Source organism: Eretmochelys imbricata, chromosome 23 (genome assembly GCF_965152235.1).
Source record: "Eretmochelys imbricata isolate rEreImb1 chromosome 23, rEreImb1.hap1, whole genome shotgun sequence".
Classification (NCBI taxonomy): Eukaryota; Metazoa; Chordata; order Testudines; family Cheloniidae; genus Eretmochelys; species Eretmochelys imbricata.
Window position 1 is genome coordinate 1,136,611 of NC_135594.1, and position 67,805 is coordinate 1,204,415.

The following is a 67,805-nucleotide window of genomic DNA, read 5'->3' on the forward strand; positions in this document are numbered from 1 at the left end:
CTGGGCAACGAGGACTCAGCCACCAGGGCTTTGCTGCAGGCGATGAATTGATAAATGCAAGATCCAAACGCCTGACAGTGACCAATGGCAACAACCGCCCATCACACCACAGAGCTCCCAGCAAACAGCCCTGACGGCCTGCTCAGGCTAATGGATTTTAAGCCCAGAAGACACCTTTATGATCTAAGTTGCCCTCCGCCATCAGAGAGTCACCAGGAGATCCTGCACCCAGCCCAGCATGCGGGAACGAAGAGATTCCACCGACGTGTCTCGCGCTACGTTACCCGCTTGCCCGGTTTGCCCCGAGGTTTCTAGCCCCTGTCTCAGAGCTAGAAGCGAATGAGGGACGGGACCCGTTGGGACGTTGCACTCCATATGCTTTATAAATATATGCTTGGAATGTGAATATGATGTAACTGGAATATGCTTCATGCAAAAGGTCTCTTGGAAGGTATCGTTACAAAGCTTATAATCTCCTGAGTGTGGTCATTCTATTTGTATAAATGTATCACTCTTGTATCTGAAACTAGGAATATGAAATATAACTCTGAGGGCCTATTGTAATTAAGCAAAGTGTGGGCCACAAATGGTGGCTTGGAATCTTGATGGCTCCCATCAACCAGGACAATTGGTTGTAAATGGCTCTGTTGACTTGGAAGCCTTCCTGTGAGTCAGGCCAGGAAGAATGAAGGCTTGGAGGGGTCTCACAGGACATGTGACCATGTCACCTGGTACTGGAATCCATCTTAAACCTGGTGCTTTTCCATTTAGAAGAGGGGGTAGGAACCCAGAAAGACAAAGGATTCCCGCCTTGGGCCAAAGCTATTAAAGGGGGTGGAACAGAACAAAGGGGGCTGCCAGTCATGAGAAATCCCCTAGTTACCACCTGAGCTGGAGCGAACAAGGACTGTACGGGGGGGGGGGGGGGAAGGATTGGGCCCAGACAAGGAAGGAGTCTAGTCTGTGAAAGAAGCTTATTGGAACATCGCTGAGAGTGAGATTTACCTGTATTCAGTTTCTTAAATGTATTAGGCTTAGATTTGCATGTTTTGTTTTATGTTTCTTGGTCCCTTACTTTGTTCTAAGAAAAGGAGGACTTGTGGCACCTTAGAGACTAACCAATTTATTTGAGGATAAGCTTTCGTGAGCTACAGCTCACTTCATCGAATGCATTCAGTGGAAAATGAATACATCCGATGAAGTGAGCTGTAGCTCACGAAAGCTCATGCTCAAATAAATTGGTTAGTCTCTAAGGTGCCACAAGTACTCCTTTTCTTTTTGCGAATACAGACTAACACGGCTGCTACTCTGAAACCTTACTTTGTTCTGTCTGTTATTACTTGGAACCACTTAAATCCTACCTTTTATACTTAATAAAATCAGTTTTGTTTATTGATAAACCCAGAGTAAGTAACTAATACCTGGAGGAGCAAACAGCTGTGCATATCTCTCTATCAGACCCCGACCGAGATGGTGTGGGGCCGGAAGGGATTGATAGATCAACAGAGCGTCAGGAAGTTCTTCCCCACCATGGGGCCTGCAGGGACTTGGCACTTTGCAAACTGCCAGGATTATTACCCCCACTGTACAGGCAGGGGAAACTGAGGCACAGTCATGGGATGTGCATGAACCTGGGCTCCCAGCCACATACACCCCAGTTCTAACCCACTAGGCCCTACTCTCCTCCCTGAGTCAGAAATAGAACCCAGGAGTCCTGGCTCTAGGGTGACCAGATAGCTGGAGTGTGGGGGGTAATACGTGTCTATATAAGACAAAGCCCTGAATATTGGGACTGTCCCAATAAAATCGGGACATCTGGTCACCCTACCTAGCTCCCAGCCCCACCCCCCCGCTCTAACCACTAGATCCCAAGCCCCTCCGAGCTGGGGGCAGAACTCGTTTGTGGAGCAGATCTGTTAGAACAGCCCATTGGGGTTTCACCAGTGCTGGCGAATCCGCCCCCCGCCCCTGGGAATTGTTCCGCTGGCTATTTACTCTGACCACTAAAACGCACATCCCATTTCCAGCCTGGACGTGTCCAGCTTTCACGTCCAGCCAGCAGCTCGTTCGACTTCCCCCGGCAAGCCAGCCAGGAAACGTTTGCTCCCCAGGGGCAGCTGCAGACGGGGATCAAGTCGCCCCCGAACCGTCTCTGTGCTCAGCTAAGCAGCCGGAGCTCCTGCCGTCTGTCGCCCCCAGGAGCTTCTGAACCCGTCGGTCGTTGTCCCAGCTCTTCTTTGACCCCTCGATTGACCAGCGGGCCCCAGAACCGGCCCCAGGCTCCCAGCAGCATCCCACCAGGGCCAAACACAGGGGAAACCACCTCTCTGCTCCTGCTGGAGATTCCCCTGTTCTGGGGCCTCGTGCTGGGCGTTCCTGGGGGGCAGAGCTCCCCTCCCCGATGCCCCAGCTCCCTCCATGGGGTTCAGGGAAGCAGCAAACTGAGCGTTGGCCATGCCATTGAGGGAGGGGCGCGGGGACAGCTGCGCCAGGGAGACGTGTGAGGGGCTCTCTTCTGCTTCTAGCTGTGCACCCCCCTTTGCTCCCGGGAGCTACAAATACAGTCCCCCCACTCCCCAGCGAATAACAGACCAGCCTCAAGGAGCAATGGGGCCTTTTCCCCTTGCTGATGGCTTCCTTCCCCACGGTGACGCCCCTGCTGGAGGGGAAGGGGCTGTGATGAAGTGGGACTGTTCTTAATGTTTCCTCTGAATACTGTAAGTGTGCCTCAGTTTCCCCTAGGCATTTCTTAAGTCTCTAGGTGGTGGGATAAGGGGTGTAATTGTTGCAGAGCAAAGGGCCAGGGTACATAAATGGCCGACACCCTGTTTCCTGGCCACTGATGGCCTGGGCCCTTCCCCCCTGCAAGGTGAGAGCTAAAGGGTTGGAGAACAAAGGAATCAGGTGCCCTCCTGGCCCGGGAAAGGGACAAAGCCCAGAGGAGGAGGGGCTGGAGGGAGTTTCGGTTTGGGGCTGGCTGGGACATGGAGTGAAGGGCAGACGTGGTTGTCTGGTTGTGGGGTTCTGACAGCGCCCTGCGTGGTTAAGAGGAGGGGGTCTCAGCAGACCCCTAGCGGGCTGGGGGAAGGGTCCTGGATCCGGCCTCAGGGCGCTGCTGGGATTGGGCCCGCCCCGTGCGGTCATTACTGACGCGCAGACCCGGGCGCTCTCTGCAGGGCAGGATCCATCCCCCTGCACCCGCCGTGCAGATCGGCAGTGACAGGCGCGCGATGGCAGTGGTGGGATAAAGCGCCCAGGGAGCCGGGGCAGGCGTTGTGGGGGGGTGTCAGACCCAGAGATGGAGCTGGGAAGATGCACAGGGAGGCACAAAGGGCATCGCGCCAACTCCCAGGCTGCTCGGCTCCCTGGGCAGACACCCAGCCACTGCAACCCACGCTCGACTGCTGCCCCTGGCGCCCTCCCCCGCTCCCAAACTGCCCCCCGCCCCATGCAGAGATGAAGCCTGAGCCGTCACCGAAGCCGGGGAGAGAGGAGCTTGGGGTCAAAACGCCAGCTGGGAGTCTAGACCCCCGGGCTCCATCCCAGCTCTGCCCCAGGCCCCGCTGGGTGGCGAAGGGCAAGTCCCTGCATCTCTCTGGTGCTCAGCTGCCCAATCTGTAATACAGGGATAGCGACAGACTGGGAGCTCCTGCAGGCAGGTGCTGCATCTCACCCCGGCGCGACGGGGCCCTGATCTCGGCTGGGGTCTGGGCAACGCCCAGGGCTGCTTAAGGTGTTTTGGCCACTTTCTGCCACCTTTACTCCCCGGGGACAGATGCTGGTTTCCCATCCGCCTGTACTCCACTCCCCAGTCTATTTAGTCTCCCCAGCCTGGCAGCTCTTTGGGGGCAGGTTTCTTTTCCACCTTATGGTCCCTGTAAAGGCCCTGGTGTTCCACGCCCTGGTGAGACGAGTGTGACGGGTTCGGTCACAGAGACCCCCTTGGGACTGTTGGAATTACCTCTGAGCCCTGCCTTGATATGCTACCGCTCTGCAACACAGACCCAGGTCTGGTCCACGCCCTAGAGCTGCAGACTTAACTGAAAACGGATCAGCAAGTTACTTATCTCCAGCTCCCAGACACCCAGCTCCCAACGGGATCCAAACCCAAATGAATCCGTTTTACTCTGCATAAAGCTAATACAGGGTAAACTCATAAATTGTCTGCCCTCTATAACACTGATGGAGAGAGATGCCCAGCTGTTTGCCCCCCCAGGCATTAATCACTTATTCTGGGTATATTAATAAACCAAGGTGATTTTATTAAGTGTAACAAGTAGGATTTAAGTGGTTCCAAGTAATAACAGACAGAACAAAGTAGGTCACCAAGCAAAATAAAACAAAACAGGCAAGTCTAAGCCTAATACATTAAGAAACCGAATACAGGTAAATCTCACCCTCAGCGATGTTCCAATAAGCTTCTTTCACAGACTAGTTTCAGAGGGGCAGCCGTGTTAGTCTGTAGCAAAAAGAAAAGGAGGACTTGTGGCACCTTAGAGACTAAAAAATGTATTTGGGCATAAGCTTTCGTGGGCTAAAACCCACTTCATCTTACGCATGGAGTGGAAAATACAGTAGGAAGATATATATACACAGGGAACATGAAAAGACAGGAGTTGCCATACCAACTCTAACGAGACTAATCAATTAAGGTGGGCTATTATCAGCAGGAGAAAAAAAACTTTTGTAGTGATAATCAGGATGGCCCATTTCAAAGAGTTGACAAGAAGTAAGTGAGTAACAGTAGGGGGGGAAATTAGCATGGGGAAATAGTTTTCTGTCCACACATCTATTCAGGGGACACCATCATAGGGCCTAACCACATCAGCCACACTATCAGAGGCTCGTTCACCTGCACATCTACCAATGTGATATATGCCATCTTGTGCCAGCAATGCCCCTCTGCCATGTACTCTGGCCAAAGTGGACAGTCTCTACGCAAAAGAATAAAGGGACACAAATCTGACATCAGGAATTATAACGTTCAAAAACCAGTCGGAGAACACTTCAATCTCTCTGGTCACTCAATTACAGACCTAAAAGTGGCAATTCTTCAACAAAAAAACTTCAAAAACAGACTCCAACGAGAAACTGCAGAACTGGAATTAATTTGCAAACTGGACACCATCAAATTAGGCTTGAATAAAGACTGGGAGTGGATGAGTCATTACACAAACTAAAAACTATTTCCCCGTGTTAATTTTTCCCCCTACTGTTACTCACACCTTCTTGTGAACTGTTTGAAATGGGCCATCCTGATTATCACTACAAAAGTTTTTTTTTTAGCCCACCTTAATCGATTGGTCTCATTAAGAGTTGGTATGGCAACCCCCATCTTTTCATGTTCTCTGTGTATATATATCTTCCTATATGCCAGATAAAGAAGTGGGTTTTTTACCCACGAAAGCTTATGTCCAAATAAATCTGTTAGTCTTTAAGATGCCACTGTACCAGGTGACATGGTCACATGTCCTGTGAAATCCCGGCCTCCATTCTTCCAGGCCTGACTCACATGAAGGCTTCCAAGTCAACAGAAAGAAAAGGAGGACTTGTGGCACCTTAGAGACTAACAAATTTATTTGAGCATAAGCTTTCGTGAGCTACAGCTCACTTCATCGGATGCATACCGTGGAAACTGCACTTTTCCATGGTATGCATCCGATGAAGTGAGCTGTAGCTCACGAAAGCTTATGCTCAAATAAATTTGTTAGTCTCTAAGGTGCCACAAGTCCTCCGGTTCTTTTTGCGGAAACAGACTAACACGGCTGCTGCTCTGAAACCAGAGTTAACTTTATATTTCTAGCTTTAGATTCAAGAGTGATACATTTATACAAATACATTTATAATCACACTCAGTAGATTATAAGTTTTGTTTTGATACCTTTAGAGACCTTTTGCATAAAGCATATTCCAGTTACAGCATGTTTACACTCATTAGCATATTTCCATAAAACATTATGGAGAGCAACATCACAGCGAGACGAGACAGACCCCAGGGTCAAACCCGCCGGGCTCGCGGCAATCTCTGTTAGAGACCGGGGCGAGAGCAACGCTGGGGCGGAACTGCTGCCGGGGGCTCTTCGAGCATGGACCCAGCTGGGCCAGCGCCTGGCAGGGAGCTGGGTAAATGGGCTCATCCCTGTGTTCCCAGCTGGGCACGGATTGCGATCGCCTTGGTCTCTAAGGTGCCACAAGTCCTCCTTTTCCTTTTTGCAGATACAGACTAACACGGCTGCTACTCTGAAACTTGGCCGGAGCCCCTCACCCTAGAGCCCAGCCTGCAGCCCAGAGCTTCGGCTGTGCTGGAGCAGATCCTGGGGAAGGAGACACCCCCCGGTGGGTTCTTCCAAGAGCCAAGCCCCTCACTGACAGCTCTGCACTTCATTTCTAGCCTGAGCTCATCTCGCTCTAGGGACCGGCTGCTGCCTTCGCCCAGCTCCAGGCCTGGAGTTCATACCCAGGCTGGGCCACCGGCCACTGCGTGCGCCATCCAGCACCCTGCACGTCCGACGTTGCGCACGCAGGGAGCACTGCCCCGAAGCGGCTCGCTCAGTGCCAGGCCCAGGCAGCGAGGCTCTTGCCGTCTCAGGTGCTCCCGTACCCAGAGCCGGAGAAGCTGACGCCGTTAGCCACAGGCTCCAGTCCCTCTGAGTCTGCGGCAGGGGGAGGGCCCTCGGCGAGGTCCCCATGCTGGGAAGGAGCCTGGCTGGCCTGAGAGCAGCCCAAGGAGCTGGCTGCTTCATGGGTCTTTCCGTCTCCCTTGGAAGGGTCAGGATGCAGCGGAGCAACAGGGTGGATGGGCCGATCCTCCCCCGCCCCCTGCTCCGGCCCCGCAGGGCAGGTTCCTCGGACTGTTTCGGAACTGAACGGGTCCCTGTCGTCCTGGCGCCAGGATTCCCTTCAAGGGACAGACGCCAGCCAGGCAGAGCCTGCTGCGGACGCTCTGGGCTGAGCGATGCAGGAGTCAGCCTGGCCCCTTCTGGCCTGGGAATGCCTGGACAGAACGCACGGCCAGCCAGGCCCACTGGGGTCTGCCATCCTGCCAGGAAGAGTAAATCAACCGCGTCTGGCCAGGCCCCCAGCCCAAGCCAACCCCCAGCGCGCTCAGGTGGACTTAACCCGTCAGAGGCCACAGGCAGGTAGGGAGCCGTGTTTATCTGTCACTCGCCCGCCCGCGCCCACAGACCCGTCCCCAAGCACTCGTCTGCCTGGCGGCCTGGAAAACACCAGCGCACGGGGCTAATGCGATGGACGGCGGAGGAAGCAATCGGGGAGAGAGGCAGAGATGGATGAGCGTTGGGGGTGGACAGAGAGAGGATATAGCTGGGGATGGATGGACAGAGGGGGATGCACACGCAGACTGCCAGCAGGGTAGATACAGAGACGCACAGGGTGGGACCCAGCCTCCGGCCCCACGCTCTCCCTGTGTCACAATCTCTGACCCGATAGGGAACCCAGTCCTCCCCAAAAGGGGCTGGAGGAATAAATTAAAGCCTGGAATGGGACCTTCCCCAGCCGCAGCGTCTGCCCCCAGCCGGAGATGTGTTAGCCAGCTGGCTCCTGGCCAGGCCCTCCCGGGTTCAAGAGCAGCTGCAGGGGGGAGGGGGGGCTGTCAACCTTCAGCTCATGGCAAGGAGCATCTCTGCCCTGCCTTTCACCTTCTGCAGCCATGGCGCGGGAGTGGCCGGCTGCACAGACAGATGCTGCTTGGGGCAGGGATGCAGGGGGATCGCAGGGTCTCCTTGTCCCGTGGGCACCGACCAGGGCCACAAGGCAAAAATAAATAACACCCTTCACCTGGGGCCAGCCAGGGCAGCCACCTGGCAAACAGCAGCCCAGCAGAAACACAAACCTGCCTCCCAGCCGCCAACTCCACGGGGAGAAGGGGAAATGCCGGGTCACAGACACGCACCGTGCGGCTCTGGGCTCTCCTGGCTGCGGGCAAAGGGGCACCGTGCCCCGGGCTGGCGACAAGCGGCCCCCCCTTGGCACACCCCCCATCTCCGGCTGGCAACCCCGGCGGGCCGTGGGCACCCAGAGCCAGCGCCCGGCTGGCACCCTGGGGTGGAGCCACTCCACGCACCCCACACTGCAAGGGGGGGGCTTCCCCCATCCCCCGTCCCCGGCCACCTGCCAGCCTCTGCCCCCCGCCAGCCCCCCGCATGCCCGCGGCGCCGGACTCACCCCGGCCCCGCTCCCGCAGCCGGCCGCGCGGCAGCATCCAGGCCCGGGGCGCGCTGCAGAGCGCACGGCCGGGCAGCCCCGCCGTCACCGCCGCCCCCCGCGCCCGGCCAATCCCCGCTCGGCGGCGCAGCCTCCCCCCGTCCCCGCCCGGCCGGAGCGGGGAGCGAGCCGCGGGGCCGGGGCCGGGGCAAGGGGAGGGAGGGGCTCAGGGGTGCAGCCTGCAGGATGCCTGGGTCCTATTCCTGCCACACGCCGGGCGCACCCTCCTCCCCTCCTGCGCTGGGGGTTTAGCTTGTGAGTGAACCCTGCCAAGCCGGGACCGGCCCCTGGGGGGTCTGGGCAGCGCCCGCCCCGCCGGGGCCCCGATCTCGGCCGGGGGGGGTCTGGGCAGCGCCCGCCCCGCCGGGGCCCCGATCTCGGCCGGGGGGGGGTCTGGGCAGCGCCCGGCCCAGTGGGGTTCTCAGTCTCAGTCGGGGCCTCAAAATTTGGATTTTTTATTTACAATTTTTTTCATACACGAATTTTATGAGCCCAATATCAGTGGAATCAAGTCTCCACAGAAGGGAGGAGTTTGCCCCTTCTCGATTTATGGGGTGTTATAATTAGCACCCTGGTACCCCAGGAGCGACAGGGAGCAGCACCGGGGACTCGGGCCGAGGACAGAAACTGTTTTATTGGGGTCTGGTTTGTATGGTTTCCGCTCTGCCCCTGCGACGGGTTCTGGTCAGTGGGGAATGTGAGCACTTTGCAGGGTCAGGGACATGGGGCTGAATTAAGATAATCTGGGTTGCAAGGTCCATCCCACCTGGGCCTCCCTGCCCCCCTCCCATGCTCCCTGCCCCCTCCCAGCCCTGTCCTGGCCATGGCCCCTGGAGCCGTTCACCCCTCTTCCAGCTACTGTTCCAGGCTCTCTGCAGACTCAGGAAGGGGGAGGGTGGATGGAATTGTGGGCAATAAAAGGACAATGGCCCCGATTCCCCACCTCCTCTGGAGCCCGGCGTCCAGCTCTGGTCCCCTGTGGTCAGGAGAGGGTAACTCGAGCTGGACCCGGCGCAGAGGAGGGCGCTGGGAGGCTGTGGGGAACAGAGCACTGAGCCAGGGAGGAGGGATCGGTTTGCTCGCTGGAAATGCCTCCAGGGGAACCGCTCTAGCCGCAGGCAAAAAGGCAGCAGCCCAGGGCCTCCAGGCCAGATGGCAACGATGCTCCGATTTGGCCTGGACACACATGGCCTAGCTGGAGGGGCACCCGAGGGCCTCCCCCCACTGCGGGCTCACCACACGCCCTGGTGAGGGACCTCTGTTCTTGGCAGCAGGAGGGGGCTGCCTAGGGCGGCAGAGCTGAGCAGCCTCTGGGGAGCGCGCCTGTGGCTAACGGACCAGAAGAAATGGGAGGAACCCGGCCAGGAGTCGGCTGAGCCTGGAGCTGGGGAGACGGTTTCAAGTCACGGGAGGAGGGAGGTTCCTCCGGACAGGAGCAGGGCGGCAAACAGAACGGCTGGTTTGAAGATGGAGTTTGATGAGTTTCTGAGTCATTGTGCCTGGTTCTCTGAAAACACCGGCTCAGCGTCCTGGCCCGGCCAGCTAACCATCCAACCCACGGGCCAAATTGGTGAATCCTGGTCACGTGCCACCCAAGGCATGTGGTGCATATGCTAAGAGGTGGGCAGCAGCCGCCAGAAAAGCCACCCGTGCTAGGAGCCATTAGGGAAGGGATAGATGAAAATATCATGTTGCCTCTAGATTAATTCACGGTACGCCCGCATGTGGACTACTGTGTGCAGACGTGGTTGCCCCACCATTTCCATATGAGGAGAGAGTAATAAGACAGGGACTTTTCATCTTGGAAAAGAGACGACTAAGGGGGGATAGGATTGAGGTCTTTAAAATCATGACCGGTGTGGGGAAAGAAGGAAGTGTTATTTACTCTTTCTCATAACACAAGAATTAGGGGTCACCAAATGAATTTAACAGGCAGCAGGTTTAAAACAAACAAAAGGAAGTATTCACACAACGCACAACCAACCTGTGGAACTCCTTGCCAGAGGATGTTGTGAAGGCCAAGACTATCAACAGGGTTCAAAAAAGAACCAGATAAGTTCACGGGGGATGGGTCCCTCAATAGCTATTAGCCAGGACGGGCAGGGATGGTGGCCCTAGCCTCTGTTTGCCAGGAGCTGGGAATGGGCGACAGGGGATGGATCACTGGATGATTCCCTGTTCTGTTCATTCCCTCTGGGGCACCTGGCATTGGCCACTGTCGGAAGACAAAACACTGGGCTGGATGGACCTTTGGTCTGACCTGGTCTGGCCATTTGTATGTTCTTATGTTAAAAAAGACATGTTGAAATTGGGAAAAGTTCAGAAACAGGTAAGAAAAATGATTAGGAGTATGGAACACACACCCTGCGGCCTGGCCCCTCTCTCGTGCCCCGGCTGGCCCCTCACGGGATAAGCAGGAAGGTCCTCTCCTGGATCGGTGACTGGTTAAAAGACAGGAAACAAAGGGTAGGAATAAAGTCCTATTTAACATATTCATAAATGATCTGGAAAAAGGGGTAACAGTGAGGTGGCAAAATTTGCAGATGATACAAAACTACTCAAGATAGTGAAGTCCCAGGCAGGCTGTGAAGAGCTACAAAGGGACTCTCAAAACTGGGTGACGGGGTAACAGAATGGCAGATGAAATTCAGCATTGATAAATGCAAGGTGATGCCCATTGGAAAACATGATCCCAGCTACACGTGTACAATGGTGGGGTCCGAATTAGCTGTTACCACTCAAGAGAGATCTTGGAGTCACTGCGGCGAGTTCAAAATGTCTACTCAATGGGCAGCGGCAGCCAAAAAAGCGAACAGACCGCCGGGAACCATTAGGAAAGGGACAGATAATAAGGCAGAAAACATCGTATTGTCTGGTGGCTTGAATCCTGCCTGCAGATGTGGTCGCCCCATCTCAAAAAAGGTAGATTGGAATTGGAAAAGGTTCAGAAAAGGACAACAGCAATGATTGGGGGCTGGAACGGCTGCCGCATGGGGAGAGATGAATAAGACTGAGACTGTTCAGCTTGGAAAGAGACAACCAAGGGGGGGATAGGATCGAGGTCTGTAAAATCATGACCGGTGTGGGGAAAGGAAAGAAGGACGTGTTATTTACTCCTTCTCATAACACAAGAACTAGGGGTCACCCACAACATTACTAGGCAGCAGGATTAAAACGAACCAAAGGAAGTATTTCTTCACACAACGCACAGACAACCCATGGAACTCCTTGCCAGAGGATGTTGTGAAGGCCAAAAGTATAAATGGGTTCAAAAAAGAGTGAGATGAGCTCCTGGAGGATCGGTCCATCCACGGCTATTAGCCAGGATGCTGAGGGACACAGCCCCATGCTCTGGGTGTCCCTAGATCTGTGACTACCAGAAGCTGGGAGTGGACGGCAGGGGACAGATCACTTGATAATTGCCCTGTGCTGTTCATTCCCTCTGGGGCAGCTGGCACCGGCTGCTGTCAGACACAGGGCACTGGGCTGGGCCGGCCATTGCCCTGACCCCGTCTGGCCGTTCCTGTGCTCCCAGGGGCGTGACAATACCCCGTGGTAAGGGCCGGACTCGATGACCCAGGACGGCTCCGGTCCTGAGCTCCGTTTGCACCTGCGACGCTTGGCACCGGCTCCAAACGGCCTCGGGGCACCCCCTCTTTGTCTGCGGGGCTCTGACTCCGGGGGGCTGGGCAGACGCAGGCAGGGCAGCATTCAGCTGGTGGCTTGCCTGGCAGGGGTCTCCGTTCTCAGCTGGGGGCCCTGGGCCCGCCCTGCCCCGGGGAGACGAAGCCGGTGGATCTGGTGCGGGCGGAAGGGCAGAGCTGGTCTCTGCAGGTGGGAGCCCAGAGACAGGCCGGGGGAGCTCGCCATGGGCCCAGCTGCAGCCAGCCAGGGGCGCGGGCCGGGCCCCGTCCCCGGCACTGGGGGGCGGCGGGGACCTGAGCCCCGCCCGGCGCAGCCACCTGCCCGGCCCGGGACAGGGCAGGGCCGGGGGCCGAGCGGGGGGCCGGCTCTGCTCGGCCCGGCCCCCGGGGTGGAGCCGCGCACGGAAGGGATTTAGCCGCACGGCGCGGCCGCGGCCGGGAGCCGAGCCGGAGCATGGCAGCCTGCAGGAACATCGTCATTTTCGGGGCCACCGGCATGACCGGCCTGGCGACCCTGGCGCAAGCCCTGCGGGCCGGTAAGAGGGCGCGGGGCGAGCCCACCCGCGAGAGGCGCCGCGGTGCCTGCGGGGACAGACAATGGCTGCGCGGGGCGGGGGGCGCTGGAGACCCCGGGGGGCGCTGGAGACCCCGGGGGGCGCTGGAGACGCGGGGGGCGCTGGAGACCCCGGGGGCGCTGGAGACGCGGGCGGCGGAGCTGGCGCAGCTGAGCCGGGGCTGTTGGTTCAAATCCTGCCTCCGCCACTGACTCCCCGGGTCTCTGCCGGGGACGCAGTTTCCCCACCTCTGATTCGGGTAACGGACCCTCCCCTTGCCTCCTCAGACTGGGGCGGTTCGGTTCAGGGGCTGCCTCTTGCTGGGTCTGGGCAGGGCCCGGCCCGACGGGGCCCCGATCTGGGCCGGGGTCTGGGCAGGGCCCGGCCCGACGGGGCCCCGATCTGGGCCGGGGTCTGGGCAGGGCCCGGCCCGACGGGGCCCCGATCTGGGCCGGGGTCTGGGCAGGGCCCGGCCCGACGGGGCCCCGATCTGGGCCGGGGTCTGGGCAGGGCCCGGCCCGACGGGGCCCCGATCTGGGCCGGGGTCTGGGCAGGGCCCGGCCCGACGGGGCCCCGATCTGGGCCGGGGTCTGGGCAGGGCCCGGCCCGACGGGGCCCCGATCTGGGCCGGGGTCTGGGCAGGGCCCGGCCCGACCGGGGCCCCGATCTGGGCCGGGGGCTACCACAGTGCAGGCAAAGGCAGTTCTCCCGGAGCCCCCACATTCTGGGCAGGGGTAGGTGCTTCCAGCCCCTCAGGCTCCAGCTGACTTCTCGGTATCTGGGTGGGAAAGGCACATGTGCGCCAGAGAGATAAGTCGAGGGCGTTGGTATCAGGCGGCCGGGCCAGAAGCATCTGGACAGACCCAGCGCAAAGGGCTCGGTGGGACCAAGACTGTTTTTAAACACCACTGTTGCACCCAGCTGGCGCTAGTGTAGACTGTCCTGGTGCTGGAAAGGTCGCCGCAGGGTGAGGGCCTCGCTGTCTGTGAGCGCTCGGCTCAGCTCTGCCCCGACTCTGCAGAACCGGGCACGTCCCCTCGCTGCCTGACTCCGTTTCCCCAGCTGCGGGGTGGGAGGGTGGCGCTGGGCCAGCAGCGAGGAACACTTTGTGGCCCCTCTGATGAGAGGGGCTGTGAACCGGAGCCGGCTTTTCTCTGAGATTCCCCCTGCTCCAGCCCTGCTCACTCGGGGAGGTCGAACGCTGCCAGTGGCCCGACTTGCTGGCAGAATTCGCGGAGGGCCGCCAGTCCCCAGCACAAGTCTAGGTGCAGGAAGGGGACGCGTCCTTCGCTCCCAGAGGCTGCCCTCGTCTCCATCCCTGCCTCCGCATCGGCGATGGGTCCCCGATCCCTGGCCCGAGCGGTGCAGGACCAGTGCTGGGTGAACCACGAGCCAGGCACCTCCCAAGGAGCCAGCAGGTGGGCGCTCAGCTACAGGACCCTCCGAGCGAGCGGCTGGGGCCGGGAACCCCGGTACTGCCCCGGGAAACGCTGCTGCCGTGAGGGTTGAGAGGGGACTGGATCGGGCTCTGTGGGCACCTCGGAGGGCAGGGCATCCAGGAGACAAAGGCAGAGCTGTTAGGTGGGTTACGGCAGCACCGGGGAGCCCCAGTCCTTGAGCCGGACCCTGCCGTGCCCGGCACAGTACAGACCACAACGGACGGGCCCTGCCCCACAGAACTGCCCAGCTAAGTGAGGGACAAGACCTGTTGGCTGGACACTGCAGCAGATTGGTACCTAAGTGCTGGAGCAAACGACCTGGGAGATGGGGGACCCCCAGCAGCGGGCGCCTGCAGATTCAACCCGAGCGTCTCTTTCAACAGCCCCCCTGCAGCGAGGCCAGCAGCTCGGGCTGGGTGCAACCCTCCGCCTTGTGCTACCACGAGGGCAGCTCGGGCTGGGGCCCTTCTGGCCTAAAACTCCCTGAGGCTGGCCCGATGCCAGTGGGATGCCCCCGTTCTGCCCACGATCCCCAGGCGGTGCCGTGCCTTGGAGACCCCGGGGTTAAATCCTCGGGTTGACAGGCAGTAGTCGTGGATGAGATCCACACCTCGACTGTGTGAAATGCCACCTAGCGGGAGACGGCCAGTCCGGACGCCTGGGTTCTCTTCCCCACTCTGCCAGTGACCCGCTTGTGACTTGGGCAGGTTCCTCCCCCTTGAGTCTCACTTCCTCACGTATCCAACAGCGAGGAGCCTCCTTCAGCTTTTGTAGAATGGGAAGTGCTGTGCCAGACCTGGGGTACCATTAACCCAACAAAACCATTTATACGGCAGGAGCTCCCTGAGGCCGAGATCGGGGCCCCGTCGGGCCGGGCCGGGCGCTGCCCAGGCCCCGGCCGAGATCGGGGCCCCGTCGGGCCGGGCCGGGCGCTGCCCAGGCCCCGGCCGAGATCGGGGCCCCGTCGGGCCGGGCCGGGCGCTGCCCAGGCCCCGGCCGAGATCGGGGCCCCGTCGGGCCGGGCCGGGCGCTGCCCAGGCCCCGGCCGAGATCGGGGCCCCGTCGGGCCGGGCCGGGCGCTGCCCAGGCCCCGGCCGAGATCGGGGCCCCGTCGGGCCGGGCCGGGCGCTGCCCAGGCCCCGGCCGAGATCGGGGCCCCGTCGGGCCGGGCGCTGCCCAGGCCCCCAGTGTGCGCTGGCGTCACATGGACCCGGAGAGACTCAGTCTCTCTGTGGGTCCGGCCCCACAGCTCAGATGCCCGAAGACAGCAGAGCTCGCTGATCCTGCTGAGTCACAGCCCCCCCCCCCCGGTGCTGACTCACCACCCCATGGCCGGAGCGTGGGGGAGGAATGCAGTCTGCTCCTGCTGGCCCCAGGCCTGGCTCTCTGCTCCTCCTCGGGGGCCAGGGGTGAGGGGGTTAAAGCCCCTTTGCTGCCCCATATCCTGAGCCCTGCCTGGCTTCAGGGGTCAGGTACAGCCGCCCCAGGGCTGCTCTAACTCCCGCTCCTCCCCCTCTGGGCCCTGGGGGGCAGGGAACAGCCCACAGCGCAGTGTGCCCCGGCCACACCCCAATCAGCAGAGGGGGGCACAGATAGTCTGGGGCAGGGACTCTCGGTAAGGGTGGGGGGGTTCTCAAAGTGCCGACCTCCCTTCCCTCCCGGACGCCAGAACCTCCTTCCAACCCCAACACACGCAACCTAGTCACACTCCCCCCCCTCGCCCCCCAGGGCGGCCCCACGCCTTACCCCCGCCCAGCACCCTGCCCACCCCAGGATTGGCCTGGCAGCTCTGGGGGAGAAGCAGGGGGCTCGAGCTCCCGCTCTGCTGGCATGGACCAGGTGCTGCAGGTGAGAGGTAGGCATGCGAGGGCGGGGTGCTGGGTCTCTGGCCGAAGCTCCCGCACCAGACGGGTCCCACTACCCAGCCAGAGACTGACAATAACTCCTGGCACTTTGCAGACTGCCCAGATTGGTGTCAAAGGGTTGTCCCCTGTGAATAGCCGGGGGAAACTGAGACACAGGGACGAGGCAAGGCTGAGTATCAGAGAGTATCAAAGCTGGGGAGAGAACCCAGGAGTCCTGGCTCCTAGCCCCCCCTCTTTCTGGCGTACGCCCGAGGCTCCCCCCCACACACTGTCTCTCCTCCTGGCAGGGTACCAGGTGACGGTGCTGGTGCGGGACCCGGCACGGCTGCCCCCGGAGCACCGGCCGGCGCGGGTCGTGGTGGGCGACGTGCTGAACCCGCCAGACGTGGACAAGGCGATTCAGGGGCAGGACGCCGTGATCATCATCCTGGGCACCCGCAACGACCTGAGTACGACGCACCTCTCCTGCCCCCCGGAGCCCCTTGCCCAGCCCCCGGTGCCCCCGCACCCCCTGCTCCCTCTGCCCCCCGTAGCCCCTCGCCTGGCCCCCGCACCCCCCACGGCCCCTTGCCCAGCCCCTGCGCCCCCCTGCCCCCTGGGGCCCCTGGCCTAGCCCCCACGCCCCCCTGCTCCCCAGGGCCCCTCACCCAGCCCCCATGCCCCCCTGGACCCCTTGCCCAGCCCCCCCTGCCCTCCTCACCCATCCCCCCAGGATCCCTTGCCTGGCCCCCACGCCCCCTGCCCCCCCAAGGGCCCCTCACCTGGCCCCTGAACCCCCCGCTCCTCCTGCCCCCCAGAAAGCGGGGCCCCTCACCCAGCCCCCACACTCTCCCTGCCCCCTGGGGCCCCTGCCCCTGCGCTCCATGCTCCTCCTGCCCAGCCCAGCCCTGCACCCTCTGACCCACCCCCTTCACCCCCACAAAGCTCCCCCTGCCCCATCCTACACAGCCACCATGCCCAACGCATCCCCCTACCCGTGGCACTCCCCGCTGCTGCGCCCCCCCATTGCCAAAGCCCCCCTGACCCCTCTGCTCTCCTGTCCAGGCCCCACCACCATGATGTCCGAGGGCACCAGGAACATAGTGGCGGCCATGAAGGCCCACGGGATCCGGAAGGTGGTCGTGTGCCTGTCGGGTGAGTCCGTGGGGCACCAGCTGGGTGCATGTCCCCTGCCCGCGTCTCCCTGGGCTACGCCTCTGGCCAGCGGGGGCCGGATTCCGGCTCGCTCCTTCCCTGAGACATGCAGCTCTTGGGCAGGGAGCCGCTCTCTGAGCACGCGGGGACCCTGCCGCTGCGCCCAAGTGACTGATGAGGCTTCTGATTCAGCCCCCCCACCCCGTTAGCAGCTCTGGTTTGCCAGGTTCTCATGTCAGCTCCAGGATTAGGAGAACGACGGGTCAGGTGGGAGCCCCAGCGGCCGGCCAGCCGGCCATGAACTCTTCAGAGAAACCTGTTGGAATTGGCTCAGTGGGCTTCATCCAAACCCTCTGGCCCCGCGCCTGGGGGAGAGACCCCAGAGGGAGCCCTGGGGGGTTATCAGCGTCTCCCTCGTCACCGGCACCGCCTGGGCGCATTGTGCTGGCCTGTCCCCGCCATGCAGCCTTCTCTGGCACACGCTGCCTCATGCATCTTTGGGGGGGTTTCACGCCCCTTTCCTTTCCGGGTCCTTCCTCCTCTGACGAGGGGGTTCCTAATCCCTGTGCCTCAGGTTCGGTAGCACGTCCGCCCCTTCGCTCCCTGGTGTCCTGGGGCCTTGCTGCCACCCCAACGTACTGTGCCCCAAGCCGGAAGAAACGAGCCCCTTGCAGCTGCTTGGCAGCTTCCTCGCGTGTGACGCCGCAGGATCTGGGGTGACCCGCGTGAGGGCCACGGAGCCGGGTGCAGCTATGCTACTGTCTGACAGGCCTTGTGGGGTCCTTACGTCCCTGCCTTAATGGATACCCACGCCTCCCTGAGCGACTAGGACAGCCTCCCTGGGCACGGCCCAGACACCAGCGGCTTTACCCTCACATCCCTGGAGGCGGGGGGGGCGAGCCCCACCTCTCAGCCGGGGGGACCAAAGGACCTGCCCAAGTTGTACAGAAAATCAGTGGGAAATGGGGAGAGAACCCAGGAGTCCTGGCTCCCAGCCCCCTGCTCTAACCAATAGACCCCACTCCCCTCCCAGAGCCGGGATAAGACCCAGGAGTCCTGGCTTTGCTTCCTCCCCTGTTCTGACTCTCCCCTCATGCCCCGCCCCTGTAGCTTTCCTGATGTGGGACCTGAAGAAGGTGCCCCCCAAGCTCCTGCCAGTGACGGAGGATCACATCCGCATGCACCAGATTCTGCAGGAGTCGGGGCTGGACTGCGTCTCCGTCATGCCGCCCCACATCGCCGGTGGGTAGGGGGCTCTGGCTGGGACCAGCTCTCTCTGCCAGTGCCTGGAAGAGAGTGGCAGGGTGGGCTCCCCCTCCGGGTCACAGGGGGCAGCGGATGGAGCAGGATACCCCCTCCCAGTTGGAGGGCTGGGCGCAGGCCTGTGTGGGGTGGGTGCCTCGGAGCGGGGCCCCACGCACACACCCCCGGGCGGGCTTGCCGGCCGAGCAGGGGGCTGGCACCGGAGAGGCCTTGGGAGGAAGGGGGGCCGTGACCCTCAGTACCGGCTATGTCCCAACCCGTCCCTCCCTCCCTGCCCGCCAGACGACCAGCCGCTGACCGGGGACTACACGGTGACGGTGAACACGTCCGGCGGTGCCCGGGTCATCTCCAAGCACGACCTCGGCCACTTCTTCCTGAAATGCCTCACCACCTCGGAGTACGACGGGAAGAGCGTCTATCTCTCCAGGAACTACCCCAAGGTGTGAGGGTGCCAGGCCCCCGCTGGGAGCCACCCACCAGCCCTGCCCCTGCTGCTTGGATCCAGCCGCCTGCCGCCACTGAGCCGTAACCTCGCCGCCTGCTCCGGATCTGGGGGGCTCAGCCCAGCTCCAAGCCGCTATCGCAGTGTGGCTGGCTGGGCCCCTGGATAGGGGGCCAAATGAGCCAGAGTCTGGATTCAATTCTGTCCTCCACGGCCCCGGGTGGGAGAGAAAATTCCGCCTCCAGCCCCCCGGTGCCTTTCCGCAGGTCAATCCACCAAGCTCCGTCGGGGCCAGCGCTCGACCCCATCTGGGGAGCTGCCCTGCTAACCCCATGGCGACCCCTTGCGGCCGAACCCAGGCCTCGGGATGCCTTTGATATTTGGCTGTGGCTTGCTTCTCGCTGGCAGCAGGAGCTGCCACCCCCGCACCACGCGGGGACCAGTAAAGATTTCCTATTTTCTGAGACTGAATTTCACTGGTCTCTTTAATCTCTGAGCAGCCGGCTCCCCAGCGTGTGGGTTCTCTGTGGAGGGTCATTGCGGGATTAGCCTGTGCAACTCCTTGCCACTAGATTGCAATGGCGCCCTCGTTTAAGCAAGGCTTGGATGAGCAGGAATAGCCAGGCCTCCAGATGCAGAGATTAAAACTACAACGGAGAATATGGGACAGTGGGCAACCCCGGCTGCAGGGAAAATATGGGACAGTGGGCAACCCCGGCTGCAGGGAAAATTTGGGACAGTGGGCACCCCCGGCTGCAGGGCAGCATTGTCACATCATGCGCCCAGCACCTTTCCGCCCTGGATCTCAAAGCACTTCACAAAGATGAGCAGGACCATTATCCCCATTTTACATCTGGGGAAATCAAGGCACAGAGCAGGAAAGTGACTTGCCCTAGCTGGGAATAGGCCCTAGGTGTCCTGTCTGCCCGGGCACCGTTCTAACCCTTGAGCTCAGGGGGTTCAAGCCTCCCTGGGGGCAGCAGCACCATGGGGTCTCTGGAGCTGCTGGCCTGTTACAGACAGGATATCGGGCCAGATGGGCTCTGATGTGATCCGGGGTGGGATTCCTCAGCAGTAACCTACCCCCATACAGCTGTACAGATATTAGCCAATTAGCCCCTGGTGCCCTGTGTGGCAGGCAGGCATCCCCACGTGCCAGAGGTGGCTGATGAGGTATGGGCTAGTCCACTAGGGATTGCACTGGCCCCTGAGAACAATGGGCTCTGCTGGGGGCAGTGGTCAGACCACCAGCCTAGGGGCACTTGGGAGACTGGACCAATAACCATGTTTCTGAATTCTGTGCACGGTGCCAGGCCTAGCCATGGAGACACACTGCTCCTCTGATGGGCTCTACACCCCAGGGAGCGCCTCAGCCAGGTTGCCAGCTGCTTAAAGGGATAGCACCCAAGTTCCATTTGGGGAAACCGAGGCACAGAGTGATGCAGTGACTTGCCCAAGGTCATAGGAGGAGGTGTTGGCATTGAAGCTGCGTCCACAGCGGGAGAACAAGGTGCTGTACCCAGCTGAGCCACTGTAACCAGATTGTTCAGACACTTTAAGGCGGGAAGGGACCCTGAGCGCCTCCCGCCTGACCTGCCTAGCCCTGGCCTGATGTTCGAGCAGATCTCCCTGAGGGGCAGCCTGGGTGCGAGCCGCGGAGCTCCGGAGGGTTTAGGTGCCACCGCAGAGCACCAGGCTCCAGCTTGGCAGGCTCCGTTCAGCCCCTGGGCATACACGCTGCCACTTTGCTCCTGGCGTCCGTCCGGGCGCCTGTCTCCCGCCAGAGCCCCGAGCGATTCCCACGCCGGGGGGCAGGGCATTCAGCTGCGGGCCTCGCGGGCAGCGCCTGACCTGGACAGGGGCTCGGATGCTGCCTCCAGGGTTGGGCCCCTAGAAAAGTTCACAAAACACCAGCTGGGGTGGGGGGAGGAAGCTCTCCCTTGTGAGCTGTGGGTGGGGCACCCCCCCAGCAGGTGGGGGACACCTGGCTCCAGCTCCCACCACCTCTTGGGGAAATGTGGGGGGACAGGGATCTGCCGGCTCTCAGATGACAGCCCTTGTTCCATTGCCGCCCAAAGCATCTCACAGGAGGAAGGAAAACGGTGAGATTTTGGGTTTGGGGGCAGGCTGCTGCTTGAGAGATGACCTCACTCCTTCCCGAGACTCCCCCCGCCCCCCAGGAAACCTCACTGGAGGCCAACAGGGCCGGCGTCTGGCCAGCGCCTGGCACCCTGGGCACCCCAGCAACAAACCACCTCCCAAGGGGCAGCTCCGGACCTCCTGCCCCATCGCCCGCGGGCCGGTGGAAGGCAGCTAGCCAGAGGGCGCAGCACAAACAACACACCTGTGCCGCCCGGCTTGTGTCCCACAGCTTTCGCTCACCCATCAACGGGACAAGGCTCCCTGGGGTAGCAATAGCCCCACGTCACACGGGGACTGGCAGCAACAGGCCACAGAGCCCGGGGGGGCCGAGGCATTAACCTTAGACTCACCAGATCACATCTCTCCAGCGCCAGGGAAAGAAGCAGCAGGCCCAAATCCCCACTCCCCTCCCAGAGCCAGGGACAGAACCCAGGAGTCCTGGCTCCCCCCACCCCCTCTAACCACTGGCCCCCACTCCCCTCCCAGAGTTGGGGACACAACCCAGGAGTCCTGGCTCCCCCCACCCCCTCTAACCACTGGCCCCCGCTCCCCTCCCAGAGCCAGAACCCAGGAGTCCTGGCTCCCCCCCCCACCCCCTCTAACCACTGGTCCCCACTCCCCTCCCAGAGCCAGGGACAGAACCCAGGAGTCCTGGCTGCCAGCCCCCAACACAGTAACGTCCCTCAAACCCAGGAGTCCGGCTGCTCGCTCACTCCCGGGTTGGCTGTTTCAGCCCTGGGGACGCGGGGGGGTCCCAGGTCTGTGGGCGGGAGGCGATCGCAACCCCCCGAGGGGCGGGCCGGACACACCTGGAGCGGCCAGGTAAGTGCCCCGCCGGCCAATCCCAGCCTCCCGAGGCGTCCGAACCAGCCAATGGGGCCGGGGCCGGCTGGACAGGGAGGGAGCCCGCGGGCGGCCCGTGCAAACCCCAGGCCCCAACCCGGTAGGTACCGACCGCAGCCCGGGCCCCATCGGGGGGCGCGATCTGGGCTCCGGGCTGGGCTGGGATTTTGCGCTGGGGCTGCAGCCCTGCAATGGGGGCTGGACCCCTCCGGGCTCACCCCTTATCTGTGCCACCCCAGAGTCCCTCCCCCCAAAAGCCCTGCAATGGGGGCTGGACTCCCCGGTTCACCCATTATCTATGCCCCCCTCCCCCCTTGCTGCAGTCCTGTTTCCCCCCCCCACCCCCGCAGCCCTCCCTATGAACTATATCTGCAGCTGGAGGCTGGCTGGGGTGGGGGCGGCGCTGCGGGGGGGGAAAGGAACAGCAGGGCAGAGGGGTGTGCGTGGTGGGGGAGGGTATGGGGGAGAGGCTGGGATGGGGTGTGGAAAGGGGGGTCACCTGTTTCCTCTAGGTGCTAGTGGAGAGAGGGGGTGGGGAGGGCTTGAAGCGGGGCTGGGGGGTGGGGTGGGGGAGGGGCAGTGGGGGTCCTGCTGGTGGAAGGTTGGGGGTGGGGGGGGAATCAGGTATGAATCAGGCTTTATAGTGTCCCAGTCCATGGGAGGGGGAGGGGTGCTCGTTGCTGGGGTGGAGCCGGCTTCCCGCAGGGCCGGGCATCAGCCCAGGACCCCAGTGGCCTCTTGGCCCAGGGGGCGGGAACGGCCCAAATGATAGGCACCTCGGGGTTGGCTTAACCAAACCAGAAGCCGAGATTGCTGGCCCCAAATGGCTGGTGTCTCCCTTCAGCGCTTGCCAGGTTTGCCTGGGGGCCGGAGCCAGAGCCCAGATCCCAGATCCCCCGCTCTTCAGGAGCCACTGGGCTTAATTCAGTCACTGTTCAGTCTGAACGCTGGCTCTGGGGGCAAACAGCTTCCACTTCTCTCCTTTACCTCATTCCTCTTCGGCGGGGCTGGCGGGCCAGTGCCGGCCCTTCCTGCAGGAATTGACCCAGGCCGCTGGGAGCTGTGGACGATTGTCCCCCGGGGAGAGCGGCGCTAGGATCTCCTTCCAGCTGGGTGGCGCTCCGGAGACCCAGGGCTGCTTCACACTTGGTTTGGCCAGCGACATTTGGTTTGGGGCTTTTCGCTGAGGTAGTTGGCGGGCGAGAGCCCTTGTGCGGACGCCGTGATCCTGGCAAAGTCCTTTCGCTGGGATGGCCAATCCCACTCGGAGGTGGGGAAAGCTCTCGCTGGTCTAACCTCCTTGCACTAACTGGGAGGCTTTGCCAGGCCTGCAAATCTCCTTAGTGTAGACAAGGCTTAAAAATGCTCCGTTCCCCTAATCCGGTTATCTCGATGGAGCTCACTGAGCATGATTAAACCCCCGGGTCCTGTGGTCCGGCCTACACCCAGCACTGACGTGAACATAGCTACCAGCTACTTTGCTGCGGGGGGGTGTAAAAACGTCACACCCCAGAGAGACCCAGCCTAAGCCCCAGTGTAGACACGGCTAGATGGACAGTCAGTCCAGATCCGCCTCTCGGGGGCTGTGACAATGTGACTCAGCAGGGAGGGGGGAGTGTTGACCTGGGAATGTGCCCTGGGGATGGGAGACCTGAGAGCCTGTCACCTGAGCCAGGAGGGGGAGGGGGAGGTAACACCTCTGCCCAGGAATGTGGACGGAGGCTGCAGCAGGGAACCTGCTGGGTGGGTTTAGTTTCCAGTTGGGGGCTGGGTGGAGGAACACAGGGAACCCCAGGGCTGGGGTCTAAGCTCCCTGCTCCCCCAGAAGGACGTGATTGAGGGGTCCTGGTTGTACCCACAAGCTCTGTTGTGGACTGTGTCCCTGTTGTCCAATAAACCTTCTGTTTTACTGGCTGGCTGAGAGTCTCAGTGGATCCCAGGAAGAGGGGTGCAGGGCCTGGACTCCCCCTCACTCCGTGACAGGGGCGGAGTAACGACAGCGAGAGACCCCTCCGAGTCGGCTGTCGGCGTAGACGTGCCCTGCTGAGCCCCGGGCTACGCTGCACAGTTAGGTCGACGCGAGGCAGCTCGCGCTGCCTGAACTCTGGAAGCGTCCACACGCAAACTTTGCTCCCGCTGACGTAACCGCCCCGCCCCGCCCCTTGATAACTCCGCCTCCCCGCACGGCGCAGCGCCACGGTCCACGCAGTGAGGTTGACGCGGGGTCAGCGTAGACACCGGCTGTTCCTGGCTCTCAGGAGCCGTCCCGCAATCCCCCGTGCTCATGGCACAACCGGTGCCCACGCTCCTGGTGAGGCTGCGCACGCCGAGCCGGGAGCCGCGTGTAGACGCGCACACGTGGTGGAATGACTGTGGCGGCCGTATGCCACCGTACGGCCACTTCATTTTGTTGTGTAGACGTGGCCTGAGGCTAAAACTCAACCTGCCGCGTTCCTGCCTTACCTTCGCCCTGCTCGGTCCAGGCGATCCTTGACTTTTCTCAAGGTCCCGGCCTTGTCCTCGGCAGCGTTTGTCTCTTGGCTGGCTGCAGCGCAGGGATCCCCGTCCCGGGTGCGCAGAAGTAACGCCCTCTGTTGCAGAGACGAAAAATCAGTGGTAGGAAGAGACTTGACTGAAATAAGCAGGCGCCCGGAGCATCTCTTGTGGCTAGTGACTTTGAGCGTTCGGCCAGCTGTTGCCGGATTTTCGGGGGGTGTCTGATATGGTTTGTAGAAAGACAATGCTGCGGTTTCTCTAACTCGCCCCCCGCCCACCTCTTCCTTGCAGGGAGCGATGCCTGCGGGAGTGAAGCGCAAACTCTCGGCGAGGGAGGATGTCTCGAGCGATGCCGTGGCCCCTCAGGACGCCGAGCTGTCTGCACAGCTGCACCAGCATCTCTTCTACGCCACGGTGGACAAATTCAGGAAGGAATGCGTGGAGAAAAGGCCTAACCTACTCCGCCAGGTGCTGATCTGCAACACCCTCCACCAAATCCGGGAAGAGATGTGCCTGGAAAAGTGCCTCCTACCTGGCCTGAATGCCCCGGCTGTTACGCATCCACCTCCTGTCCAGACGGAAGTCCCCCCCGCATCTCTGACCCGGGAGGTGAGATCCCGGCTCCAGGCAGCGAGCCAGCCTCCGAAAGGCCCGGGCGACACGGAGACAGCAGGGTTTGCCGCAGGCAATGGGTTTTCTGCAGCCTCTGCCGCCCCCGCCATCCTGGAGGCGCCGGAGCTGGTGCGGGATCCCGGTGGCCCGCAGGACTCGCTTGCAGACCCCGTGCCTGCTGTGGAAGAAGTGGAGCTGGTGCATCTCTTCGGAGCTGGCTCGTCGCAGAACCACCGGCAGCCAGACGCTGGAGAGAGCCATGGGCTGGAGACAGCGGGCAGCCGCTGTGCGGCTCAGGAGCTGTGCCGGGGTTCGCCGGGAGACGCCAGGGCAACCCTGAGTCTGGGAACTGCTTTGGGGGGAGCGTGGCCACAGGCCAGGGCTAATGATTCCTTCTTCAGGAGCTTTGAGACCCTGGACTCCGGCTACCTCAGCGACCTGGCCGGGAACGACGTGTTTTCCGACATCGACACTCTGGGCTTCGAGAGCTTTGGGGCAGAAGCACCCGGCAGCTGGCAGCCCTCCCAGGCCAGCGGAGCCCCGGCAGAGAGAGACTGGCATGACCTCGACCACCTAATGGAGATAGTCGTGGGCTCCTAAGGCCATGCTTCTCCTGCCCGTTCTCCGCGTACAGACACGGGCCGCTCAGAGTTTATTGTCTCAAGCGAGGAAGGCGGATAGCGTGTGCTGGTCGCTTCCTTCTCCTCTGACACCGCAGGACCGGCTCCAGCTGCTGGCATGGGTTGAAAACTCCTGGCTACCGCAGCCAGTCGGCCCCGACTTGCACGTGTGAGCCTACCTGTCCCATTGCCTCCTTCCTGTTGCTGACTGCTCCCGCCGGAGCTGGGAGTTGGAATCGCCGTTTTCCCGAAGACCGATTTGACTGTGTGTTAAGGCCGTAATGTTAGCGCCAAGAGGGAAGGCTACGAACAGAGGCAAGCGGCGTCTCAGGTCATTGGCCGCCTTCCCCCATGAAATTCCTGGGCAGCATCCGCCTTGGTAACGAGGTCTGCTAAACCGGTTCGCATCGGCACCTCTCTGGAACAGGCCTGTAATGCTCGGGCCCTGCACATCGCAACTTGCCGCTGGCTTTGCCGGCTGGGTCTATGTCCTGATACGGTGTCGGATTTGGGAGCCAGCTTTGCTACCTCTTTAACAACAGGCTGGTCTCGCCCGAAGTGGCATCGGGAGGGATTTGGGTCATAGAATCCGTGGGGCTGGGATTCTCTCGGGAGTCTCTCTGAGCGACGGTCATTTAGCAAGATGTCTTTTAATCTCTCATCCTTGTTCAGGCTCTCGGGTGGGGCTGCGGTGCGACCCCTCTCCTGCAAGGAGGCTGCAGGAGCGCTGCACGGCTGCGTGGGATTCGTCCTGGGCAGACTCACACCATCACAGTGACAGCAGCTGATCTACGGAGCCCTCGCTGCTGGCCTGCTGTCCCTCTGCCCCGAGACCACCGCTTGGTTCTTGCTCATGCCTCCAGCTGCCAGTCTTGCTGGGTTCAGGCAGCGAGCTGGCAAACAGCTGGGATTGGGGGGCTGTTCCCTGGATTCCTCTTCTGACACAATTTGTTGGCCGCAATATGTGACGTACGACGTACAACCACGTCCTTGTATATGCACAAGAGTCAGTAACAGTCTGTCTCTGTGGCTCTGTTTGTAATATTTTCCTGAGCGTCACAGAGCTCCATGCTCTTTGCAGCAGGCTTTTGGGTGAAGTCTTGTCAGTGTTTCAGACCCAATCATTTGCAGCGACTGGCCTGGTTTTTAAAATACCGACGGGCCTGTTTTCTCTTGCAGTGGGAACCTCGGTGCTCTGCCCTCAGCCAGTCCAGATCTGTGGAGAACTGCAAAACTTCTTAAGATTCAGTTGTGATTTTTAATGATTTCTTCTTAGGCCTCTGGGCCAAACTAGGCAGGCATGATCATTGTGTTCTGGGGCCAATGCTGAGACACCAGAGAGGGCCGTGACTTACCCGGTCTCTAGCCAGGTCCCTTTACGGGGTCTCAAGTTGGGCACACACAAGTCACTGCTACAAGTTGTGGTTTCAGTTCTCTTTTGGAAGCCTGGAATGTTTTCGTGGGTTGCTCTGGTCCTGTACCCCGAGATCTTTGCCTGAGTTGCTCCAGGGAACCAATCCTGTTGTAATATTACAAGCTCCTCTGGGGTGTAAATTTGGGGGTGGCGGCTGGGAATGCTTGAGAGGTCCAGCTTGCCTGTGTTTGGCCAGAGTTCTGTCTTCTCATTAGTCACAGCATGGAAGTTGACACATGCAGTGTCATCTTGTCGTGCACAAGAGACTAGACCCTGATTTTCAGATCTGCTCGGCCCCCTCCCGGCTTCAGCCATCTTCCCTGGGAGCTGCAAGGTGCTCAGGTGTTCAGCAGATCTGGGCTGATCGTAGGGGTGTCTGCACTCCTGGGAATCTGGACTTAAGGAACCCAAAGTCCTAGTGGGTGTTAATGTTTCAGGAGAATACACTGAAATGTGAGATTCATGCCAGATGTATGTGCCCTTGGAAGATAAAGCGTTACCGGGGGGGTTTGCCACGTGTGTGATGTCCATCTCCTTGGTGTACTGCTCGGCCAGTGCTGGGCGATCACAGTAGAATTGCACCTGTTCAGCGTTAGAATTATTAATCTGCTTTACTGTAAGCCATGGGCGGTGGACACTCTGTCCTGTCCGATGCCGGATGGTAACAGAACAAAAAGCAGACACCTTCTCCCAAAATCCTTGGTGCTGTTCAGAGATCTGTAGCCTGGCCGTTGCAATTTCCAGGTGCTGCGAAAGCTGTGTTCATGATGGAACTCCCAAACATGCCCTGCAGCTTCGGGGAAAACTCCTGTTTAAATCGAGTTGGGCCTGAGTGTGGAGCAGGGCTCTGTGTGGGAAAGTGGATGCACAAGGAGATCTAGTAGCTTTTGTTCTTAACCAAAACTACGTGACCTTAACTAAAGCTGTGAGCTTCATTTATCTTGTAGCATTGTGTGTGTGTGTGCGTTTCAATCCCTAATTACTTGCAAGGTGCAAATTATGGTTTTTCATACCTGACAAGCTCAAATTGTGCCATAATCTGGGTATAAAGGATTCAAATATCAGTGTTAAGTCACCCACTCGTGGCACATGCCCTGAATCTGCTGAGAAACTGTAGGGCAAATGCTCCTTACGCAGATCTGCATAATTAAACTGTTGCTCTACCTGAATTGTTACAGTTTAAACTAAAGTGTCTTACACTGATTGCCCCTCTTGTTAAACATGATTGAAGGGACTGTAGCTGTCTGCTCCGACAGATGGGCACATGTTGAAACAAACTATGCGGGCAAAACTATCACTGCGAGGTTAATTTAAACAGGACACTTCTTTACTTTACTTTGTGAATAAGAGTATCGGATCCATGGAGGAGGGAGCATTCTTCTTTCCCAGTGTGCCGATCGCATGGGAGTGTCTGAAGGGAGCTGCAGGATTTCACTGGGGGTTAGACTAGAGATGGTGGGGGAAACGCTCCTTTTCATTCTCACTGAAATATCTAGGGGGCTTCTGGTAGGAATGGTAGGGTGGGATTCTCTGCTCAATATTCTGCAGGAGATCAGAGTTGGGTGGACAAAACAAGTGACCTAGAAATGAAAGGCTCCATATCCCAGTGTAACTCCTGGTGCTATCCACCCCTTCGAAGGTCCTGGGCTAACAGTGTCCTTTAAATAAACAGCTGCCCTATGATTTCCGGACACAGAGCAGAGATCAAGAGGCAAGGAGGAAATTCTGCTATCTCGTTACTATCCAATTCTAGGGTGACCAGATGAAACGGACAAAATATTGGGACACGTGGGAAGCAAAAAAACCCCAAACCGCTGGAGTGGCCAAAGCTGCAATATCGGGACAAATGGCATCCCGACCCATTGGTTGGGACGCGGGACAAAGAACTAAAATCAGGACAGCCCCGATTTTGTCAGGCTGTCTGGTCACCCTGTCTGACTCCCATGCAGGAAGTTGGGCAATAAGCAAATCGGTAGGTCTCCCATCCTCACATTTGCTTTCCTTTTGCACACAAACTGTGGTAGAACTGGCCCCAGGCAGGGCTTGTCCGTGAGTGAGAAGCAGCCTCTCGGTAAAGACGAGGGAAGAAATTGCCCTATTTGTGGGACTTTTTCCAAAGTCTCATCTGTGGTTTGTTTTCAGGTTTTGCCCGTCTAGAAGCTGGTAGGAAATGGCTGTCTCCTAAAAACCGGTCTTTGCCTTTGCCCAGCCGTGCGGCTGGTTTGCTAGCATCTGGAAGCAATCACTGGGCAGAGTGATAAGTTCTTTCTGCTGCAGCTGGGCAGCGCGAACACAGTAACTGCACGTTCAGGGTGCACCCGGGAACAGCCTGTCTGGGGCCAGAACATTCAGGCCGAAGTAGCTCCCGCTCCGCGAAAGTAAAGAACGACTTGTGTGCCGGCCCTGCCACGCCTCTGAGCCTGGGCTGCCAGCGCCCTTGGCACGGGATCCAGTAGCAGGCACATCACTGTTAATGTCAGACCGGCAGCTTGGTGAGTTAACCCTGGAGGGCCCTGGTCTGCTGGGCGGGGAGCTGGTGAGATCTGGACTGGGGCCTTCGGTCTGATCGTGTTTAAAAAAACAAATGGAGAGAGACAAGGTGGGGAAGTAATCTATTTGACGGGACGACCGTGGGTGATGGGAGAGACGTGTTCCAGCTGCCGCAGCCTGGACGAAATGCACTGTGAGGGTGACTGGGGGGTCGCTGCTCCGTACAAGGCGGGTCGGACTGCTCAGCAAGAGGGTTAGCACCTTGCAAGAAACCCCTTGAAATGAGGTGGGTAAATAACACCTCTGCAGTCACAGGCCAAAGGAGGGTTTGGAGGTGGCAGGTGGTTTGTAATGAACCATAAAAGCAGCGTCTGGTGAGACCATGGCTTTGAGCGTCTAGGGGAGTTCTGAATTTAAGCTCCCAAGCTCATCTTTGGAGGGGGGGGCAGGTTTTCCCTGCGGACCGAGTGGTCGGATGTGGAGGGGTGGCTTGGGGTTTGTCTCTCATCCTTCCTCTGACAAAGCTCAGGCGAGCATGGGCTGATTGGTGCAAAATGTGGTGTGTTTTCAAAATGGCATTTGAAAAAGCAACACCGGCTGCCGAGGAATCACTTCAGGTAGCAGCGAGGAGCTGGACCCGGGAAGCCAGGAAAGCGGCAGGGCTGTTGCATTGGGCAGTCTTTCCCCTGGAAGCGCATTTCCCCTGCAGCTGGGCTCAGAGCTCCTATCAGTGTACCTCCTCCCACTCCCCGCCCAAGTAGCCTGCTGTCTGAATGGCCTCTCCTCGGGGTACCAGCTTCACACACCTGGAAACACCTCTGTCCACCCGCTTAGCTGCTCCCTGGACGCAGCAGGGTCAAGTGAATGGGGCCACTGGGTGGGGAACGGGGAGAGCGGGGTTCTATGCCCAGCAGGGTCAAGTGAATGGGGCCACTGGGAGGGAAACGGGGAGAGCGGGGTTCTAGGCACACTCCAGGTGCCTGGGCAAGTCTCTCTCCTGCTCTGTGCTTCTGTCTCCCCCTCTGTCTAATCCCTGGGGACTCCCAGGGCAGGGGCCGTCTCCCAGGCATATGGTGGTGCCTGGCTGCTGGGGGCCTGTTCTGCTTTGGAGATAGTAGAGGGAGGAGGGGGGCAGGGAGACCTTTGTTGGGCCGAGTTCCAGGGGTGAGAGAGATGCTTTTGAGGCCCTGGGGTGCCGGTGTGGCAGACAGGAATGAGCTGGGGGTGCTGACATGAGGCCGGTCAGAGGGGTGATGATTGGAAAAGGCTGAAGGCGGCTCAGGCCCAGGCGTGGGCCTGATGTGCAATGCTGGGGACCTGCTGCCTGGGGGTTGTTTGCACCCCAGCTCAGCTGGTCGCAGGGCAAAGCTGGCCCTTTCACTTTCGCTTTTGAGCCCCATGGCTGTTTTCACCTTCCTCTAAATCACATGAATCCTGACGCTCTGCGGCTGCCTGGCTCGGCAGGTCTCACCCTCACTGTGCTGCGCTGGGGGGGGGCTGGCTGGAACCGCCCTGGATGGAACGAGGCAGGATACCAGGGTAGATGGGCCCCCTGGCTTCGATGCAGATCCATGTCTAAGGACCAATGCTGGTTGCACTAAGGTGGCTGGGGAAGTGGGGCTGGTGAGGGTCAGGGGAGTGGAGGGGGGGCATGCCCTGGGTCTCCTCCTTCCCCCCCTCCTCCACCCCACCCCCAGCAGCTGCAGGCTGAGCCCCGACAAACTCATCCCACCCCCGCCCCCTGCCGGGCCTGTCACTCAAACCGCCCGCCCCGCCTCTCGCTTGAGTCGCTCACGTCCGCTCTCTGTATGTAGATGAGCCGCTTGGCCCGGGCCAATCAGATGGCAGTGGGCCAGGGCCTCTTGGTCTTTCCTTTCGCCCCGCCCCGCCCTCCAGCTGTGTTGATTCAGTCCCGTCCGCCCACTGTATGCAGATGAGGCGTGCGGCCGAGCCCCGCTATTGGCTGGCGCGCTACTTCCCCTCCTCCCCCGGACAATGGGAGGGGCGGGGCCTGGCGCAGCAGGGCAGATGTAGCAATTCCCGGTGGCCGAGTCGGTTTCGGAGCCGGAGGGGGAAGATGCCGGGTGCTGATTGGCTGCGCGGCGCGTTCCAAACCCCGCTGATTGGGCCCTGAGGATCCGGGTATGTAAATAAGGGTCTGGAGGGGTCTGGTTGCGGGGCTCGCGCTGCCCCGGGACGGGACGGGACGGGACGGGACGCGGGGGGGGAGCCCGGGGCCGGCCGCTGGGGGGAGCCCGGGGCCGGGAGCCGGAGCCCGAGCCCGGTGAGTCACCCGGGGCGGGCGGGGAAGGAGGCTCCGGCTGCTGCGTGACTCACCCGCCCCCGCCGCTGCTCCGCCCGCCGCGTGGGGCTCCCCCCCCGAGCAACGGGCAGCCCCCCCCGGGCCAGGGGGGGTAACGGGGAGACCCCCGGGGCGAGGCACGGAACAGGGGCAGCCCCCCTTGCAATGCATGGAGCACTGGGGACCCCTGGCAAGGGGCAGGTAACTTGGGGGCTCCCTGCGCAAGGGGCAGGTAGCAGGCGGCACCCCCAGTGCAGTGGGGCAGATGAATGGGGGTGTCGGGGGGGGTTCCCTCTTTGCCAAGCGTCCACCATTGGGGTGTCTAGCTCCCCATTCTGGCTGCGGGGCAAAAAATAACTAACCTACCTAGGAAACAAAATCGCCCCCTTTAGAAACGAAACCTTTGGGCCGGGGAGGAAAGCCCAGGGGGTTGGGATCAGACCCGGCCGTGCCCCTCCCCAGCTCCGGGCACTGAGCTTTGGCTCGAGGGGCACAGTCGTTCTCACGGCTTCCTTGCCTGCCGTTTTGCTCCTCAGCAGCCTCCAGCCATGGAACAATGTACAGCCGGAGTTGTGGGCCCCTGGAGTCTGGCCCAGTCCAGGTTCCCAAGGGCGCACAGACCATGGGCGAATGGCTCTTCTGGCAGGCACAGTCCGTAGGACCCTGCACTGGGACTCAGGACACCTGGGTTCTCTTTCATGACCTTGGGGAAGTGACTTTCCTGTCTGAGCCTCAGTTTCCCCATCTGTAGGCATCACTACATCATGTGCAGGTTGCCTGGAGACCTCCAAGTGCAAAGCCCCCCATCAGAGCAAGGACCTTATAATGGTGAGGGTTCATTCTCCTCTCACCCGCTCCAGGACAGGACCAAGACATGCTGCCAGGGGGCTGGGTGTGGGGGAAGTGGGTCCTGCTCAAAGAGGGTTCAGGCTTCCCAGAGCTGCCAGGCTGGTGCCCTGGATCTGCACATGTTTAAATCTCTCTGGGTCTGATTCTCCATGTGCCTGGGGCACCCACTTGCCCCCCTGCCAAGTGAGTGCCAGGTGCTGCCGGCTGCAGCTGAAAGCCATGGCAAATGGGCCGTGTGGTCTGGAAGACAGAGCAGTTGTCTGGGACTTAGGAGACCTGAGTTCTAGCCCTGGCTCTCCCTGGCCTACTGGGTGACCTTGGGCAAGTTGTGGTGCCCTGTTCCTCAGTTTCCCCATTCCTAGAAGAGAGAGGATGTGTGGCCTCCTCTGTGAAGTGCTTTGCAAAGATCCCTGTTTGTGCAGATGTAATTATGGGTACCGGGGTAGCAGCCGGTAGGAAATCAAGGCCCTGCCACGCTAGGTGCTGTGTGCACATATGCTGTATCAGTACGTCGACTGATAGTTCTTTGGGGCGTTTGTACGGTGCCTTGTAGCAGTGGTCCCCGCTTCTAATACCAATGATTAACGAGGATAATACGACATCCATGATAACTAATAATTTATATTAAGGTAGCACCCGAGGGCCCCAATCAGGCTCTGGGGCCCATCACACCAGATGCTGCACAGACTCTGCCAGAGAGGCAGCCCCTGCTCCAAAGAGCTCCCCATCTGAGTAGGCAACGGTGAGAGGGGAAACTGAGGCACAGGGAGGGGATGTACTCAAGGCCGCCCGGGGCAGAGCTGGGAATGGAACCAGCCCTCTGACCTGCTCGCTGGTTTGAATGCTGCCTTGGGTCCCGCCTGGCGCCTAGCAGCTTGGTTTGTGTCGAGCCCTTAGGAGGCAGGTGCCTGGAAACCATGGGCTGTGATTCATCTGTCACCCGCACGACACTGCAGCGTTAGTCACGTTGTGTCATCTCCGTGGCGCGCACAGGGGGTGCAGTGACGCCTCTGGCACAGCAGCTCTGCTGCATCCCACGGGCCATGATCCTGGCACGGTGCCCCGGCCCCAGCCTGGCAGCCTCAGGCCTGGGCAGGCATCAGGGAGCGCCAGGAAACCCCCCTTGCGTCCCAGCTGCTCCCTCCCTGCCCTGGGTTGGGGGCAAAGGGACAGGGCGGGGCAGTGTCCCCGGGGCTTTGGCCAGTACTGGTTCGGGGGAGCCAGTGTGATGACGTGGGACTGTTCTTAATGTTCTCTCTGAATATTGTGTGGGTGCCTCAGTTTCCCCTATGCCTTTCTTAAGTCTCTAGGTGGTGGGATAAGGGAGGGTGATTGTTGCAGAGCCTTAGAGGGCAGTGTGAGGCTGTCTAGGCAGAGAATGGCCGACACCCTGTCTCCTGGCCACTGATGGCTGACACTCCCCCCGCCCCCCCTGCAAAGGTTTTCTCCTGGCCCGGGAGAGAGACAAAGGCTGCAGGAGGAGCTGGGGGGGGGGCGGATTCTGGGGGAGATTGCTGGAGAGAGAAAAGGAGGACTTGTGGCACCTTAGAGACTAACACATTTATTTGAGCATAAGCTACAGCTCACTTCATTGGGTGGAGCTGGCTGGGGAAATGGGGGGAGGGCCAGATGGCCCTCTGGCCTCCCTGCCCCCCGAAGATGGACCTGACTGAGGGGTCCTGGTGTCTGCACCTACAAGCTCTGGTTTAGACCGTGTTCCTGTCGTCTAATAAATCTCCGTTTTACTGGCTGGCTGAGAGTCCCGTCTGACTGCGGAGTGGGGGGGCAGGACCCTCTGGCTTCCCCAGGACCCCGCCTGGGCAGACTCGCTGTGGGAAGCGCAGGGAGGGGCAGAGGAGGCTGAATGCTCCGAGGTCAGACCCAGGAAGGTGGAAGCTGTGTGAGCTGTGTGTCCTGCAGACAGGCTGCCCCCAGAGAGGAGACTCCCCCAGAGTCCTGCCGGACTTTGTAGGGAGCAGTTCCAGAGCATCGCCTGGGGACTCCGTGACAGCCAGAAGTGCAGATCCCCGGCCCCACTTCGGGTCTATGCTTTGGAGGGTGCGGGCACCCTTCATGGGAACTCGGGGAGAGGAGGGGAAAAGTGGGGGGACTCAGACTCCTTCCAGGGCCCATATGGCCCAGTGCTCAAAGCTATACAACCACGTCCCCTATACAATGCCATTGCACAGGAACTGAACAACCCCCCCCTTTAGGAAGGGCAGGCTCTATAGGACAGTATAGGCACCCCCAGGCTGTATAGTTCACTATTGACTGACACCCCCAGGCCAGCGGGGATCAAGCCAGTTAAGGGCCGGGCTGGTGTCTCTCCCGCACTCCCCTCTCTGGAGCTTTCCAGCCTTGGCAGCTCCGGCAGGGGGAGGAACCGCAGGGAGGCCTCGGCTGGGGGAGGCTGAGCTGGATCCCGTCTCCTCCCCGGCTGCCTGGGAAGAGAGCTCCAGAGGGAGGGTGTCGGCCTGCAGGAGAGGGGTGTGGGCCCCTCTTCCGCTGTAGGGAGCTGGGGTTAAATCTCCAGGGAGAAGGTTTTCGCTTCCCGGAGGGGACGGGTTGTCAGACGCAGGGGCCCCATCTGCAGCTTAGTGACAACAGCTCAGGTGAGTCCCTTGGTGCTGCTATCCTGGGGTGACAGAGGGGGAAACTGAGGCACTGAAAGGGGTGGGTCTTGTGCCCATGGGCACACAGGGCATCTGTGGCAGAGCTGGGATAGAACCCAGGAGTCCTGACTCCCACCCCCCTGCTCTAACCACTAGAACGTGCCTGAGTAGTGTGGCATAAACTGAAACTGGCTCACGAGTCAGCCCCGTCCCTGAGGCCCGGCTATGCTGGGGCCTTAGCCGTGGGGCAGCTGGGGGCAGGATGGTTCGGTGTTTAGGGCAGCTGCCTGGAGCTTTGCAGACCTGAGTTCAGCTCCCCTGCTTTTCCACAGACACTCTGCAGCCTTGGGCCAGCGTCTCTGGGCCTCAGCCCCCATCTGCACTGTGGGGCTCCCAGGCCTGCCCTGCCCCATAGGGGAAAGACTGGGCAGTGCTCACGGACCATGGCAGCCCAAGACTGGGGACACAGGAGCGGGTCTCAGAGGGGCGAGAATGGGCAGGGAGGAGTTAAATACCCTCCCCCAACTGGGGCTGCCCATTGGCTCCAGGAGGCTAATCCCCCTGCCTTGGGGGGTGTTGCGTCACCAGGACAACCAGAGCTGGAGGAGCCCCTGCTCATGGAGGTGACCCCCAGCTGCCTGGTCTTGTGTCCACTGGGGCTAGATTGCTGGGACTGAATAACAACACTTGGGAGTAGGACCCAGGAGTCCTGGCTCCCTGCCCCCGCTCACCAGACCCCACTTCCTGCCAGAGCTGGGGAGAGAACCCAGGAGTCCTGGCTCCCAGCCCCCCCGCTCTAACCACTAGATGCAGCTCCACTCCCAGAGCTGGAGAAAGAACCCAGGAGTCCGGTGCCCTGTGGTCAGGCGGCCAGGCCGTGCGCCTGGGTGCGCTTGAGGCTGCAGGCCGGTGGAACTCACGGCTCCCGTCTCTGTTGCAGACCCATGCTGGCCAAAGGCGTGAAGCGCACGCGGGGGGAGATGGAGGGCGGTGAGCCAGAGCCCCGGGACCCCGGCGCCGCCCCGGCCAGCTCCTTGTTCAACATCTCCATGCTGAAGCTGCACCAGAGCCTGCGGCTCGTGGAACCCAACTTGCGGCACTTGGTGCTGGTGGCCAACACCTTGCGCCGGATGCAGGACCAGATGCAGCAGGAGGCCGGGGGGCCAGTGGCCCCAGACAGCCCCAAGGCCCTGTCCGGGGTGGATTCTCCTGCCCCTGCCTCAGACTCTAGGGACAGTGGGTCGGAGCCCTGTCGGCAGCCACCCTCCGACAACCAGGGGGACGATCTCCTCCTCTCCACCAGGGACGCCTCCATCTCCGCCATCCTGGAGGACCTGGGCCAGGTGGAGGTCCTGAGTCCTGCCCGGCCCGAAGAGGAGCAGCTGCTGGCCGGCGAGTCTGGAGCCAAGCAGGAGCTGGCTCGGACCTCAGCCCCTTGCTTGGGCCCCTTGGAGCTGCTCAGCTCGGCCGGCTCCCTGCTGGAGGACGGCCTGGAGGACATCTTTGAGGACATCGACACCTCCATGTACGACTGCGACCTGTGGTCGCCCACCAGCCTCTCCGGCTTCAAGGCTTTCTCCGGCGCCGAGGACTCAGACAGCAAGGCGCTGGCCGGCGCCGAGGACCGGCTGGACATGAGCGACCTGGACTACCTGATGGACGTGCTCGTTGGGGGACACGCGCTCTGAGGGCAGGGGTGGGGGGCAGAGGGAGGCTGACAGTATTAAATACCCCTGGACTAATTTACCAGGGGCCTGATCCTCAGCTGGGGTAAATCCGGCACTGTCAGTGGAGCCGGCTGATACCTGCTGCAGACCCGGCCCCATGTTCCTCGGCCTGAATTCTCAGTCAGGCTTGGGCCCCTCTGCCCTGCCCTGGGGTGGCGTCAGCCCCCTGAGGGTTCCCATGCGTAAGGGTCTCCCTGGTCAGTGCAGAGCTGGTGTAAGGGCCCTGCTCCCAGCCCCTGATGTAGGGGGTGGATCAGGGGCATGGCTGGAGCACACTGTCCTGGGGCTGTTCTCTGCCCCCTGGGGCCCATAGGGGGAGAAGCATCAGTTAGAGCAGCCCTGAGGTTGCTCTAACTGACACCAGGGCTCAGAATACAGGGAGCACAAAGGGGCCTTAAAGCCACCGTAACCCCTGGCCCAAGAGCAAGAGCCAAGAATGGCAACATGTTCAGTAAGCCCCTCCCCAGTGCCCTGCCCCCCCGGTCTCACCCCCAGACCCCCCCATTGTAGCAAGATGAGCCGTGGCTGGGAGGAGGGTAAGAGGCCATTTCCTGGCCCTTGGTGGGTCCCAGGTTGGGCTCTGAATGGTTTGGAAATAACTTATTGTCTGAGCGACGGGGAAAGTGTCGGAAGCTCCTGAAAAGCTGCTGTGAACTGCTTTGAAAGGAAAATAACACCCCTGGCTCTGCACCCCGCTCCCACTGCCTCCTTGCACCCGCAAGCCCTTCCCGCCGCCCTGCCGCGCCAGCCTCAAGTCCTGGGTGGCTGCATCTCGTCTGCCCCTCTTTCCTTCGGGCTGTTCCCTGTGTCACTTACCCATGGGCCAGACCCCCACTCCATTGACCTGCATTACTTCCCACCAAGAGTGATCCCGCAGAGACCCCCCGCTTGCCCCCGGCCCAGAGCCCAGTGTGCACCCGGTGTGCCCACTCGCCCGTGTGAAGCTGGCTCTGGTCCCGGGGAACCGGTGCCGCTGCTGGGTGGGGTCCCAGCCACACCTGTCCAGGTATGTGGGGGGGGAGGTTAGACGGCTGGGACTAGTCCCAACGGAGACACAGAGATAAAGAGCCCTGTTTGAGCCCATCAGAGCTTGATTGTAACAGCGGGACGCCTGGGTTCTATCCCAGCTCTGGGAGGGGGGCAGGGTCTAGTGCAGGGTTAGAGCAGGGGGGTTGGGAGCCAGGATGTCTGGGTTCTCTCCCTGTCTTGGCCCCTGACTCACTGTGTAACTGTCAGCAGTCATGTCCCCTTCTGGGACCAGTGGCCAACGACTGTCCCCTTCCAGGGTGCTGGGACATCCCCACTCTGATCACACTCCCGCCCGGTGCTTCGAACCCAGGTGTCCTGCCTCCCACCCCTGCTGGCTGCACAGCCCTTCTGGGGCCGCAGAGGGAGGGGCTAGCTAAGAGCAGGGGGGTCTTGGCACTACCAGGTCCCCTTTCCCCCCATGGGAAATCAGCCATCTTGAAGCAGCCGCTTCAGCCGGGCTCTGGACGCAGCCCCAGGCGCTGGGCTGGGGTCAGCAGGCGCCCGCGGCCCTGGGTCTGCAGCGTGGGGTTCCTGGGCCTGGAGCTGCCGTCCCGGGGCCCAGTGCCTCTGGCTGCTCCTCCGTAACATGGGGCACCTGGCTCAGCATCCCCAGCGTGGTGGCTCAGGCCTCAGGGGACTGGTGCCGTTTGTTTTCCAGGGGCGCCATGGGTCCGGGCACAAGGCAAGCAGCTGGTGTGGGTGGCAGAGCCAGGATTAGAGTCCAGGGCCCCCAATTCCTTGCCCAGGGCCAGACCCAGTAGCCCCCACTGCCCCCTCTCTGGTTGTGCATTGGGGCTGCTTTGGCACACGGGGGCTCTGCCTGCTGCTGCTCCCCGGGGATGCACCCGGCGACTCTGCCCCACAGACCCGCGTGCTCGGGGGTTACCAGCAGCTGGGACTTTGCCCCTGGCTGGCGGCGAGGGGAAGGAGGGTGTCTCTGGCTCCTCGCTGCCCGGCCCCTGCTGCGGGACAGAGTTCACCAGCGACTGCTGTTACCGGGCAAAGCCGGGCAGATTTCGCTGCCAGCCTTGAACTCTGCTCCCTGGCCCTGGCAGCTGGCGCCCGGCCCGCGTCCTGCTCACCGTGTGCAGTGGTTGGCACCGACGCTGCGGCCGCTCCGCTGTGCTCTGCCCTGGCGCCGAACAAAGAACTGCCCCCGCGTGAGGGCCCAGCGCCAGCAGGGGGCAGCGTTCCCGCCCTCCCCAGCTCCCGGGGGTCGGCAAATGAGATGGTGAGACCCCATCACTGGCCTGGGCGTTCAACTGCTGGGCCTCTGCCAACTCCTCACTGTCTGTAGGAAACTGACCCCCTCCCTGGAGCGTGCCCCCCCCCAAAACAGGCGCATGGCAGGGTCCCAAAGGTCCCACGCTGGGCAGCTGCCGGCTCCTGCAGGACCCACACAGCCGCACGCTTCCCCCCCAGGGGTCAGCTACTCGCTCAGGGGCGGGGGAGAGGCGGGAGCTTGGGAAGAAACATTCCCAGCGTCTGCTTCCTTCCGCTCCAGGGCAGGTTGTGCCCGGGCCAGAGGAGCCGAGTCAGAGTGGAGGGTTCCCACGTCTCTGGCTGAGACCGGGCAGGAATGGGAGGGATGGGGGGCAGCCCATGGACAAAGAAAACGAGGAGAATCAGCGGAGACTCTGCCCCACATAGAAAACACACCCGTTTTACAATGCTTTACCCGTCACCATGGGGCCCCGTCACGCCGGGCGCTGGCCAGACCCCGGCCAAGATCAGGCCCCGTCATGCCGGGCGCTGCCCAGACCCCGGCCAAGATTGGGGCCCCATTGCGCCGGGCGCTGCCCAGACCTCAGCCGAGATCAGGCCCCGTCAGGTCGGGCGCTGCCCAGACCCCGGCCAAGATCAGGCCCCATCATGCCGGGCGCTGCCCAGACCTCAGCCGAGATCAGGCCCCGTCAGGCCGGGTGCTGCCCAGACCCCGGCCAAGATCAGGCCCCGTCAGGCTGGGTGCTGCCCAGACCCTGGCCGAGATCAGGCCCCGTCATGCCGGGCACTGGCCAGACCCCAGCTGAGATCAGGCCCCGTTGAGCCAGACGCTGCCCAGACCCCAGCCAAGATCAAGGCCCCGTCAGGTCAGGCGCTGCCCAGACCCCGGCCAAGATCAGGCCCCGTCAGGCCGGGTGCTGCCCAGACCTCAGCCAAGATTGGGGCCCCGTTGCGCCGGGCACTGCCCAGACCTCAGCTGAGATCAGGCCCCGTCAGGCCGGGTGCTGCCCAGACCCCAGCCGGGATTGGGGCCCCGTCGTGCTGGGCGCTGCCCAGACCCCAGCTGAGAGCATGTAACAGAGCCAGGATCTGAGCGCAGCCAGCTGTTCAAAGCGGCACCTTCCACGACCAGGAAGCAGCAGCCCGGCAGGAAATGACAAACCCTCCAGAAAGGATTGTCACCCATCCACTTCCCGGAGCGGTGGAGCCGGCTGCCCGGAGCTGGCTGAGCAGGACTACGCCCGCCGTCCTTTGAGCAATAGCTCAGAGGGGCTCTGCCCATTGCTGCTCCATCCTGGCAGCTCGGGAGAGGTTCCTTTCTGCAAACTTGGATGCCAGTTACCTCGGCCGCTCTGCCACCGTACCCCGAAGCCGGGTGTTTGCACTGAGGGCAGGAGATGGAGGAGGGTGCTCGACCTTGAGGCCTGGGACGCTGGAGACGGGGGTCTGGTCCCAGCTCCCTGGGTGACTGGGGGCAAGTGGCTTTGGGGCAGCATGTGCCAGTCTCTCTGGAAAATCAGCCCCTCCATTCACTGGGCCTCAGTCCCCTCTGTCCGGGGGGCACCCGGAGCTCCCAGCACCCGCAGCCATTGGGTGTTAACAAACCAACCTTCTGCCACATTGGCAGGGAAAATAAATCATCATAATTCTGTTGTGTGCGACCGAGTCCTGCTCCCAAACAGCTTACAGTGAGTGTGTGCAGCGCCCGGCGCGACAGGGCCCCGATCTCGGCTGGGGTCTGGGCAGCGCCCGGCGCGACGGGGCCCCGATCTCGGCCGGGGTCTGGGCAGCGCCCGGCCCGACGGGGCCCCGATCTCGGCCGGGGTCTGGGCAGCGCCCGGCCCGACGGGGCCCCGATCTCGGCCGGGGTCTGGGCAGCGCCCGGCCCGACGGGGCCCCGATCTCGGCCGGGGTCTGGGCAGCGCCCGGCCCGACGGGGCCCCGATCTCGGCCGGGGTCTGGGCAGCGCCCGGCCCGACGGGGCCCCGATCTCGGCCGGGGTCTGGGCAGCGCCCGGCCCGACGGGGCCCCGATCTCGGCCGGGGTCTGGGCAGCGCCCGGCCCGACGGGGCCCCGATCTCGGCCGGGGTCTGGGCAGCGCCCGGCCCGACGGGGCCCCGATCTCGGCCGGGGTCTGGGCAGCGCCCGGCCCGACGGGGCCCCGATCTCGGCCGGGGTCTGGGCAGCGCCCGGCCCGACGGGGCCCCGATCTCGGCCGGGGTCTGGGCAGCGCCCGGCCCGACGGGGCCCCGATCTCGGCCGGGGTCTGGGCAGCGCCCGGCCCGACGGGGCCCCGATCTCGGCCGGGGTCTGGGCAGCGCCCGGCCCGACGGGGCACCGATCTCGGCCGGGGTCTGGGCAGCGCCCGGCCCGACGGGGCCCCGATCTCGGCCGGGGTCTGGGCAGTGCCCGGCCCGACGGGGCCCGATCTCGGCCGGGGTCTGGGCAGCGCCCGGCCTGACGGGGCCCCGATCTCGGCCGGGGTCTGGGCAGCGCCCGGCCCGACGGGGCCCCGATCTCGGCCGGGGTCTGGGCAGCGCCTGGCGCGACAGGGCCCCCATCCCGGCGGGGGCCTGCAGCCACTACCCCATTGCCCTAAGCCCGGGGAGAAGGTGGATCGCTCCCCCTGGAGCCCAGTCGCAGGCCCGGGGGAGCGGGTTTGGGTCGGCACCTGAGCGAAGGTTAAAGGCTGCAGCGCAGCCGGCCGGGGGCTGGGCCGGGGCTAACGAGGTGCTAATTGGGCTGGGGAAGGCGCCGAGCCGGCGGCGGGCGGGGCAGCGGCTCCCCGGGTTAGCGGCTCCCCAAGGTAAGAGCAGCCCCCGTGGCCCTGGGGTCCGGCTGGGGAGGGGGCCCCCCGGCCGCGGTTGTGGGGGCCCTTCGTGCCAGACGCTGCCCGGGCTGCGATGGGGGGGCCGTCGTGCCAGGCGCTGCACAGACTCGGTCCCAGGCACTTTCCCTGCCATGAAGAGCTCCGGGTCTGACCCGGCCAAGGAGGCTCATTCTTCCGCACGTGACTGGAGGGGAAACTGAGTCCACGGAGATGCCAGGACTTCCCACAGGTGAGTGGCATGAGTGGCCATGTCTCCTGTGTCCCAGCCCAGAGCTGCCCCCCGGCAGCCTGTAGGGAAAATCCTCTCTCTGTCTCTGGTCCTCCCCCTACGGCCGCCCAGGAGCCAGCCAGCCCCCCCAGCCATGAGCTCACAACCCGCGGGGTCTCCTCCCCCGTGCCCGCCTGCTGCCCCAGCCGGAGCCATGTCCCAGTCTGGCTTGCAGGGGCCTGGTGCGTAGCCCAGCGGCTTCTTTACGCCCAGGGCTGCGAGTGGCCTCGAGGGCCCGTCCGGTGGGCTCAGGTTCCCGCTGCAGGCAGCCGGGCACGTCCCTCTGCTGCCCAGCTCAGCGGCTCGAGGCTCGGCACGAGATGCTGTCTCAGGCCTTCTGGATGGGTGACGGGTCACGGCCCCGGGCTCCTACCTGGCCTTGAGCCTGCCCTGTCCTGTGCTGGGCGCGGCAGGGGGCATGACTGCGGCAGGCGCATTGTGTCGGGGGCTGGCAGCAGTCGCTGGTCTGTGCCCACTCCCCGGGCAATGCGAATTCCCCTGCGAGCCCACTCCATTCCTGGACGGGCGGAGATGAATGCCCCATTCTCTCTGCACCCGCAGCTTTGGGCCTGCCCCATGGGCCGTGCCCGGTCTTAGAACCGTGTCTCTGGGCTCTGTCTCCGTGTCCCCCGGGCGCTCGGAATCACCAGCTAACGGCATTCACCGGGCGTGCAGCAGAGCCTGCGTCTGACCCCCGCCCAATCCCAGGGACTTCCGCGCGGCAGAGAGCCCAGGAGTCCCCACTCCCAGCCCTGGCTGCAGGCCCCCGGCTCCGGGCCCCCCGCTGCAGGCAGTCTTGGTGCTGAGTGCCCAGGCCCCAGCCCCCAGGCGCTACCCCCCTTCCCCCTCTGTGCACAGGCAGTGCCGGCCCTGCGGCACCGGGTGTTCGCAAGGTGCCCCGCGTAGCTGACCTGCAGGGCTCTCCCCAGCCCCGGGCGCGGTACGTGCTGTGATCCTGCAGTGCTGGCCTGGGACAGCCAGGTACCATGAATCCAGGGTCCCAAAAGCCTCCTGCCCGGCCCTGCGGCAAGACGCCATCTCCTGGGACCAGCCTTGGCATCAGGACAGGGCTGCTCTGGGGTTCTGGGAGGGCTCCCGAGGGGGCTGCGGCTGCAGAGACCCTCGCAAATTACTCGACTCCCCCCCTCTTTCAGGGTCTCTGTTTGTGAGGGGCTTTCTCCTTCCACCGGGTGTGACGCTCCTTCCAGCCACCTGGGCGGCTCCTCCATTGCCCTGGGCGGTGGCTTCCCACAGACCGTGCCCCGTGGGAGCCGCAGTGTGTGGGGGCAGGGCAGGGCCCCGTTCCCTTGTCGGGGTCACGGGGCTCTCTGCAGGAGCTGCCAGTCCATGCAGCCAGGCCTGGCACACGGCTGTGGCGTTAATCGGGGGGGTTGGGGCAGACCCAAGTGGCTGCTTCCTATTTCCTCCTCTCTTGCTCGTTACACACGACTGGTGTGTGGCGTCCCCTCTGCGTGGGTGGGAACGGCTGCCCGGGGCGCAGGACGGCTGGGACTCGGGGCCTGGGGACTTACGAGCGGGACCTGTGCAAAGTGCTTCTCTCAGGAGGGGTAGGGACTCGGACGCCTGGGTTCTGTTCCTAGCTTGGCCGCTGTCCCGCGGGGGGATCTTGGGCAAGCTGCTTCCCCCGCACTGAGCCTGGCAGATAATGACCTGCCCTCTCTGGACAGCACAAAGCCCGAGAGGCGTGCTGGGCGTTGGACACGCCGCACTCCGCTGCCCCGGTCAGGCGCGACGCGGCTCTCGGCGGAAGGGCCGGCTCACGGGAGCGCGTCGGACGCCCCCAGCAGCAGTAAGCGCTACGTCCCGCCCCGAGCTGGGTCTGGCGCCGGAGCGATTTACACGGCCGCCTTCTCTGCTACCAGCACGCTCCCGCCGGAAGGAGGGGGACTGAGGTGCTGATGCCGAGTGTACGCTGGGGTCGCTGACGGCGGCAGGGGGAGGCCGGCAGAGTGTCTCTTCGGAGCCGGGGCTGGCTTGCACGGCCCTGAGCGTGCTCGGTGCGTCACACACGATGGTGCGAGGTGTGCGTCTGTTACTGGGGGGGCAGGGACCCGATGGACACACGGGCTCCATGGTAATAGGTGCTGTACACAGATGGTGAGCTGAATTGGGTCAAACTTAATTGAAACCAGGTGTAACAGCTGCAGAGAGCTCGGTGATGGAACCAGGTCACTAAAACAACCGCAGCCTCCTCCCAGACCACAGGCACACCTGAGCAGAGGGGGTTTGATGGCTGGGAATTGCCCGCTGGAGCGGGGCGTCTGCGTGAGAGAAGCTGCGGAAAGCCGAAGCGGCAGCCAGAACTAGCACTGGGAGGAACCTGGCTCAGAGCAAAGCCGCCCGTGGGAGCGCTTTTGGGCAGAGTGCTGGCTGGGAAGGGGCGTGAAGCTCTTTGCTGATGCTGTCTGCTGGTGTTTTATTCGTGCTGCCCGAGGGAAAGCTGTGTCTGTAAGCGACCAAAGACATTGTCACAGTGTTGTGTCCCCCAGCTCCTCCATAAGCTTCTCTTCTGCACCAAAACAGCCCTGGAATGTGGGCGACCTGCCTGGGCCCGAAAGGGGCACCAGTAGCAGACTGTCCTTGCCCTGAAGAGCTTCGTGTTGACGTAAAGCAGACCCAGGAAGGCTTTGCCCCGTGTCAGGGTGTGAACAGAGGCCCCAGGTCGGCGGCAGAGCTGGGACTCCAAACCCAGAGCTCCACAGACCGAAGTCGGGATCTGAGGCGGTGCAGAAGGGACGTTGCTGGAGCTGGAGTGGGGGAACTGAGGCAGCGTCCAGTGCAGCTTCCGGCAGCCTGGCCCCGGGGCTTTCCAGAGGCTGCGAGGTGAGGCCGGGGGCATGTCCGCTTGTCTCCTGGTGGAAGCTGCCGCAGGCGGAGGATGTCCTGTGTTTACGATAGCTGGGCAGGGCCTCTCTCCCAGAGCTTGGCCTGTTCCCAGGGAAAGGGCACAAACCGTGTCTCCCCTGACGGGATCTGGGGCGGGGGTGGCTGGGCTTCAAAGGGGGCTCCACGTCTAGCTCCCCTCGGCCCGGCTTTCCTCCTGGCTCGTTCGGAGCAGAACCTGGCACCTCCTGGGCGCTGTCTTGGGAAGTGCTGAGAACCCGGAGCCTGGCAGTGCAGCAGCCAAGGAGGGGCTGGGGCCGGGGTCCTGTGCGGAGCGGTCCTGGCCTCGCATCCCCTGGCGCACCATGGACAGCCGAGGTCCTAGCACGCCAACAGCCCGGCCCCTGTGAGGGGAAATGAGCAGAGCCCAACCTTCTCCCTTGAGAGCAAGCCTGGGATTCGGAAAGCAGCCTTGTGACTCTGGGGAGGGCCTGAGTCCCAGCTGTGGGCGTCATGGGCCCCTCCCCAGAGTCACTCACCGCCTTGGAGAACTTGGGTCTTCAGTTCTCAGCTTCTCCTTTATTTCTCCCCTTTTGCAAACGGGAATCTTGTGAGGAGACTCGCTGCAGCCGGCTTGGAGCCCCTCAGGCCTGCTTTGCCTGGCCACTGAGGTGTCCCTTCCCCTTGGGCTGAAGAGCGGCTCCCCTCTGCCTCGGTGGGGTCTAAACCGTGCACTCGGAGAAGGAGAAACCCCCCAGGGCTGCTGGCACATGGCGCTGCTGGCAGAGCTGGGAATGGAACCCAGGAGTCCTGATTCCCCCCCCCCCCCGCTCTAACCACTAGCCTACATTCCCTCTCCTCCATGGATGCTGCTTTCTGGTCAAACTTCCTCTCTCTGACCGATTCAAGTGCCAGTCACTGAAAGTCCTGGGTCAATCCACCCACTTCCTCTAGCCCGTGCCCTTGTCTTCACGGCCACACCGGCTGCTGCTGTGAGACACGAGGCGCGGTCTTCCATCCGTGACCCAAGGGACGCGGGTTTCGGGGCCCGGGGGCAGATCTCCAGCGAGGACCGGGGCCCCCCACCACGCCGCACTCCGGTATCGGCGGGAGGGCAGGTCTCTTCCTTTCCAGTTTGGAGTCGGACAAGTATCCGCACAAGCCTCCCTCGGGCCCGATGCTGCATCTCCGCCCTTCCCGTCACCTCCTGCAGCTCTCAGCACAGAGCCCTTCCCCTGCCCGGCCGCTGGGTCCCCGATGGGCAACTGGCTCCGGGTTGTGCGGCTCGGGCCTGGGCTCCCCTCCTGCTCCTGGGGTGCCCACACGCTGCTGCCAGCCCGGTCCCTCCGCCCCGACACGGGGAGTAGCCAATTGCACTTTAATTAACACCTTGCGAGACCTGCTGTTTGCAAGGTGCTGACGAGGGTGCATAGATCAAGGTGCTGCTCCCACGCTGCCCCGGGAGGACATGCTGGGGCCAGCTGGGAAAAGCACGACACGCCCCCCCCCCCCCGGCGTGATGAAGTGGGACTGTTCTTAATGTTTCCTCTGAATAGTGTGGGGGTGCCTCAGTTTCCCTAGGCAGTTCTTAAGTCTCTAGGGGGTGGGATAAGGGTGTATGATCATTGCAGAGCCCTAGAGGGCAGGTGTGTGCAGGGGTCTGGACACAGACAATGGCCGACACCCTGTTTCCTGGCAACTGATGGCCTGGGCCCTTCCCCCCTGCAAGGTGAGAGCTAAAGGGTTGGAGAACAAAGGAATCCGGTGACCTCCTGGCCTGGGAAAGGGACGAAGCCCAGAGGAGGAGGGGCTGGAGGGAATTTCAGTTTGGGGCTGGCTGGGGACATGAAGTGAAGGGCAGACGTGGTTGTCTGGCTCCCTGCCCCCCAAAATGGACCCGGCTAAGGGGTCCTGTTCTCTGCACCTACAAGCTCTGTGTTAGACCATGTTCCTGTCGTCTAATAAACCTTCTGTTTTACTGGCTGGCTGAGAGTCACGTCTGACTGCGGAGTTGGGGGGCAGGACCCTCTGGCTTCCCCAGGACCCCGCCTGGGCAGACTCGCTGTGGGAAGCGCACGGAGGGGCAGAGGATGCTGAATGCTCCAAGGTCAGAGCCAGGAAGGTGGAAGCCGGGGAAGTCTCTTGCCCTGCAGACAGGCTGCTCCCAGAGAGGAGACTCCCCCAGAGTCCTGCCTGGCTTCGTAGGGAGCAGTCCCAGAGCATCGCCCGGGGACTCCGGGACAACTGGTGGCAGAGGTGGGATGTACTGCACCCCACGGATGGTGCTTCCTGCAGTAAGTGACTGGGGAGCAGTAAAACAAAGGGGGATTGCCGAGGACCAGGCGTGCTGAAGGCTCAGAGAGGAGCGGTTTCAGGGGGCGGTTAACCCCTGGGAGTGTGTGACCAGCGAGAAGGACTGTGCAGTAATGGGGTCCCCCTGGGGACTGCGGTGAGCATTCTCAGGGGCGGAGGAGTCTGCAGCTTGACCCTGGCAGAGAGGTGGTGACCTCGAGAAGGGCTGGCACACTAGGGGTTCTCCCTGGAAACCGTGGGGAGCTGAGAGCACACAGGCCTGTGAGTCCACAACAACTTGGGAGGAGCGGAGTGATGGCCTGTCCCCATCTCCTTCAGAAGGCCATTGTAACCCTGTGCAGAAAGGAAGGGTTGAGCATTGGAAAGTTCACCAAAGCAGAGTTAATCGTGCAGCTGGAGGAGGATAACCGCTCTAAGGAACAGATTCCTGACCCCAAATGGGGCTACAGCAGGATCTGGGAGCAGCTGGAGTGGTGGCCAGGCATCCCCAAGACTCCTGTCCCCGACCAGACGAGGGTCTTCATGATCGGGTTCCCCATCCGGGGATCAGAGACGGACGGGATTGGAGCTGAGTCCGAGAGAGCAAGAGGACTGTGAGAGACAGCGAGAGCCCGACAAAGAGCTGCAGAAGCAGCAGCAGCATGAACTGGCGGTGGGGGAGCGGAGATGCCTAGGGGACCTCCCCGGGGTGAGTGGGGATAGACCCCGGGGGGCCAGTTCTGCAGGGAACCTCGAGACTAAATTGCTGCCCCTGGTTAAGGACAGGGGGGATGTGGATGCCCACCTCACTGCCTTTAGCAGGCTGGCGATTTGAACCAGGGGGACCCTGCGGAAAAGCCCCGGTGTCTAGCTCCCTTGCTGGGTCCCAAGGCCATAGACTCCGTCAGCCAGATGGGTGGGGAGGTGGACAGGCTCCCACTCCTGACCCCAACCTATATGTCTGTGTGGAGTTTCCTGGGGCCAGGCCCCTCGGACCCCCAGTGGGGGCGGAAGGTGATGGTCAACGGGGAGACATTCCTGGGGTAGCGAGATCCTGGGACAGAGAGAACTGGTGTCAGGCCCTGGGTGGTGCAGCCTCAGATGCCGAGGGGCTGGGTGAGCTGGGTGAGGGTCCCAGGGACGAAGCCCCTCGCCTTCCCTGTGGCCCAGATCCCTGTGCAGACCCAGGAGGAGTGGGGCTGGCTGGCCTTTGGGGTGCCCCAGGATACCAGCTGCGAGACCCTGTTGTGGGGTGACTGTGTCTCTTTGGGACAGGATCCAGGCCCTGCTCCGGTAACTGCCGAGGGTTTGAATTTGAATCCAGAGAACCAATCGGCAGAGAGGGAAATGGTCAGTGAAAATGCAGATGACCTGGCTGGCAGGGGGGAGGAGCGGCTAGGCTCAGGCTACCTGCCTGCCTGTAACCAGACCCCTGGGGCTGGGTGGGACAGAGAGATGCTCCCCGCCCCCTTACACACCGGAGAGGGGGGCTCAGGTGGCTCACGCTGGCTCTGATGCAGTGAGGAAAGCAAGGAGCTCGCTGCCTACCCCCGCTGGGACAGCAAGGGCAGCGCTGAGCACGGGGAGAGCTGAGACCCCAGCTGAGTGGGGGGAGACACAGGCAGGGCAGGGGATCTGTTGGGAGTGGCAAGGTGCTGGGTAAGGAAAGTCTGGATGAGCCTAGGCAGCCTTGTGAGCTGATGGCTGTGTCTAGTCAGCAGTGGGGGAAGGCGAGGAGAGTGGAAGATGAGTGTCCCTGGACCTTACCTGTTAGCTGGTTCTGGATTCAGCTAAAGTCCAGGAAGGGAAAAGGGTCCTAAGTTTGTGTCTGCTCGGGAGAATGGCCCTGTAACTAGGGCGCATCCAGTTAGTGTCTGTGTAAAATCCCAGAGACCAGACAATTCTGGTGCTTGTATTTTGCCTGTTGCTAATGTGTTGTTGGGAAAGGGTGAAGCAACTCTGTCTAATCAGGGTGAGATCCTAGCCAGGGCACAAGGAGAGCATGAAGGTGATGTGATTGTGTTACCTACTGAGGGTGTGGAAACCTGTAGCAAGAAGGAAAAGATTCCTGAACTTGTGTGTGGCAAAGGGAAGGAGAATGCTTCTAGCCTTTTATCTAGGAAGTCTGTCAGTTTGCCTGAAAGGGGATTGTGTAGGAATCCGCTGGATGGGCCAGAGGTAATTCTGGATGTAAGGGAGACCCAGAAAGAGTCTGTTGTTGCTCAGGAAAGTGTTCCTCTAGAGCAAGCCCTAGGGAAAGAGAGTAAGAGCAGAATTTCTGTGAGGGGTGAATTGTTGCATAGAAGAGCCCCTAGGGAAAGGAATCCTCATGGAGTCTTTGCAAGCAGTTTACTGCCACTGAAGGGTGTGAAAGTGATTTAATCAAGCAAGTTTCAGTTCCTAACAGCCAGAAATGTTCTGTTGTGAATGGATCCACCGACTTTCCTGTTGAAAGATCCAGTGTGGATAGCTTTGAGAAGGTCTCAGATGGAGTGAAAGCTGTTAAGAACATTAAACAGTCCGATAACCAAGTGGCTGTGTTTGGCCAGCTTGTTGGGGAGAAGACCCGATCCCAGTTTGACCCCCTGGGGTTTTGGGGTGGCCAAAGGGCACAGGCCGCATAAACCTTCCCACATGCGGCCTGCAAGTGTTGTTGACCACCCCCGACCTAAGGGAGGGCGTGAAACTGGAAGGGCCTGGTGTAACTCCTACCAAGGAATGGGAGAGATGCTGGGGCACCCCCGGGAACATTGGTGGCTTCGAACTTCCCCAGGTCACTGGCTAAAGTGACCCCACTCAGTTCGTCACATCTCTCCCCCCTTCGAGATCGAAGTGGGACTGTTCTTAATGTTTCCTCTGAATAGTGTGGGGGTGCCTCAGTTTCCCCTAGGCAGTTCTTAAGTCTCTAGGGGGTGGGATAAGGGTGTATGATCCTTGCAGAGCCCTAGAGGGCAGGTGTGTGCAGGGGTCTGGACACAGAGAATGGCCGACACCCTGTTTCCTGGCCACTGATGGCCTGGGCCCTTCCCCCCTGCAAGGTGAGAGCTAAAGGGTTGGAGAACAAAGGAATCCGGTGACCTCCTGGCCCGGGAAAGGGACGAAGCCCAGAGGAGGAGGGGGTGGGGAGAGTTTCAGTTTGGGGCTGGCTGGGACATGGAGTGAAGGGCAGACGGGGTTGTCTGGCTCCCTGCCCCCCAAAATGGACCCAGCTGAGGGGTCCTGTTCTCTGCACCTGCAAGCTCTGTGTTAGACCATGTTCCTGCCATCTAATAAACCTTCTGTTTTCCTGGCTGGCTGAGAGTCCCGTCTGACTGCGGAGTTGGGGGGCAGGACCCTCTGGCTTCCCCAGGACCCCGCCTGGGCGGACTCGCTGTGGGAAGCGCACGGAGGGGCAGAGGAGGCTGAATGCTCCGAGGTCAGACCCAGGAAGGTGGAAGCTGTGTGAGCTGTGTGTCCTGCAGACAGGCTGCTCCCAGAGAGGAGACTCCCCCAGAGTCCTGCCTGGCTTCGTAGGGAGCAGTTCCAGAGCATCGCCCAGGGACCCCGTGACAGGGCGTATTGCTGAGACGGGGAGCCAGGACTCCTGGGTTCTATCCCCAAAAAAGCGAGTGCCTCCTCCAGCACCCAGCCCTGGCCCAGCGTGGCCTCCGGCGGCCTGGCATTCGCCCTGCCTGCCCTTCCCCTGCGCCGCCCGGGCACCGAAGCCAGGGGCTTTAACTTCTTGTCTCCCTCGTCAAATCCGCCCTGCACAGGGAGGGGGAACAATGGGCCGCTGCCTGAGTGGAAATGCTGACGCCGGGTTTGCGCTAATCTGCTGGGTCCGCGGCCCATTCTCTGCTGCGTGCAGGGGGCTTTAGCCTCCGGCGGCCGGGAGCGGGGTGGTGGGGAGAGCGGGCCGCGGCCAGGCTGGGGACGGCGCGGTGGGAAGATGTGCGACTGCTTCACCAAGGCTCTCGGCACCGCCTGGTCCCTGGCCGCTCGGTGTGGTAAGCCGAGATCTGGGGGCGAGGGGATTGCTGTACCCAGGAGCTGGCCCGAAGGCCAGTGCCCGGTGCCCGGGAGGTGGGGGTGATTCCCAGCCCTGAGCACCGGCAGCGGCTGTGCCGCTGGGACCGGAGGTTCGGCTCTGAGAACCGGGAGCAGCTTCCCCCGGGCCAGCGCTTCCCGAGCCCGTTGCTGCCGCAGTGACCCGCGGGTGGGGGTCTCGCTCCGTGTCTGCCCAGGGCCAGGGCTGGGGCTGCTCCGGGCGATCGCTCAGCTTCAGCCGGGTCCCGCTGCTGCCAGGGCCCCTGCCCCATCTGAATGCCCTGCAGCCAGCCAGGGGCTCCTCCTGTCCCGCTGCCAGCAAGGCCGAGCCCCAGAGCGGGGAAGGGGAGCCCCGAACTCCGGGGTCCCAGCCCTACCCGGGGGTTTGGCAGCTTCTGGTTCTTCACCTGGGAGCTTCCCCGAGGCCGCTGGGGGTCAGGGCAGGTGCGGCTGGGGGTGGATTGCCGCGATTGTGTTTCCAGCGGGCCTGGAACAGACCCTCCTGGTTCAGCCTCATCTTTGCGCGTTTACTGCCCCGGTCTGCTGCTGCCTGCGGTCCCAGCCGAGGTGGCAGACCCCTCCTCCCTCTCCGCCCGTCAGGCCCAGCAGTGCACGATGCTAACCAGTCATCCCCCTAGTGCTTTGCACGGCTGTGAGGGACATGGCACCATCTCCTCCCCTCCCCCCCCCATCACGGTAGGCAGGAGCGTGCTGGACAGGACAGTTCCTGAGTCCTGACCCCTGCCTCAGTTTCCCCCACCTGGGAACAGGCTAACCCTGAGAAATGGGGAGTGAAGGGTTATAAAGCGCTTGCACCGGTTCTGCTGGCAGGCCGAGGGCTCAGCTCGCTGCTGACAGCAGTGAACGCGGGAGCTGCCAGGCGCAGTTAGCTCAGTGCGGGCCCTGTGCGGCGAGCAGCCGAAATTCCCTTCCCCGTCCCTCGTGCGGACGCTTGCCCTGTTGTGCAAGGTGGCTGGCCCGACTGGGTCGCACGTCGCACCGTGACACTGGGGCAGGGTAGGGGCAACCGGCCTCCGTGCAAACCGCGGCAGCGTGAACTCCCTCCGCACTCGGCCGCAGGCTGCCGTGCCCTGGAGAAGGTCCCTAAAAACACCAACCCGTGGCTGGTCTCTGGAGCCCATGTGCTGTGGGTCGCTGTCTCCCTGGCCGTGGGCTCTCACTGGGCCCTGCTGCCTGCCAGAGGGGCTGCCCCCCCAGCCCTGCCCCCTGCCCTGTCGCACGTGGCAGCAGCGTGACCGGGGCTGGGAATGGGACCTGGGGCAGCGCTGGGCATGTCCTGGCTCCTAAGGGCAAATGTGTGGGTCGGGGGGATCCGGGGCTAACCCTGGCAAAAGAGATGCCATAGCTGGGATGCCAGGGAGGAGGTCTGGACGCTGGGAAGCCCAGAGCAGAGGGGGTTCCACTGGCTTTGGGGTAACTGGGGATTTGGGGGGGCCCTTCTGCACATGGCCCGGTCAGGGTTGGCAAATTTCTAATCAGAAAACCAAACATCCCGGCCCCGCCCTCTTCCCTGAGGCCCCGCCCTCTTCCCTGTGGCCCCGCCCCCTCTTGCTCTCCCCCCACACTCACTCACTCTCACAGGGCTGAGGCAGGGGCTGGGGGTGCGGGCTCTGGGGTAGGGCTAGGGATGAGGGGTTTGGGGTGCAGGGTGGGCTCAGAGCTGGGGCAAGGGGTTGGTTGTGAGGGGGATTGCAAGGGGCGGGAGGGGACTCCAGGTTGGCACAGGGGGTTGGGGTGTGGAAGGGGGTTCAGGGGGCGGGGTCCCCCATTGGTCACGGTTCCAGGACCCGCGCGGAGCCAGGGCAGGCCCCAGCTGTGCCGCCGATTGGACTTTTAATGGCCTGCCTGGCGGTGCTGACCGGAGCCGCCAGGGTCCCTTTTCACCTGGGCATTTGCAACGCGGGGCTGGTGTCTAGCCACCCTGCCCCACCCACTGCCCCTCTGCCTGCTGCAATGACCTGCATCCTTGGCCTGGCCCAGGCTGCAGCTGGTGGCAGAGACAACTGGGGGGCTGCTCCCGCGTGGCAGAAAGCCCCGTGCCTGGGACATCCCCTGCCCGGCGGTGCAGTTCCCGCCAGGGCCAGGCAAAGTGGAGCGTGGGAAGCTGCTGGGGAAATCCGGGCCCTGCCAACCCCCAGGGTCTGGTCCCAGCTGCTCTGCTCCCGGGAAGCTGGTTTTCACCCTGACTCGTCTAAGCGTTCAGAAATCTGGCCGCTCACTCAGGTGGCCTTGAGCTTCCGAGTTCAGTTCAATCTGCCCAGGATCTTCTCTTTCCCCCCGGAAAACTCGGACAAATGTCTGCGTCAAGTCCCCTTCAAAACTGTCAAACCTTGAAACACGGGGCTTGGGGCGGGGAGAGGTTGTTCCTTTCTTCGCAAATGATCAGGTTGTTTTCTTTGGTCCCAACCCCCCTACTCCCCCAAGAAAAGGGAGGGAGCTGGTTTGGGGTGTCTTGGATTTTGCTTTTGAGTGTAATGTGACTGGCTCGGGAACGGCTCCGTGCCCAGCGCTTCCCCACACAGCATTCCCCGCTCTGCCTCCCCCGCGTACCAGCCGGATCTCGCTCCCGGTGCCCTGGCCGCAGCGCAGGGCGCGGGCATGGGGGACGGTGCCTCCCTGCAAACTGGCCGAGAAAGGCACCTGCCTCTGGTCCCCAGCTGCCCCTGCCCCTTTAAGGGCTGCGCCTGGACTGTAAGTAATATGTGGATCCCATAAGGGGCCGCGTGCACACAGACACAATCCCACGGACGCTGATGTGGGCCTGGCTGCAGCCAATGGCTGGGGAGTGCCTTCCCCTTTCTGCTCTGGGCTAGAAGCTGGCTGTGTCTCCAGCCGCCTTTTCCCAGCCAGCTGCAGGGCTCGCTGGCCTGGGCCACTTCCCTCCCGCTCGGCAGCTTTCGGCTCAGCGGGCTGCGGGTCCAATCTCTCCGCAGGCGGGGCGCGGAGAGCTGGGGCCAGGGGGGCCAGCTCCCAGGTAAGGCGCTGCATGGGGGTGGCCTGGCACTGCCCGTCTGTCACCTCCTGCGGGTGGAAGAGCAGCAGCAAAATGTGCCAAGATCCCACGGGGGCTTTTCATGCGTCTTGTCTTTTTAAAAACCAGTTTCCTGCTACTGAACCCCAGACCAGGGCGAGCTCCCCACGCAGCGCCCTGGCCTTTGGGGGAGCTGTCGCGCGGCCCCACTCGCTCCGTGCACTCGCTGTCGAGGGCGGGAGGGGACCCCCGTGGATTGCCGGTGGGGTGGGCGCACGTCCTCTGGAAGCTGGGCTGAGACTCGTCCTGCTCATTTCATGCAAGGATGGGGGGCCTGTCAGATAGCGGGCAGAGCTCAGTGCTCGCGGCTGGCTGCGGGGTCGGCTGCCGGCAAAGTCCTGCCCCGAGGGCAGCAGCCGTGGGTGCAGAGAAGCTGCAGATGCTCCAGGTCTGCCCTGGCTGGCTTCGCTGCTGATGCTGATCCCGTTTGGGGAACGGGGACGAGCTCTGCGCCCCCCTAAGTTCTAGAGTTGGGGGGCTGGGCCGGGCGGCTGCTGGCTTTGGGGGGTCTTTGTACTTGTCACGGGTGCGAGCGCTGCCGAGCGAAGGGATGAGACCAGACCTCTGTGGGGAGGTTAAGCTGCGTCACTTCAGGCCCACCCAGCGCTCCGGTGCGGGGCTGGGGCATGGGGGGCTGCTACCAGCGGGTTTCAACGTTCAGTCGCTGGCCAGCGGGGTTTGACCCCAGGACGGCCGGGCCGCCCAGTTCAGTGTGGGTCACGGCAGGGCCGCTGGTAGGCACGAGCGGGGTGAGCAGCCACTGCCCTGCAGCCTGGGCTATGTCACCAGTGCAAAGCAGGTGTGCAAGGGGTGACTGGTGCAAACGCCTGCACGAGGGACTTGGGGTGGGTGTTGTGTGTGGCTGGACCGGGGGCCCGGCCCTGTGAGCTGAGCCTGTGGCTGGATTCCCTGCCCAGCCGCTCGCAAGGCTGCAGGGCCCGGTGCTGCTCCGCATGGGGAGGGTCCAGGTTCCCCGCCGGTTCCAGGGCGTGCAAGGTCAGGCTGGGCGGGATCCGGTCCTGTGCGGAGCCAGTCTAGAGGGCAGGTGGGTCTGTGCTCTGACGCGCTGCCCAAGCACCGGGGTTGGAGCTCAGGCACCCTGGGCTGCATAGCCCCCCCCGGCTGAGCCAGCTCTGGGCTCTGACCCTTGCAGACAGCAAGTCCCTGCTGTGCGCTGCCCCCCCAGGACCCCTCCCGGCTCAGTTACGCTGGGCAGAGACTCCCGGCGGCTCCCCCATGCAGGAAACCGGCCCTGCCCGCTTGGCCTGGCTGGTGGGGGCTGTCCGTGCCGTCCTAAGCTAGGGATGGGAGACGGGCCAGGTCTGCCCGCTGCCGTGCCCCAGCAGGGCCAAAGGCCCCCGGGCCGGGGCACGGGACAGGCCAGTGTCTGCACTGGCGTGGCCGGGCTGTGGTGCGATTGGGCACGGGGCAGGCCCGAGGCAGGCGGGAGACGGTGAGGTACCCGCTGCGGGAGGTGCCGGAGCGAGCAGGGGGCTGCGCCAGGGGGCTTCTGTTGATCTGCCTTCTGGGAGGGTGAAAACCCGCCGTTCTGCCCCCTCCTGGGTGTAACCCGCCCGGCTTCCCTCCCTCCCTCTCCGAGGCAGTAGGGCCGCACTCCCTGCTCTGGGGTCGGCCTGTCCTGTAGCGACCCTGCGGGGCTGGGGTGGGGCAGGGCCTGCCGCAGAGCCCCAGGCCGCAAACTAGGGGAGTCCAGTGGCCTTTGCACCCCCCTTTACTCTGCTGCAGGACTTACAGCCCCTGGGCTCGAGGCCGATTTTCCCTCTGTCCCCAGTCCCCGGAAACGCCCCTGTCTGAGTGTTCGCCGTGCTGGCAGCTGCGGTTTCTCCCCCCACGGGCAGGGCCGTGCGTTGCCCCCTAGGAAAGCCTGGGCTGGGTTCACTCCCCCGGGCAGGGCCTGCGCCATCCCTCCAGCACCGGGCCGGTGTCTGCCACCGGCCCTGCTTGAAGGGAAAGACGCCGTCTCTGGCGGAGTCCAGAACGAGCCGGGGAGCCGGCCCGGGGACCGCTCGGACTTGCAAACCCTCCGTGGCTTCGGAGCCGGAACCCGCCAAGCGCCACCCTGGGGTCAGAGCCCCCGGCATGGCTGCTCGGGCACTTTCCTGTCCTGGCCGGTCCCAGCCCAGTCTGGCAGCAGCAGCTCGAAGCAGGGACCCCAGGAGATCGCTCCTGACCAGGCAGGAAGGCCTAAGGCTTAGCCCTGGCCCTGGGGCTCTGCTGCAGTCTTCCTGCGCTAACGAACACAGGGAAGGCCGCGCTCGGGGCTGTACAGACAGGGCGTCGGGAGCTGCATGCATGCTGGGGCCAGGCTGCCGCGGGATAGTGGCTCATGGTTTATTTAGCACCACGAGCGGCAGCTACAGGCAAGTACCAGAGTCCGTCGGGCTCCCCTCCTTGCCAGGAAGATGGGCTGAGGTGCCCCGGCTTGTGGTGGCCCCTGCCCGAGGGCCCTGCGGGCTAGAGACCAGGGCCCTAGCTGGGTACATTGCACCTGCCAAGTGTTCCTCGGGGGGCCTCGGACCAAGCCGTGCCCTCGCCGGCAGGGCGCGTGCCCCTGGCCTCCGGCGCAAGAAGCCCTGGCGGTGCAAGAGCCCGGCAAGTGCTGGATTAAAGGGTCTGGGGCCCTGGGCCCTGTGGAAATTGGGGGAGGGGGTGGCACCTTTGCTCAAATTTGGCCCAGCCACCCCCACCCCCGGTCACGAAGGGGGGGTGAGGGGCTGGGCTCAGTCCACCCACCCCAGTGCGGTGGTCGGGGTCCCCCCCGAGACGGGGGCTCTGGGCGAGTGCACCCAGTGCATGCTGGTTACCGCAGGCCTGGGTGCGACCGTCTCTGAGCCAGGGGCTTTTGCCGGCGCGGCTGTGCTGGCCAGGGGTCACCCCGTCCGCCGGAGCTGGGCTGGCCCGAGGCGGGAGCGGAGAGCTGGCTTTAGAGCCCCCTCAGCGACCTCTCCTGGGACAGGTGGGTTTACGCTGGCTGGAGGGGGCGAGGCTTTGGCTGGCATGGGAAGCCGTGCACGAAGCGCGCCGGCCAGCCAGTCCCCCCGGCAAACTGGCCAGGAGGGTCTGTTTGGCCAGGGGCTGTCTCGCTTGGCCTCACGGGGAGCTGGGACTGGACCCGAGGGACCCGTGGACCTGATGCTCCACGGGACCTGGCCGGCTGCTCTGGGAACCCAGCCACTGCTGCCACGTCAGTGGTTCTGCCCCGGGAGCCGGGGGAGCTCCGCAGGGCCATGACCTGACCCCCACGCCCTGCGGCCAGCGCCAGCCGGGCAGGATGCGTGCCGTGACTCGCAGCACAGGAAGCCACTTCTCAAACTCCTGCTGGTCAGATTCCCCGGCCCCGCTTCCTCCAGGAAGCAACTTGACAAGTTTGTTTTGCCTGCAGCCTCTTCGGCCCCGAAGGAAACTCCCTGGGGCTGGGAGGTGGGAACTGGCGCTGAGCGGGACGCCCGTCCTGGCAGAGCTGAGGTGCTGATCCGTGGAGGGCGAGAGCAGGGTACTTCAGGGCTGCACAATCTGACTGGCTGCAGCGGAGACCCCTGCCAAGGGCTGCCCGAGAACCGGCCCCGAGCGAGCCCAGGGCCAGAGCGTTGGAAAACCAGGGCAGGAGAACGGCCCCAGCCAGTTCTGTGCCCAACACAGAGACCGCGGCTCGAATTCAATTGCTGGCTGCTTAGATCTTCCACTTAATCGGCTCTAACTCTTTGATTCCCTCCCCCCCCCCCCCCCGTGCCTCATTTAATTAGATCATTATCTCTGGCGCTAAACCGCTTCCCCGGGCTGGGTCTCCTGCTGGCTGGGTCGGGGCTGGCCGCAGGCTGCATGGCGCGGAGCCCACTGGGGGCAAACGGGAACCTGCTGGAAAGTCTAATTGGGCCCTTCCAGCGGCAGGACGCCCCTGGGCCCTGGTGTGTGACGGGAAAGGGCGGGATCGCCCTGGGCAATGGAGCTCCAAGGCCGGGGCTGTGCAGACCGGTCGGTGCCCCAGAGCTAGCTGCCGTTGGCAGGGTGCGGGAAGGGGCAGTCTCTGCACAGGGTGGGCCGTGGGAGGAGGAAAAGGTGCAGAAATGAACTTTGTGGGTCCGAGAAGCCACTGTCAGCACCACAGCCTGCCTGGAGAGTCTCCCTTCCGCCTGCCCCAGCCCACGGGCCCCGGGCACGGTGTGGGGCTCTGTCCGCTCCTGCAAGCTTTGAATCCAGCACAGTGAGGTGGGTCAGAAATTTGGTGTTGCAGGAAGGCTTAGAGACCCTGACTGAGATGGTGGCCCCATGGGCTGGGTGCTACCCTGGCACACGGTGAGAGTCCCTGCCCCAAAGAACTGACCATCCAAAGGAAGGGTCATTGTGCCCATCTTACAAATGGGGAAACTGAGGCACAGATAGGCCTGACTTGCCAGGGTCACATGGGGATCTTCCCAAATCCCAGTTCCTTCACCACTGGGCCAGAAGGACCTGGCTCGTGTTTCTAAGGGAGTCTGGAATCTAGCCAGGTTCACGGGGGCTAAAAGCGGGAAGTAGGGAGGCTGAGCTATGGGGTTATGTTTGCCTCTGTCCCGCAGCCTGGGGCAGCTGGGGTGGACATGGGAGCAGAGTTTGGCTTGAGGCGTTTGCACTTCACGGGCACTAGAGAGTCTTTAGAAATTAAAAAACCTGCACGCCCCAGTGTTTGCTTGTAAGCAGAGGGCACTAGCATAGGTCATTCTGTGGGGGCTGGGAGCCAGGACTCCTGGGTTCTATCCCAGCTGTGGGAGGGGAGTGGGGCCTGGTGGTCAGAGCAGGGGGGCTGGGAGCCAGGACTCCTGGGTTCTCTCCCCAGCTCTGGGAGGGGGATGGGCTCTAGGGATTAGAGCAGGAGGCTGGGAGTTGGGTTCTCGATTCCCAGCTCCTGGCACAGATGTGCTGTGAGCCGGGCATGTGACTACCCCCCTCTGTCTCTCGCTTTCCCCACTATATAAAACTTCTGAGTCTGCCTGGCGCGGTCGGGGGCACCCCCAGCCATTGGGGGGAGATGCTGTCTGGCCTGGGTTATGGGGACGCTCCATGGCTAATAGCCGTGGCCTCGCACTGCCGTGCTGGGGAAGGGGCCTGGCTTTGCCTCTGGCTCTGGCCCCACGGCTAAACCCCTTTGCCGGCTGGCTGCTCGCCCGCCCATCCAGCCACCTGGGGCCGTTGAGGCCGCCGGGCCAGAATTAGAAACGGGAAGCCGGAGCAGGGTGGAGCGCAGCCGAGGCGCTGGAGCCAGGGAACTGGGGCCTCCCGGTGCCGCTTGGCCTTGGGCCGGGCCTGAGCCACCACTCAGGACCGGGGCCAGCCCAGGCAGCTTGGCCTTGGGCTGATGTCTCTGCCCGGGGCAGGATATCGCCGGAGAGCAGCCTGTGGCTGGCCGGTGAGTAGAGGGGGAAGGAGGAGGCCTCGGCCTGCCCCAGCTTGGAGCCATCCCCCCGTGGGGCCACGGGTGGTTCTTCTGCAGATGTCCCCCGGCCTCGCCTCGTAAATGCAGCCGCACCATCCAGCGGCCCCTGGCTGCACCCGCCGCCCCCCTGGCCACAGGGTCGATGCTGCGCCCATCGCTGCTACATCTGGGCCTTGGCCTGCCTACTGCGTGTTTGTACAGCGCCAAGCACAGTTTGGCAAGGCAGCCTAATGGGGAGAGCACTGGGCTGGTGGGATACCTGGGTTTTCTTCTCAGCTCTACCAGTGACCGGGCCTCTCTCTGTGCCTGTTTCCACATCTGCCTGGACTGCCAGCTCCTTGGGGCAGGGATTGTCCCTTTGTTCTGATCGTACAACGCCTAGCGCCAGGGGGTGTTGGTGGCCGTTTGGGTTTGGTTTGCTTTGGTTTTTGTTGCTGGCACAAAGAGCTAAAACTCCACACGTTTTCATCCCTTTGCAGCACAGAAAGCCCGCGTCTCCCGCAATAGCCACCGATCCCCTCCTTTTCCACCCCCCTTTAATAATTTTTTTCTGCTGAGCCTATAAAATACTTGGCATTCCCCACTCCGCTCTTGCGGGGAGGAGAGGCAGAAGGAGCCGGGAAAGGCGAACAAGCTGCCGGTTGTCCTGCTAGCGAGTGGGACGAATTCGCGACTCTCCTTTCATAACTTTCCCCCTAGAGGGCCCAGGGTGCTTTAGACGCTGGGTGAGGGGAGAGCAGCGCAGGGGGACGGGTCTCTGGGCGGCCTGGGGTGGGGGCTGTGTCTGAGGTGGGACTGACCCCCCCTGCAGAGAGGCCTGCCTGAAGCCAGGGGCCTCTGCAGACAGAATGAATCTCACCCTCTGCCCAGCATCTCTGCCCCCGCTCCCCCGGGAGGAGGACTTGGGTTCGCCTCTCCGCCCGCCCGGGGCACAGGGCTGGCTGCTGCTCCCACCCGCCCGGTTCCGTTCTGGGCGGCATGGGGTTAACGGGAGCCCTGGTTTGAAGCCTCTGTGCAGAGCTGGGGAGACACCGTGCCCCCCGGGGTTGTGCCTGAGGCTGGTCTCTGACCCCCAGGGCCGAGCTGCCCTATGCTCCGGAGGAAGGGTGGCCTTGGGGTGGAGGCAGCGGACAAGGCTCCGGGAGGCTGCCCAGGCTCCTTGGGCAACTTCATCTCTCTGGGCCTCAGTTTCCCCACCTGGGTGGGAGAGCTGGGCTCCGGGGCTGGTTGTCTGACAGGGCCACAGAGGCTGAAGGACAGGGAGTTGGGCCACCTGGGTTCTGGTCCTGGCTCTGTTGCTTCCCCACGGGCTGCTGTGTCCCTGCCCCCGTGTGCTCCTGCATGTCTCCCGCTCAGGGTCTGGGCAGGCCCAGGACCAGGGGTCTCTGAGTGCTACCCTCAGGCACCCGGTAACAAGCTGCGCCAGCTCAACACGCCGGGATGGAGCTGAGCCCAGGCAAAAGGCCGCATGGATGCTCCTGTCTGGCTTTAAACCCGGCTTGTTTCAGCGTCGTGTGGGAGCTGGGCATCGCGCTTGGGCTCCTGGTGCTCAGTCTCTGCCGGGAAGACCCGACTCCTGCAGCCCCCGGCGTACGGCAGGGGACGTTTCTTGCTCACGTGGCGGCAACCTTGAAAGCGTGTACGTGCATCTCCCCACAGGCCAGTGCCAGGTGCCCCAGGGGGAACGAACAGAACAGGGAATCACCGAGTGATCCATCCCGTCGTCCGTTCCCAGCTCCTGGCAAACAGAGGCCAGGGATACCATTGATGGACCTGTCCTCTATGAACTTTAGTTCTTTTTTGAACGCTGTTATGGTCTTGGCCTTCACAACATCCTCAGGCAAGGAGTTCCACAGGTCGACTGTGCGTTGTGTGAAGAAATACTTTCTTTGGCTCGTTTTAAACCTGCTGCCTGTTAATTTCATTGGGTGACCCCTGGTTCTTGTGTTATGAGAAGGAGTAAATAACACTTCTTTATTCACTCTCTCCACACCAGTCACAATTTTACAGACCTCGACCCTATCCCCCCTGAGTCGTCTCTTTCCAAGCTGAAAAGTCCCAGTCTTATTAATCTCGCCTCATACAGAAACTCTTCCATGCCCCTCATCATTGTTGTTGCCCTTTTCTGAACCTTTTCCAATTCCAGTCGACCTTTTTCGAGATGGGGCAACCACACCTGCACACAGGATTCAAGCTGTGGGCGTCCCATGGATGGATACAGAGGCAACATGATATTTTCTGCCTTATTATCTGCCCCTCTCTTAATGGTTCCCAGCGGTCTGTTCGCTTCTTTGGCTGCTGCTGCCCGTGGAGTGGATGTTTCCAGAGAACCGTCCGCAGTGACTCCAAGATCTCTCTGGAGTGGTAACAGCTAATTCGGACCCCGTCATTGCCCATGTGTAGCTGGGATCATGTTTCCCCATGTGCATCACTTTGCATTTGTCAACGCCGCGTTTCATCGGCCCTTTTGTGGCCCAGGCCCCCAGTTTTGTGAGGTCTTCTTGTAAATCTCCGGAAGGTCCCTGCATGGGTGAGTCCCTGGACTCTCTGTGTGTGTGTGTGGGGGGGGGCCAGGGCAGGGCCCGGCTGTCCCCTGGGAATGGGGAATGACCCTGTGCTCAGAGCCACGCGCCCGCTTCCACTCAAATTCTTCCAGCCAGATTAGCCAGCAGGCTCCCCTGTGGGGACCGATCTGCAGAGCTGGGGGGCGCATTCCGGGCAGCTCGCACCCTGCATGGGGAGGGAGCTGCCGGGGCTTATACGTGAACCCCAGGCTGGTGCCCACCTGCTTTGCCATCAGCACCAGGTGTGTTACCTGCCAGGCTGAGCAGGGGCGGGAGGAGCGTCGCCCTGGCTTGCTGGGCAGGAGAGTGATCGCTGGCCTGCTGGCTAGACGCTGGGCTCGTTATGAGGCATTTTACAGTAACACCTCCAGGCACTGACCGAGGCTGGGGGGGCATCAGGGATGCTGCACCGACACCCCCCCCGAGAGCGGGGGGGGCCCCTGGGGCTGGTAGCTGCCCCAAATCGCTCCTGGTCTGACCGGATAAAGGGTGGACCAGCCCCAGCTTATAGCTTGGGACTCCAGCCCCGGGAGCTCTGGGGACAGGTGGTGATAGAGCGGGGAGCAGACCCAGGGGCCGGGCACCCCGACCTGATGGGCCTCGCCTCCCTCCAGACCCTGGAGTCCTGGCTCCCCAACGCGCTGGACCCCGCTCCCCTCCCCGACGCGCTGGACCCCACCCTGCTCCCCAAGCCAGGAACAGCCCCCGTCCGAGAAGAAGAGCTGGGGGGGGCGGGGGGAAGCTGTGGAGCCTGCGGGTGAGGCGAGCCGGGGCTGTGCAGGGACATTGTTCGGGGTCCCGGGAACCTTTGCCCGGAATGCCAGCTATGCCAGCGCAGCCCTGGGCAGGACGCAGGGGCCCATTGTTTCCCGGGGGCTGGGAATGTGAGATGTCAGCCAGTGACCTTTCCAGGGACGGGCCCCGCTGGCACGGGCGTGGGAATGAAATGCCACCGGGCCCTGTGCAGAGATGGGTGCCCGACGCCAGTCTGCCTCCAGGCAGGGACGATGGGGGGCCCCCATGAAGGGTACAGTGGGGGGCAGGGAGGTGCAGAAGGGAGAAACCTCTTTGGGTCTGGGGCATGGGGGGATCTGCCAAGGGGCGTCAGGTGCAGGGAGCCACAGGGAGAAAGACATGGCCCAAGTCCCTGAGCAAGTCACTCTAGAGCTTGGAACAGCAACCAAAGTGGAAGCCAGGACTCCTTTGGTTCTCTCCCCGGCTCTGGGAGGGATGTGGGGTCTAGTGGTTAGAGTGGGGGGGGTGGCTGGAAACCAGGACTCCTGGGTTCTCTCCCCGGCTCTGGGAGGGATGTGGGGTCTAGTGGTTAGAGTGGGGGGGTGGCTGGAAGCCAGGACTCCTGGGTTCTCTCCCTGGCTCTGGGAGGGATGTGGGGGTGACTGGTTAGGGGAGCAGCCTATGTGGGGGCAGGACATTGCCATTCAAAGCATTCTCCCCCCCACCTCCTGCTGGCCTTGCCCCCAAGGCTGTCAGGGGAGTGAGATGAGCAGCATCTGTGCTGTCCCCTGGCCCCGGGACTGACGTTGGCCAGTCTTGCCCATCCATCCCCTCCCCGCAGGAGCTGGTGTGTCTGTGCGAGGGGCAGGCTCTCCCCAGGGCCACGAGGATGGTGAAGCTCGAGCACATGCCTGCAGCTCACCAAACCTTGCCTGGCTCCCTGTTTTTATTGCAGGCGGGAACTCCTCAGGCCACGCAGCTCAGCTTCTGAGCAGCCCTTGCCGTGCGTGGGCCCACCCTGCCTCCACTTTGGGTGGTGGCTTCTATTCTTCCCAGCTATCTTGCTCCACAAAAGGGTTAATTGCTCCTTCCATTTAGCCCAAAAGAAGGTCTGCAATCCACAGGCCAAAAGACCCATTTGCTGGCAGCTGTGAACGCCGTCCCACATACCCACCAGAGAAGGAAGTTGGTGGCTGAATGAAATGGGACTGAGTTGGACTGGTTTGGTTTGAGGTGGCACCTTGTGCGGCTCTGAGTATGGATTGTAAAGGGAGCGCCAAGCTTCATACCCCTTATGGAGATGAGCAATCCCGTGCCAAACACCCCGTGGGGCAGCTGGCTCTTGCCCTACCCCCGTGGTCCTGCCTAGGAAATGAGGCGCTTGCCAGCCCTGCCTCCCCAAGACTCTGAGACATCCTGGGGATGGGTGCATGGTCCAAGCCCCCTGGGCAGACCTGCCTGCATGGGGGGCCGCGGGACCAGTGCATGGTGCAGCCCCACAAAACACAGCAGTGGGGGCGCCGGGCTGGCAGGGGGCTGGGCTGAGCAGCTGGCTGGAGGAGTGATGGGGCTGGGCTCCCCGTCTGTATTATCTGGGTGGGGTTTGGGCTGGTTTCCCTTAGGTGGAAAAACCATTTCCGCTCCCGCTGGCTGGAATAAACAGGGCCCCCCTGGGATGCTATTTCGGGACGTGGTGGTTCCTGAGAGGGCGGGGGGGGGGAGTGCGTGTTTAGATCAGGTTCCTTTGAACTCGGGGTCCGCAAGCTGCCCCTACTCTCCCCTCACCGCACGGCCAAGTCACGGCGGGGGAGGGAGAAAGTGGCCTAGGGGTGAGGTTATGTTCCTGGCGGTGCCTGGGGCTGGCCGGGGGTGCCTGGGGCTGGCCAGGAGCTCCCCCCCCGCCCCCGCTGTGTTCAGTCGCACTATGTTGCGTGGTGGTTTGGGGCACGGATGTGTTCAGCGTGGCTAGGGTGTGACCCCCAAACACCCTTCACTGTTCCAAGCCACTACATGGTGAGGCTACGGATCGGGCCAGGATGGGGGGCGATGGGCAAACTGGGCCCCAGCTCACCCCACCGGGGAATCAGAGCCAGCTGGGATGCAAGACCCTCTGCTGGAATCTGGGGTGCTGGACGGAAACCCCTCAGGGTCAGCAGCTCCCCCTGAGAAGGGGGGAAGATGCCCCCGCCCCAGTGGAGAGCCATGGGAGCTGCTCTCCCGAAGATCTTGGTGGCCTGTGGGCTGGGGTCACCGATGGGACCCCTCTGCCCCCCTGCATTGCCCTGGCCAGATCCCAGCAGTCCCCTGGCCTTCAGCCCCGAATCTGGTGGCGGAGCCGCAGTGTATTTCCGGGCAGCCTCCTGGGGGTGCTGCGTGACTGTCTTCCCCCCCCCAACCCCCCTCGGGCCCTCTCCCCTTCAGGGCTCCGTTCAGTGGTGCGGTTTTCTCTGTCCCTTTCCTGGCAGGCGCGGAGAGAGACCGGCCGGAAAGCCATGCTGTCAGCACAGGAAGCCAGTCTCCCGTAAGTAGCTGCACAGGGGGCTGCACCCGGCTCCCTGCTCCGGTTCACAGGGGTTTGGGATCTGATCTGCAGGCCCGGGGTGAGGAGGGAGCATGGGCCCAGCTGCTAAGGGCAGCCCTGGCTCGGAACCGCCCGCCCCTCCTGGATTTCCAGGCCACTGGGCGCAACCCCTTGGCTCTGGGGGCTGCAGGCCGGTTACCATGTGCACCTGGGCACGTGGCCCTGCCCGAACGCGCTGCAAGGGGGACGAAGGGGAAAACGATAGGCAAGAGCTGTGGAGAGGGATCTAAACTCTCTGTTTTGACCAGCTGGGGCTCAGGGCTCTGGCAGACGGGAGGCCAGGATAGATGGGCCCCCGGTCTGATCCTATTCCCGATCCCCGCACCAGGAAGCGTGTGGTCCCCAAGAGTCACCCTGGCTGGATCCCAGGCCAGCTCATGTGGTTGATTACACCCCACCCCACCCCCTCCCCCGTTTTGTGGCCATTTGGGGTCCTGGAGGGGGAAGGGCCTGCAGAGCAGGGATAGAGGTGGAGAAGAGGGTGCCGGGCCCTGAGCCTCGTCTGCTTCCTGCTGGGACCCCGCTGCTGTTGGGGCTTGCCCAGCCACCCCCGAGCATTTGGGCCTCGGCTTGCAGAGTGTGCGCAGCAGTCTAACGGCTGGCCTGTAACGAGGGTAACAGCCTCCCACTGCTGCTGGCTGGTGGAGCGATTCCCATCGCTCACAAGGTAGTTTTTTGTGCTGCGGTGTGCCAGGTCCTAGGCCCCACTGGTACCCTGGGGGGCAGTCAGCATGTTTGCCTGGGTGTTTATGGCTGGGGCGGGGGGGTCGGCTCCAGGCTGAGCCCTGTGTTTTCTCTCCCCCCGCCCCCCAAGGCAGCGGAAGTAAAGGAGGCGAAGCAGCCTGGACAGCCCCGGCCCCTCCTGTCACCCGAGGAAGCCAGCAACGCGGAACGAGCCGTAAGGCCGGGCTGGGCAGGAAACGGGGGCAGAGTGAAGGGTGGGGGCAGCAGAGGTGGCTGGGGAGCCTGCCCAGGGATCGCGGCTCTGAAAGACCTTTCTCTGTAGCCGGGCTGGTCCTGCGAGTCAGCAGATCGCCGAGCTAACGGCTGGATCGGGCCCTGCTGGGCTGGGAGCTGGGGGACAGGCTCTGAAAGCACAAGTCCCAGGGACGTTTAGTCTAAATAGACAAGATGGGCACAGAGAGGGGCACAGCAGGTCAGTGGCAGAGCTGGGAGAGAACCCAGGAGTCCTGGCTCCCAGCCCAACGCTGTAACCCCTTTCTAAGCTCCCAACACTCACCCCACCTCTGCCCCCGCCTCCCCCACTGCAGGCCCAGAAGGAGAAGCTCCATGCAGAACTGAAGCGGGTCTTGCAGCGGAAAGGCGAGAGCCAGCCCAGCACCACGGAGCCAGAGACGCCACCTGTCCCCACCATGGAGACCCAGACCAGGGTGACGGAGGTGAGGATGAACCCTTCCTAGCCTGCCCACCCCCAGCTGCTAACGGGGTGTCACCCTTCACTCCCAGCACGGATCCTCCCTCCCCCCCATTTAAAACAATGCAGTGGCCCCAGGTCTCGCCGTTCCAGCCCAGCGGCTTCCAGCAACAATTCAGGTTGTCGGGCCCTATCATACTAGGGCCTCCAGAGCCCGGCCAGGGATCAGGGCCTGGTTGTGCCAGGCACCGTGCACACCTCTGCTGGAGAGACCCTCCCTGCCCCAGCCTCTGGGGAGGACCCTGCGGAACCCAGGATGCCACCGGCGACCTGTGGGTCCGTCACACGCCAGGAGCTCTCTCTCGGGAATTTCTGCAGCCCGCCAAAGGCTCCCTCTGGCCTGTCCCCACTCTCCGGTCTCACCCTCCCAGGGTGCAATCCCCAATTCTTCCATTTGAAAACCGGGCCCCGGGCTGCTGCACTCACGTACCTGCCGTGCTCAGCGGGGCCCCGGCAGTCTGGGAGCAGACGCCGTGGTGTGTCCCACCACAGGAACAAAGCACTGCAGAGGAACAGAATTTTAAAGCAACCGAAGGTCTCCAGGCCTCTCTGTCCTGCCATCCCTACATGCCGGGCAGGGCTGGCCCAGCTGCCCCCAACCCCTTCGCAGCAGCCATGGGGCTCGCAGGGTCAAAACCTGTGTCTCACACGCAGGCTTCGAATCCAGCTCGGTCCCTGTGGCTTCCCAGGCACTTAGTTATTCCCAGGGAACCGTGGGTGGCAGCAAATGGCTCCTGTCTTGTCCAGGATCCACCTTCCTCTCCCTGGGGCTGGTCAATCTCACGGCCCCCCTGTGAAGAGGCAGACCCTGGAGGGGGGTCAT

The 67,805-nt window shown here is 62.4% G+C and overlaps 3 protein-coding genes across 6 annotated transcripts; all 3 read left to right on the forward strand.

Moving 5' to 3' along the window:
* The first annotated feature begins 12,245 nt into the window (after nt 1–12,245).
* On the forward strand, nt 12,246–19,030 carry BLVRB (biliverdin reductase B). Its single transcript, XM_077840102.1, has 5 exons — nt 12,246–12,403; nt 16,013–16,174; nt 16,770–16,859; nt 17,970–18,101; nt 18,405–19,030. The coding sequence occupies exons 1-5, from the start codon at nt 12,322–12,324 to the stop codon at nt 18,566–18,568; spliced, it is 630 nt and encodes a 209-aa protein (XP_077696228.1). The 5' UTR covers nt 12,246–12,321; the 3' UTR covers nt 18,569–19,030.
* Nucleotides 19,031–24,342: 5,312 nt separating this feature from the next.
* Nucleotides 24,343–27,860, forward strand: SERTAD3 (SERTA domain containing 3). 2 transcript variants are annotated; one of them, XM_077840096.1, is made up of 2 exons: nt 24,343–25,608; nt 25,950–27,860. In XM_077840096.1, exon 1 carries the CDS (start codon nt 24,343–24,345, stop codon nt 25,255–25,257), a length of 915 nt encoding a protein of 304 aa, XP_077696222.1. In that variant the 3' UTR covers nt 25,258–25,608; nt 25,950–27,860. The 2 variants fall into 2 exon arrangements, with proteins under 2 accessions (XP_077696222.1, XP_077696223.1); XM_077840097.1 differs by having other exon boundaries at nt 24,343–25,592.
* Nucleotides 27,861–28,005: 145 nt separating this feature from the next.
* On the forward strand, nt 28,006–37,361 carry SERTAD1 (SERTA domain containing 1). 3 transcript variants are annotated; one of them, XM_077840099.1, is made up of 2 exons: nt 28,006–29,183; nt 35,885–37,361. In XM_077840099.1, the coding sequence occupies exon 2, from the start codon at nt 35,889–35,891 to the stop codon at nt 36,630–36,632; it is 744 nt and encodes a 247-aa protein (XP_077696225.1). In that variant the 5' UTR covers nt 28,006–29,183; nt 35,885–35,888; the 3' UTR covers nt 36,633–37,361. The 3 variants fall into 3 exon arrangements, with proteins under 3 accessions (XP_077696225.1, XP_077696226.1, XP_077696227.1); XM_077840100.1 differs by lacking the exon at nt 28,006–29,183 and adding an exon at nt 30,372–31,323; XM_077840101.1 differs by lacking the exon at nt 28,006–29,183 and adding an exon at nt 34,211–34,944.
* The last annotated feature ends 30,444 nt before the right edge of the window (nt 37,362–67,805 follow it).

Bases quoted from the DNA above. Each gene is read 5' to 3' on its own strand.
- SERTAD1 (XM_077840099.1), top strand. From the start codon at position 35,889: ATGCTGGCCAAAGGCGTGAAGCGCACGCGGGGGGAGATGGAGGGCGGT.
- SERTAD3 (XM_077840096.1), top strand. From the start codon at position 24,343: ATGCCTGCGGGAGTGAAGCGCAAACTCTCGGCGAGGGAGGATGTCTCG.
- BLVRB (XM_077840102.1), top strand. From the start codon at position 12,322: ATGGCAGCCTGCAGGAACATCGTCATTTTCGGGGCCACCGGCATGACC. The intron at 16,860-17,969 runs GTGAGTCCGTGG...CCGCCCCTGTAG, and splicing joins GGTGGTCGTGTGCCTGTCGG to CTTTCCTGATGTGGGACCTG. The intron at 18,102-18,404 runs GTGGGTAGGGGG...CCTGCCCGCCAG, and splicing joins CATGCCGCCCCACATCGCCG to ACGACCAGCCGCTGACCGGG.